The following is a 72089-nucleotide window of genomic DNA, read 5'->3' as shown; positions in this document are numbered from 1 at the left end:
AGCAGTTGCAGATGTTTTAACAGTAGCAGTATTTTGTGCAAAGACTACTATACTGTGCTTAATGGTGAAGAACAGGAATTGTCTCTGTCACAATATATTTATTCATAGAAGGAAAAGGAACAAGAGTGTCATAAAGGACGTTCTATTTCCAAAATCAGTTGTGAGGCACTCTGTGCCCACTGTGGTGCTATGAATTCTCCCACAAACTCAGCATGGGTTTCCAAATGCTGGGGTGTGAAAAGTGCCAAGGAGACAGTCCTCCCTCCCACTGGTAACACTGCCAGCATAGCTGTTTTGTGGTGTGGTGGCTGTCCTCTCCTACAGGTACATGTACTTGTCCCTGTCCACAGGCAGAGGGCCTGTGTCATGCTTCCGATGTAGAACCGTTTCATTTTCCTCTCCCAGAGGTGATGGTGGTGCCTTGGTGTCATTCTCATGGTGATTTTATTTTGGTGATGGGTCTGGGAAGGGAGGGCTATTGGGAAAGATACAGGAGGGTGGCAGCTTCATAAAGAGGATTCTGGAAAGCCACAGATAACCCTTGCAAGGGGATCTGTGAGAAGTGCAGTGGGGGAAAGCAGGAGTCTCTCCTGAGAGAGAGTCATGGCTCATTGCGATAGCTACTAACTCACCTTCCTGACTTATACTTCTACTTAGGATCAGCAACTACACTAGCTATCCTGACAGATGCCAAGTAACAAGGGACCCCAGTCCATTCCGCTCTCCTCAAGTAGTCTGCTGCCTGTTCTGGCTATATCAGAAACCAGCCCTGCTTCTGATACATTCCAGTGCTGGTGCTGGCATTCGGTGCAGCCCCTTCCAGCTAGCCACCCCCAGGAACTTCCCCCGATTGAGCTTCTCACTCATGAAGAGTGATACCCATCAGAGTCCAACAGCTGTGGCAAGATAGGTAGTCCCTCCTGGGAGCATGCGTGGACAGTTATGGGTTGCTGCCTACCCTTAAAGAGCTTCTTCATAACAAAGAATGACATGTGTCCAAAGTACTTGGACTTCTGGGACATTGATTTAAACCAGCAGAAACAGGCTGCCATCCTGTACTCAGCACTCCACTCATGCCATCAGTAGATGACACTTTGTACAAGTCGATGAGACTTTGTTCTCTTGGAGACCAAGTCACATCTTGCCTAAGGCAGGCTTCATGCCTCTGTCATCTTCATGAGTCTCTTTTGCAGCCCTTTCTCCCCTGCTCCTTCTTCAGGCTTGATCTTTACCCTTTGATGTCCGGATCTACAGCCTTAGAAAAACAACAGTTTCACTAGGGTTGGAGCAGAGCCCTCATATCTTCCAGGCTGTAAATCTAACTATTGTGTTTGAGCATTGCCTGTGATGCTTCTTATCAAGATCATGTTCCACCCTTTCCTGTTTGGTTTCTTTCACAATTCCTTTTGAATGGGCTCCCTAGTAAAGAACCCACCATAAACAAACACAACGAGCTTTGCACAATGCAAAATAACATTGATTTCCCAGTTTTACTCCCCCGTGGCATAAAAAAATGCACCCCAAATATAAAATGAAAGAATCCCAAAGGGATGGAAAACATCTGAGAGTCATAGCCTCGAGTGGCAAACCACTGCTGGTGCAGCTGAGAACTCCCCATCCAGTTTCCATCTTTCCCAGGGTTTTCATAAGTGGGAGAAGGCAGTAGTGTGGGCCCACAGAGCACCCCTCTCCCCAGCAACACCCCCAGTCCAGCCCTTCAGCAAGGTCTCATATTGATTCAGTGTCCTCTAGTGGCAAACCTGAGGCACAGGCACAGTAGCAGTGGGAAATGGAGACCCCCTTCTGCCTGGCTTCAGGACAATCAGCAGAATGTGGCCTTGGAGTAAATATCTTGGGGGAAGGAGGGCTATTGCACATGCCATCCAAGCCATGGATATAATGTGTAGCACCTACATGTGTTAGCCAAGTCATAGTGTCACTGCCACCTGCTTTGGCCTTTGGTGTTAGACATGACAAAGAGGCTTCTGGAGAGTGTTGTTATTGCAATACTTCAAGATATTCTTACAGGTGAGCAAACTGTCCAAAATTTTTCAAGGTTGTCCACTGTGAATCACTGGAATACTTTCTTAAGAGTAAAATTTACAGCTTCACTTGAGTGAAAGATAAAAAAGCTAAGCTGCAATAGTGAGATGGAGCCCTTTCCATCCCTGCAGCTGGCTGGGAGCCAGGTACATTGTGCAGCACTAGCAGCGGTGCTCAGGAGGCTAATGGGCCAGCCCTAAAATCTCTCCTCCATGACCACTGGGAATCACACACTCATTTTTGATGTTTTCAGCACATTGACAATTTATTCTTGTCTCACTCAGTAGCCTTTGATTACTTAAAGTATCATAACCAAACTGCATTTAAAGTGCTTCCATTGATCTACTTTTCTAAGTCCCATTCCAATTCCTTTCTCTTTCCCCCCCTCCCCTATTCCCATCCTCCCAGATTCTTCTGAACACTGCCTATGATTTAGTGATATAAAATCCCTTCAGACTCTGGGTATGTTTTCTGTCTGGAGATGAACTCTGGCTAAGCTCATTTCTAGCAGTGACATGAAGGCATGACTTGTTATTTTGGCATGCAGCACAAAGTCGATAGAGAAATCAGAAGATCAAATGAATCTCTGCATTAGGCTAGCTTCCTGGAAAAGATGGTGCACTTTTAGTTGTTATCAACACAAGCTCCCAATTAAAAATGTGTCATAACACTACTACTGAGGAATAATGATTCAGCTTCTCAGATAATGGAGTGTTTATCCATACCAGAACACATGATTTTAGTGGCTGCAGTGCTCCCCCCCAACCCTCCCCCAATATCTTTTTGTGTTGCAAAAACACGTATTGAACCTTTGGCTGTAATCATTCACCCACAAATGTGAAATCAATCACTATCTACTGTTTTCCTTAAACAGATGTAGAAAAACTTTTTTTTTTTTCCCCCCTCTTTTCTCCTACTTTTACTGTCCCTGAAGGGGACAAGGAAATATCTTCAAAATGTCTGAGGCTTTTCAGATGACACTGATTGTCTGGCTTTATTCACTGTATTGGGAGAAATTGAGCCTTCAAAATTACTATATTTCTACTTCTGTTTGAACAATGTTTTGCATCAGACAAACTGGTTTTGAACATCTCCAACAGTTTGTTTTTCTTTAACAATCCACTGTTTGGATAAAATGTGGAGCTGGTTCTTGGAGGTCATACAGGAGCCCAAACCTTCCCCTTGCCTTGCTAAGTGTTGAGAAGCTACAAAGTTCATTGAGGACATCCTCCTGCTCTCAGCGAAGTTTTCTTGCAAAGTGGAACCACTTCGGAAAACAGGTTGAAGGACTTCAAAGTTAATGGCTGCTCTTGGGATCCAGCTAGAAGGGAAGCAGCAGCTGCTGTCTTCTGTGAGAAACCTGGGCCTGGCTCTGCAGCCATGTGAGACAGGTGCTGACTGAGGACAGCAGATCCATAGGATGGTAAAACACCTCTGGTCTTATCACCTGCTTGGACCAAGCCAAAGCCCTGGAAAGCCAGGTTTGCTGCTTTCTGCCACTTAAGGATGTGCTGGGATAGATGCTGAGCTTGTGTCTGGCCGTTGCCAGTGGCAGCAGTCACCCCATCACTGCCTCATCACGGTGGGCTGTAGAAGTGGACAGCCTGGATCTTCTGCCCTACACCACCCTTTCCTCTTCCTCCTATGGCAGGAACATCCACTTCCCAACCCCTCAAACACAGGGTGGCAAAATCCAATTTTGTCTTTGCAGCTAAAATCTGAGTTGGGTCAGATGGTGTCCACCATGTTACTCATGCTCAAGGAATGGATGGAAAAGCCAGGGCTCACACTGGAAGAAGGCACTGGTGTTGGTTTAGGGCTCAGCTGGAGGTTTTGTCTGATCAGAAGTATTTTGCCTCAGATGTTCCTAGTTTCTGCTGGGCTTGGAAGCCCAGGGGAGCTGGGAGCATCTGCATGTGCTAACTGAGCTGGGCTGCTCTCCTATGTCCTTGTAATAATGTTACTTGTAGATCTTGGCAATCTTTCTTTTTTCCCACCATGTTCCTTAAACCTATCTATAGCACCCTGACCTTTCCCCTAACTGCTGACTGGGCAAGAGGCAAAACATTTTGTATCTGGTTGGAGATATGGCCAAATGAACAAACAGGCCAGAGGAAGAAGGCTCAATTTGCAACCTTTTCTCTGGTGAAGGCTCTGATTTGGATCTCTTCTATCTCTATCTCTAGATGCTGATGTTTATGCAACCTTAGAAACATTAATTTCTTGAGGGCTGTGAAGTTCTGTCAGATTGCACCATAGTGGGCCAAAAATTGGTCCAGAAAGCAGCAGGAAGAGCTGGCAGAAAGAGAAATCACATAATCTTCATTTCCATGGGAACCCAGGCTAATGTGAACATCTTTATCCTATCAGTCCACTCTGAGCAGTGAAAATAGATAAAAGATAACATGATCGTTGGAACTGCAGGATGTGACTTCCAGCATGTCTTTATACCCTCACACTTTACCATCTGCTGCTTGTACTGCTCCACCCGACCCTTGTCCCCATGCTAGCAAAGCTGTCCCTGTGGTCTCGCAGGGGACTAGCCTGCAGAGCAGCAGTTCTCTGGCCAGCTCTCACTCCTACTCACTTTGTGTATGGCAGGATAGGTAGAAGCTCAACAGAGCTGTGAAGAAATGTGTTATGTGACTGAAGTGTCTAGATCTTACTTTTGTTGTTGCACTGGAAGACAAAAGCTGCTGAGAAGTTTTTCAATGAGGACTATGTCAGAAATTCTCGCTGAGCTGAGGCACCCTCCCATGAATAGTACTGATGGACCACAGTTTTCATTTGATGTGATATTTTGCTTCAGATTATCTAAAAAGTTTATGTGTTTATGTTCTAAATAGTTATTACATAAGACATCCTAAATAATCCTTTCATGTTTTATCCTTTCAGCCACCTCTTTTTTCTGTACTCCAGAGGAGATGAACAACAACTTGATACCCAGCATGAAACAGGAAGTTTCTACACTATTCTACTAGTGTGTTGTCATTTTCTTCTTAGAGAGACAAGGTGATCTGGTGATTGTGCATATGCCTTCCTCTGAACAGGGATTTTGACAAAACTCTCCACAATTATCTATTCAATAAGCAAGTGGATAAAGGTGAGGCCTGATCATGTATCTGGTTAGAAAACAGGAGCTAACTTGGTAACAGATGGATCTGTCTTGACTGATGTTTTAAAAAAAATTGTCTACCTAAACTGGTGGAAGAGGGAGTGAAGAAGATCAGACATACATTTTGCAGATAAGTGTTTATCTAGGTTAATAAAGATACTGTGTGACTCACTAGTCAGAGGTACCAAACTAAGCCACCCAACACAATGATACAATAGCATATTAAATACTGCATATTCATGTGGGAAGAGTAATTTGAGTTGGAAATTATTTTTAGTCACTCAGGAAATCATATGTTATTGTGGATAGCTTAGTGAAAACATCTGGTACAGAGGATCAAAGGCAAATGCTATTTCGGGTTGGAGTAGAGTGCTATTGAAAGTTATATGATAATATAATATTTCAATCAATAGTGTTTGGTAGGTTGTGTTCAGTTTCAAATGTAGAGGTACAGCCAAAGAACTACATTGGAAAGATTTTCAGAGGTAGAGGTGTGGAAGAGAGAGGTGTACGTTGGGGCAACAAGGCAGCTGGACTCTCCTCCTGATACTGCTGTTGGATTGTGGGACACTTATGTCAAGGCACGGTTTGCTTATCTGGCATAATGCAGGCATCCTTGGAACTGCTTGCTTATGGCAGTGGTAGATACTTCAGCACTAGAAATCTTTACCTCAGGGCTTGATTTTTTTTCCCCACAAGAACTCAGGGAGTCTTCTGGTCTGTGCTTTCATGAGATGAGGGTAGATAGTGGTCCTTAGCCTTAAAAGTTAAAGTGAAATAAGAGGGAAAAGAGAATTTAAGGAGAAAATGAGCACTGTACAGTGAACTGTAACAGTGGACCCAGTGGAATACCTGTGCTCCTAAGTCATCCACACTTATGTAGCTGGATCAGCCAGGTTTAAAATCCCCAAATTTAAAATGTTCTGACCATATCTGAAAACTTTTCCTTGTCCTAGGGAGAAATACTTACTTTGTACCAAAACAACACCTGATTATTTTCCTTTGATCAGTCTGTAAAGGATAAGAAGGGGCTGAAATATTCCATGTGTTGTTTTTTTCCAGACTTCTGGTTCTGACACATATTTACCCATGAGGATCTCAGTGCACGGACTAGAACAGCAAACATTTTGATAAATTAGTTGTCTTAGCAGGAACTGATGAACTTTGTCATGACGTAGTGGAGAATTCAAAATGAAATAAATTTGGGAAATATCATTATTAAATTTAATCTGATTGACTTCATGACAAGTAAAAAGTTCTGTGTCTGGTTAGGCAAAATCAAATGCAGAATTATCAATAAGGTGCAAGTGTTTATGTAGTTGCAAAACACAAAAAAAGGCATCATGGGGGTTATGATGTAGTACAAACCAAATAGCAGTCAGCCATACGCAGAGACAGAGTAGAAAGCACGGAGAGGCATTGCCCTTCCTCTCTGCAGGTTGTAAACTAACTTGAGTGTTGAGATAGACTGCTTATCTCTTCTCCCATTCTTTGGACTTGCTGTATATAGCTTATTCTGCTATTTTAAAGGCTGCACATGTGATGCAGGAGCATACAAGCAAGATCTGGAATAGAAAATGCAGACAAATTAGATGGAGACTAAAGGTGAGCAAAAGAGAAACTCCTGAAGGTTTATAAAACAGCCTCTGTGAAAAAGGCTGAGGAGAACGCGTGATTCTTTGCGTTGAATGTTCTGTTTAGAGACAGCTGAGAGAGAAAAAAAGTGTCATGGAGAATGACCATCTTAATGCACCACACTGAATATTTAGCTTGGGTAGTATATGCCCCAGAATTTCTTGTTGCAAAACCTGCTTCATGTTTGATGTTGTGTGGCTGCCTAGGGCATGTGTTTCAGAAGGGCATACTTCCTTGAAATAAAATCTTGGAAGCTCTGTTGCTGTTAATGAAATGACCCTTGTGTTTGCTCCCAGAGAACTGCTCTGGGATTCTGGTTTCATAGTGTTATGCCATATTGCTGCATCAGGAAATGAACACTGTTTGGAAGGGGTTCCTCCTGAGGCGGTATCGTTAGAGACTTGGCAAACAGAGGCTGTGGGGTATTATCTTCAAAGGCTCTTCTTAGGCTCCTTTGTGCAGTGAAGTCTAATAATTCACAAGGACATGTAAAATCTAAAGGGGTCGTCTTGGCAATTACATGCTGTTTGAAGACTGTTTAGCAATAGCCTGCTCTGGAGTGACCAACCTTTCATGGCCTGGGAGCCAGGAAACAGAAGATATGGGTGGCACTAAAGGGTAATGAGTCTTAAAGTGCTCAATTTATGATTTCATGGGTGTTATAAGTATACCACATGGTAGTCGCTTGATCTTTGCTTTCTTCAACTCTCTTTAAAACATACTTATTTTTGTATGTATCCTCAAAATTCTGTTCTCACAGCAAGCTCATCAGTTGTAGTTATCCAGAGGCAGAACTATTATACAAAATGAAGCCATCTAGGATTAGTCTCTTTGTCACTGTTTTGTGCTACCCTGCAGAACCCGTAAGGCTGAAGCTCAGCACCCCTGACACATACTGCTAACTAACCTCCGGGTGCTGCAGCGGCACCCTACATCTTTGCTTTCAATTGCACAAAAAGTTTTATTTTAGCAGTTCCTGGCTGCTGTAAGCCGTGGTTTCCACTGCTTTCCAACCTGAAAGAATAATCCCCAGCTGCCCAGCCAAATACAAATACAGTGGGGAACAATGCATGCTCAGATGGCTTTCTGTGAGGCTGACCACTGCCAAGATGCAGCACAACTGCAGGGCGCAGCAGAGGTGACAGGAGTCATGGGACAGCAGGAACATGCTTTCCCTTAGGACTCTGCCAGATATTTGCGGTCAGAGGGACCAAGTGGCCAAGCAAAGTCAGCTTCAGGACTGTGTTACCGTAGGTTGTGCCTTTTGGGGGGCGGTAAAACATGGCCAGATCAGGCAGAATACTCATAGGTGGTACTGTGGAGAGGATGCACAACTTTTTTCCAGTCACACTGGGGATATGTCAGTCCTAGCATCTGAAGAACATGACTGAACAAGTTCAATATGGGGGCAACAGTCACCATATAAGAAAAAAGTCCCATATGTTTCAATGGTTGAATTTACAACTTTATTACCCACAGTGAACAAAGCCAATGTGAGACCAATGCCACAGATACAGTGAATTGTTATCAGGATTTTTAAAAGCAGTTGCTGCTGCACTCAGGAGTATCTCATAAAGCCAGTTGAAACTCCCCCCTCATTCTGCAAATGCCTATTTATACACGGGGAATGACGGACCTCTGTTTTCAGCAGCAAGGCGTACAGCTCTGAAGAATCAGATGTGAAAGTCTGCAGAGTCTGAGGCTTTCACTTATTTTTCTCAAATTCAGTCCCAGTTTCAGAATGAAAGGTGATGAGCTAGCAGTGGCCACATTACCTGTAGGGACCTCTCCTTCTCTGCCCCAGTTTCCTGGCTTAAAGGAGCAGTGGGTCACCTTGCAGCTGGATGAAGTATCAGTGATCTTGTGCTTTGGGTGATGGGCTGATTTTGAGCCTTGAGCTGCAGATAATCATCATCAGTGTGGTACTTAGCCTAGTGGAGCCCAAACTAGCCAGAGCCTTTTAACACAGCAGCAGTACAAATGTTAATAATAAATCAGTGAATGGCTGAGACATTTGCCCTAAAAGGAAATCTCTCCAGCTCTGGGCTGTTGGTGTGCTGTTTTCCTACAAAAGAAGGCCATTTTTTCCTGCTTGATGCAAGATGCCAGCTCTTGATGTCCCACTGCTCTAAATAATTAAGAACACAGAGTCCTTTCCTACAATGTGACTTAGGTCTTGTGATCTTCTATGGTCTTCTCATTTCTGATTCTGACTTTAAATGACCAGGTTTTGAATTCTATATGTGGCTGAATAAGTAGTTACTCATACATGCAACCTGATTTAATTGAATGGAGCTAGCTGAGCATGACTGCTTAGCTGCTGGCATGAAGAGCTCATGACCTGCCTGAAGTGATGATATGGTCATTTTTAGCAACAGTACATTTTCCTTCCTTTTCAGACTTTGTGCTTGTATGTTCCTGGACGCAGGAGAGAAACACAGTGTCCGATGTCTCTTGTGAAACAGAGGAACTGACTAACTGAACAAGAAGGGGGGGAAGAGTCCTTAGCTGAGCGTGTCAAACCCATGAATCAAGTTGTGTTATTACCTTTTGTTTTTTATTTAGCCAGCTTGCTCACCCAGTGATTCAAGTGAATCTTAGGAGGCAGTGGAGGGTAGTCTGACCTCTTTCAGCCCTCAAGGGGTGCCACAGCACTTTTTCTAAAGCAGCAGGTGTTCATTCCAGAGCCCTGGCAAAATGTGAGTCCTGGATTACAGTCGCCATTCTTGAGCAACTACTACTGAGTCGGTAAAACCTTTCCTTCAGTAAGAGCTGGGTGCATACCAAAGCTGCTCTTAGGATCTGACCATGGAGATCTTACCTACAATTATTTTTGTTTTCACTTGAAAAATCTGTTTTGTGGATGTTTTCCTGCCTGTAGTTTTGTTGTGTAGGTCTATGTTTCAGCCCAGAAATGGTAACATTTACTGGTGGCTGAAATACCTCATCTGTTACCTCATCTGTTAAAGAGGTTAAAGAGGTGTTAGATAATGATACTTCATCAGTAAAGAGCAATTCAGGACACTTTGGATTTCATATGAAGATATATTTGTAGATGTTGATCAGATTTACTTTTGTAGGCCTAATTTGGTTATAGGAATAAGATAAATGATCAGAAGTATGGAAGGTAATGTAATTGTTCTGCAGAACCCCAGAGAGACTGGGAAACAAACCAGAGACAAAACTGGGAACAGAGGTATCTGGGAATTTCTTGGTAGAAGTTTCCCTTGTTATCAAATTTCCCTGTGGCCTCCACAGCCAGTAGAAATCTAACTATAGAAAAGCTTATGGACAGCTGCCAGTGGATGATGCCTGGAAATCAGGAATGAGACAGCTGGTGCTTGACCTTGCTTTACATGATCCTGATTTATAAAAAAAGCTGGAAATCTCAGGGCTCCCATGACTCCGGTGGGAATCACCTTTTCCAGCCCAGTGGAACAGCCTTCTTAACAAGATCTATAAGCCACAAGTGAAATTTTCCATGTCCCCTGGAGCCTTCCCCTGCCTAGCCATTGATTCACATCCCCAGTGGGAGTTTCAAAGATGTTCATTGGTGATGGCTGATTTTTTTTTTCCCAAAATTCTCATTGGAGTCCTGGAATAAGCCATGTGATTGCAGCTTGAGATAATCTACCTAATAGCCATAAAACAGATTCAGAAAATTACATTAACTTAAAAAATCTCAGCATATAGCCTGAGTGGCATGAGGGTTTTCAATGGTGCATTGATAATTAAACTAATAAACATGACACACTAACTAAAACTTGGAGGAAAAAGAGCAAGTTATATAGGAGGTCCCCAATGGTTTAATCCAGGGCTAAGAACCAAACAAAAATTTCTAACACTCCTCTGTTGTTTTCTTCATCCTCTGCTGTTGTGGTCTGTCTTCTCAACCTAGCAAAAATAGTTCAGAAAAATTTAACAGTTCACATTAATTTCCAGAATTCCTGGGTCTTCCAGTAGAGGGAAGTATTGTTACATTTCCTTTAGCTTTGAAAGCTTTGAGAGGGAAATAAGGCAAAAGTATAAAAAGATGATCAATATTATACAAACAAGGGTATGGAAACGGTCGCATAGAGCTTAGCTCTGCAGGTACACCACACCTTCTTTCAGGAACAGACACTCAAAATAAGTGAACACATAAAAGCTTCAGGATCAGGCCCCTTATCATATAATATGCATGTGAAGGACAAAGAAACTGTGCAAAAAAAAATGTCCTGCAATGGAAGCTGAAGATGCAAATTAAAGTTTTGTTTGGCTATTATAAGTGTTTTCCTGGATGACAGTCTGTAGCCTAATCTTTTTCTTGTTTCCTTACTGCTGATATAGACTGTCAGACTTTTGTTATCCAAGAGAAAGTGGGGCTGGAAGACCTGAGTAATGTAGGTATTATGGCTTCCCATGGTGGCTCCACATAAAGTCAGCTTGAATTTCTGCATCATGCTGCCAGGTGGACTCACTCAGGGAGGGCCTCCTAGCTCACCTGTGCTGTCGTGTGGGTGCTGGAAGCCAGCTCAGGTGGGATCAGAGCCATCAGTCCTGAGCTCCTGGAGCAGGAGGCAGCCAGGTACAGAGGTACAGAGCCAGCTCAGGTTTGACAGCTCAGGTTTACCAGCTCCTGGGGCTGTGGACATAGAGCTTCCATCTGGCTCAGTGGAAGCAGAGCTGTGCCTGACCTCAATGAACCTGATTTGGATGGCTCAGCCATACTAAAAACATTAGGGCCAGAGTGTAGACTTGGACAGTGGCTCTTACTTGTTCACACACTCCTTGGTATGATTTTTCCCTGTGCCAATTAATTCTCTTGCAGACCAAGGTGGAGGAGGACAGTTTGGAGACCATGAGCTGGAGGCAGCATGGTCAGCCATCTTGCTCAGAGATGGAAGCAAATTTGTCCATATGGACATGAGCTATATGGTACTGCTCAGATGCATTTTCTGTGCTAGCTTAGCCATAGTTGCGCTGCCCTGTGTAGAGCCAGGTTTAGTATTTCTGTCCTGGGAGGTGTTATCTGCAGAGGAGATGATCTGCTGGCTGGTAAAGGAGAGCAGACTGAATGGATGGTGCTGCTGAGAGTAAGCCTGGTCACAGAGTCACTCTGCTCCCAGCATGACTGTACCTTACATGGCTTCACTTTTTCAGGTGCTGGTGTCAGAGTGAGCCCCAGCAGCACAGGCTGCAGCACTGGCCTGGTGCCCTGGGTAAGCATTCAGGGGGTGAACTGCTCAGGGATCCCTTTTTCTCCCCATCTACAAGGTTATTAGTATCTCCTTCAAACTTACCCTAGGATGCAGCTCATGGAAGGTCTCAGTGGTACCTGAATGAATCCTCTCTCCTGTGGGACAAATGAGATGATCCTGCTTGGGTTTTGAATAATTTCTTCCACTATTATGCTTGCTGTGATGAGCTTAGTCTTAGTTCCTTAGCAGTTCAGTTCCATTTGCATTTGTTTTTCCCAGCTGCCATTTTCCCACTGAAGGCAAAGATGAGATTTTAGTGCACTTGAATGTGATTGCTTCATGCTCTTTCTTGCTACTCATGACAGCAGTAATTAAAACAACAATGATAGAAATTTTGAATTTATGGACCACCACATTTGGGTTTTTTTCTACCCATAAATTCTACCTAAATTTTTTGTTGTTGTTTGTTTTTTCTTGAAAACAGTCAGATAAAAGCTGTCTTCTCCCTATAGAGTCAACATAGACACATCTGATCCCTCCCAGTTCAATGGTATATTAGCCTAGGGAATGGCCTGGCATTTCCTCAGTTATAACTGGGGAAAATGTCTTTTTTTTTTTCCATGATATTGTGGGAACTTTGTCATTTTTAAGTCAGCTTTGTTTCTGCCACCCCACCTCTGCTGACTGCCTGATGCCTCAGGTATTATGTGAAATTATCCTGGATGCAGCAGCTCATGGCATCTTCCTCAAAACATGAGTCAAAAGGTTTGACAGACAGCATCCACCACTCTCTTCAAGGTGGCATAGGGCAGCAGTGACTGTGTATGATCTGTCACCATTCCCAGACTCTTATTCAATCAGTTTGAAGGTGATGCTTTAAGGGACAGGGGTGGGTACAGCGGAAGTTCCTCCTCAGCTTGTTTGTGGTAGTTATGAGGATTAGTATGTCATATTCTGCAGGAACTAAAGAACTTGATACATTTTTTACACAGGCATGAGCAATTTGTACTTGGTACTGGTGAGGCCGCCCCTCGATTCCTGTGTTCAGTTTTGGGCCCCTCACTACAAAAAGGACATTGAATGACTCGAGCGTGTCCAGAGAAGGGCAACGGAGCTGGTGCAGGGTCTGGAGCACAGGTCGTACGGGGAGCGGCTGAGGGAACTGGGGGTGTTTAGTCTGGAGAAGAGGAGGCTGAGGGGAGACCTCATCGCCCTCTACAGCCCTGAAAGGAGGTTGCAGAGAGCTGGGGATGAGTCTCTTTAACCAAATAGTAAGTGATAGGACAAGAGGTAATGGCCTCAAATTGCACCAGGGAAGGTTTAGACTAGATGTCAGGAAGTATTTCTTTCCAGAAGGGGTTGTTAGGCGTTGGAATGGGCTGCCCAGGGAGGTGGTGGAGTCCCCATCCCTGGAGGTGTTTAAGAGTCTGGTTGATTTAGCACTGAGGAATATGGTGTACTTGGGAACTGTCAGTGTTAGGTCAGTGGTTGGACTGGATGATCTTCAAGGTCTTTTCCAACCTAGATGATTCTGTGATTCTGTAATTAGGAAACAGCAATGTGGAGATTATTCGAAAATGATCATTTATCTTGTGCACATTTTGTGTTACTGAGTGCAGAGCTGTTTGACATTGCCAGAAATGTCAGAGAAATTTTCTTTCCTCATACAGAGAATCAAATGCAAGAATAAACAGTTTTGTTGGTTACAATAGACAGATTAATTCAGAGAACAGGTATCAGTTGATTTGTTTTAGCATCAGCTTTACTCATAACCTGAAAGTTAAAGGGTATCAGGTAGCTGCCTTCAGTGACCCTGCGTATGATGATGGACAGGCACACGTTCACTGGAGGAGCTTCCTCATTTGAAATATCACTTGCCCTTCATGATGTTACTGCCCTTTGTTGGAAATGCAGCCCCCACAGCAGGGCCACTGGAAGGGACATGCTCATCCATAGTTTCAGAGCGCAACCAGCCTGCTGGGTTCAAGCCACTCTCGTGACCTCTGGAAAGCTTGTCTGGGAACTGCTAGGTGCAAGCAAGACCAGGGTGGGTGATCCTAACGGCCGGCAATCAGTCAGCGATTGCTGTGGCTAGGTTCACTTCTCTCCCCTCTTGTGGAAATATTTAATGTCTGACGGTTAGCAGTTTATGTTTTATTGCTAATGCTGAAATCTCTTGTCAGAGATACGTGGCTGGATGCTTTCTTCAGGCAGAAGTGCCAGTGGGATTGTCCACAGGCACTGGTTGGGGCAAGTGTCTGGCTGTTTCTGATTCCTCTGGCTAAAGGCTGTTGCTGGGGCTAACAGTTCATGTGGAGGCATGCCAGCAAGCAGTGCCTATTAGGAAAGGGCATTTAATACAAAAAAAGATCTAATCAGTGCCTAATAAACAGACATCTTGCCTTGTGTCAACAATACACTGTTCACACAGTTACAGCTTCCTCCAACTCTGTGACCTCTGTGATATGTAGCTTTGTCCAGAAATCTTTAAAATAGCCACCCACATAGACTGGTTGTCTTAAAAATTACATTGTTCTAGGCTGAGGTGCATCAGTGTGATGAGACACTGAAAAAGAAAGCACTAAATACATTTCCTTATGTTGCATAAATCTCAGGACTGGATTAATGAGCTTTCTGCTGTCAGGTTGTACCCCTACCTTCCTTCTGCCTATCCTTTGATAAGGTTATAACAATGAACAGATATGCCAGAGGGCAGCTGCCAAACACTCTTTCTAATGATGGGACAAAATTTCAGCTCCTCCTCCTCCTCCTCCTCCTCCTTCTCCTCCTACTTTTATCTTACATTTTTGATTTCTGATTGGGATTTTACCTCACTAAGGTTAAAATCTGAAGGTTAAAATATTTGAACTTTGGATGTAACTGAGTAGAACGCTTTCAAAAGACACCTTAATATTATCAGTGGATCAGTGGAAACTGAATCCAAATGTATGATTTGATATTCAGCTCAATTCTCTGTGTGCAGGATAAATGTAAATATAAGGTGATTTTAATTCAGAAGCTAGAAATGTTGCACATTTTGTTCAGTATGTCAGGTGCTTGACGTGGTGTTTTGTGTTTCTGATTTCAATGAATATCAGAGAACAATGACACCCCAGAAAGAGCCCAGAGGATTATGCTGTAACTGATATTTTATATAGGTATGACAGACATGATGGAATAAAACACATGCTTAGAGTTAACCCGTATTAGTGTTTGTCTGATTTTCTTCAATTAAAAGATAATACATGGGGATCCTTAAAACAGAAGAAGGGAAATTATTTCAGGAACGTTTAATATGTTCCTTCTTGTGATTTGGTTGCCATTTGTCTATAGGTGCATGTGACTGCATGTAACTTCTGCCAGCTGGTACTAGGTATATGGTATATCAAGTCTGCATGCCTTAGCAGAGATGATCTAACTCTCTGGGCAAGCAGTTAACTCCATGTTTACTGATTCCTGTGCATTGTAATAGGAAGGCCTGGATTTTTATGAATACATTTGTTATTTAGTTAGTTGTTGATAGTTTCAGTCAGATGCTGGATTTCTCAGACACTATTTCCTGTCACTTGTTTCAGCCTCAAGTGACCAGTAATTCAGGCAATATATGGTGTGTTGGCCATCTCTATCTCATGGGATTGTGCCTGCTCTTTCATTGGTGAGTTGAAACTTTTCGTGAAGGCTCAAATGAGTCCCTCAAGGATTGGACCTTCGTGCAAACATATATTAGTATGGGTGTTGCTATAGTGACGTGTGTTTGTGTATTATCCATCACAGATTCCATGTCTCCCCAAAGCAGCAGCAATCATTCTGGTGAATTCATTTGCACATTGGCACTCTCCAGGTCATCTCCTTCCATGAGAATTGTCATGAGCAAAGTATTTTTGTGTTCAGGAATGAGGAGAGCAGAACACATGGCTGATCTTTAAGCAGATGTTGGAGAAAAGTTAGTATTTTCTTAGTTCCCCGCCTTCTGCACTCCAAGTGAAAGAGAGAAGTTTTCGTATGTCCCATTCGAAGTGAGGTGGAACCCATGATTCTGGTGAATATTTGTCCCTTGTCTTCTGTTCACCACTTTCAGCATGGCTATACACCAATGTGAATGTACTAGTAAAGTTACCAGAGCAAATAAAAAAATTCTTCATTGTTTCTTAAGGGGACAGATCTAACTAGTGATTTTTTAATACCTTGTGATTTTTACAATAGATGCTAAAATACAATGTTTAGATAGCTGTAGTAACCAGCATAGACCTCTGGTGTGAATACTAGCAAATATTAAAGGATGAAGATAGGCAGGATATAAGAATCAAAGAAGGAGTAGTTTCTTGTGCTCAGATGAAATCTCAGCACATGGAAACTGGGAGCACAAAACCAACAGGTCTTCATGTGCTAAATGTCATATTGCAGAAGGCTAAAAGGGCCTCTCTCCCAACTCCTCCCCAGTTACTCAGCAATAATGTTTAAAAATTCTGAAGTTCTTTCCATTTCACTGTCCTTTGTTGTTTTTTTCCCACCAACAGGTTTGCAGAAAAGCTATTTTTAGCTTTTTGGGAGGGGAATCTGGACTACAACGAGCAGTTTCTAGTTGGAGCTCTCCGAGAGAGAAAGATGTTCTGGGAGCTGCTGATGAGGCTGGAGTGTGTGGCACAGTCTTCTGTGACAGAAGTGGGTATGGACTTTTGGGGTGACCTACTACTAGTTTCAAATGCTTTCTTGTGCAACTTGGGGTTTTTGGTGTCCAACAGGGCAAAAAAGTTGCCTATCTGTTTGCTGATTAAAGAAGAGAAAATGCTGTGTCTGTCTTGATGGTGCCAGAAGGCAATGCTCAGCATGCCATGCCCTGCAGGCCCTCTTCTCCTGGGGTTCACATTTTCTTGCTAGTACCCTTACACTGCTTAGTTTATATTGTTCACTGATCATGGGATGTATGGTTAATAGAAAAAACAAAAGTGAAACTGAAAAAAATTTCCTTTGGCACAGAAAAAATCCAGTTTGACTGCAGGAGACTTTTCTTATTCTCATTCTAGTAGCTTTCTTCCTAGTGTTTACCATGATAACCATCAAAATATTCTATCGGACTGTGCTAAGTATTGTAAAAAACTTTTTCACATGGGCACACAGCTGTGAGGTTTTTCTCTGAGTTGGCATTGAATCTGGAAGTTGCTGGCTAAGGACTTTTGCACTTAGTTGACTCCAGTGTTTTAGCAAAGCTTCCCCTCTACTGAATAAGTAACCTAGCCCTCTTGTAGCTGTTGTGCTTCAAAGCAGCTGGAGCATAGATGGAGCTGGTATTAACTGATGCTCCCAACTTCTGAAGTTAAGGATGTGATCCCTTTGCTGTTGGTGGCATTGTTTATGGGAGGGAAATGGTTTTGGTCCCATCAAGAGAATGCCAGTGATACCCTCTTTTTCTTTTTTTTTTTTTTTTTTTTCCCCCGAAATATTGAGCTTGTCTTTTGTACCTGAAGCCAGGTAAAATATGCCCATTTAACCAAAATGTCTGTTCATGACTCTGGTAGCGTGTGTAAGAAAATGAGTTATCCCTGACTAGGTTGCCTGACTCACCTCACAATGAATGCTGTTAGACTGAATGCAATTTGGTGTATCTCACACAGTACTATGAGGTCTTGGGCATTGGAGACAATTTCAGGGACACTTGCTTTCTGAGTAATCTTGTCTTTGATTTCCCAATAGCTTCTAGGAACATAGTTGCTTTAATTGCCTACTCTTGCTTTAGCTGCATATTGGGCAGATGTTTACACAGCTCGATATGGGTGAGGTTAGTAGCAGTATTCAGTGTCTTGAAGACTCTTCATGAGCAATATAAGGAACCACATTCCCTACAACAGCCTAAGGTATGACATAAGATTTCTTGGAGAAAATAATGAGGAATATAATTTCCTGTTGAGCCTGTATTTGCCCAGTTACTCACAAGTGTAAAAGCAGGGGTAATTCAAATGTTTGTTTTCTTTGAGGCTGGATTTAAAAAAAAAGGTCTGAATGGCATTTTGCAGAATGTTAATACAATGAACTGTAGAGTACAAAAGCACTATTAAGAGCAAAGGGGTGTATTAAGACAGCCCAGGCCTTATCAGAAGATTTATATCAGTTCATTGCAGGTTCCAGATATATGTAACTTTATCACTCTGTAGCTGAAGGAGGGAAACAGGTGGCTCCTAACCCCTGCAACAGGGCTTTGAGTACATAAGTAGGGCAACTATTTCTGTCCATTAGTGATATATTAGGCTGAAGTGCCTCTGAATGGTGAGGAGATGTTGCAAGCCAAGGGGAGACCACCAAGTGACCTGTAGGAAATAGTAATTGAGGTGGGTGTGTGAAAAGGTGTCTGTCTGCCTCAGCAGCTGCTGCTTTGCAGGGACATTCAGAAATGTTTTGTGCTAAGTCCTCCAAGTTTGCTCAGAATGGACCAAGTTAAAGGCGAGGATTCAAAGGAGAAGTGTCAATCTTAGTGTGAGCATATGTATTAGCTCATGCACGTGAAGCTGTTTGTTGGATTAGTTTGACCATGGCAGTCTTGAAACTGGAGTCAATTGCTTGAGCTGCTTGTGTAAAAGCTAAACCCAAACATCTCAGAGAGAAGGGTGGGAAGGGTTGGGTTCTCTGTGGTGGAAAAGGCAAAAGTTTCACCTTGGTCAGAGAGGGAAAAGGAGGTTGATGCTGATGGCATGCAGCCATTGCTTCCTGCATGGACCTTCCTTTTGGGAAAAACAGCTAGGTAATAATTTATGTGTAGACAATCTATTACTGAAGACAGGTAGCTTTACCAGGCATTAAGATAAATGTGCCAGGAGAGGCGCATGCTGCATGTAAAGGTGAATGAATGCTGTGAACACTCTCCATTTGAGCATGTGGAACTTGAAACATCCACTTCAAAGTGTCCTGGAGAGCTGTGGCCAAGTGAGGACCCTTTTATGTTTAGCTTTGCTTCTACTGGGTGATCAACACCTTCTGTTTCATTGTTAGTAACAGAACAAGGTCTCCATCTCATGTAGCAAAATTAGGACAGGGCATAGATTTCCAAAGCTATTTATCATTATATGATGCACTGGGTTTAGAACTCGACTCAGCAGGTGGGCAGGGGGACTTAGGCTCCATACGAAATAACTCCTTTCACTGTTATGCTTTGATAATGAAGGCAGCAGCTCTGCAGCACTGTGAATGCCTCCTGACACCTCAGCGTCCAGAGGGTACCGAGGTATCAGCGGTGTCTCTTGTGTAGCTGGAAACAGCAGCTCTTCACAGGTTTTAGTGGTTGTGAGACCAGTTAGCACAGCTTTTTTTGTTTGTTTGTTTTCTCCTGGACTTTACAAAATATCTGAAATATGCAGCTAGAGGCAATGCTGTTGTCTGCAAACATTAACCTCAGACTGTTAGCTGAGCCAGGTGCGGAATAGGATGTTACCGGAGATCCCTTCCAGCTTCATATCTCCCATGCTCTTAAAACAGTCTTTATCACCCAGGTTCAGCACAAGTTTTTAAGTGTTTGTAGTAAGTGATTTAATTAACCAAAAACATTCTTCAAGTGGTTGGGGTTTTTCTTTTTCTTTTTTTTTTTTTTTTTTTTTTTTTTTTTTTTTTTTTTTTTTTTTTTTTCAGTATGCTACTGAACAAGGCAATATACCATGGAGATATTGACAAGATCGCCACGGCAGCACTGAGGCAAGGCTCCATGGGAAGAGACTCTGCAACCCCGAGATCACCCTGGATCCCCAGCCAAAGCACCTACCTGGGCTGGGTGTCAGTAGGCTGGCCCTGTAGCAGGTCCCCCTCCTGGGGCACCCAGCTGCCAGAGCAGGTGGAGTCCAGGAGCTGTAAGCCCCTAGAGCCCCCAGCACTTTGTCAGGCAGGTTAATGGAAAACCAGGCAGGTTTCCACTTGGGTCTGCCTGGATTCTGCCAGAATTTTGTTGCAATAGCACATTTTCAGTAAAATTTCCATTGAAATTTCAAATAAAATGAATGGAAGTTTTCCACCTACAGCAACAGCAAGACCTCTTAGTGAGTAACTGCTGACTAGCTCTAATTACTATTATGTCAGACATTGAGAACTAGCCAAGCATGCCAGGGTTTACTGAAAATTAACACCAGAGCCAGCTGCTTTGTGGCTTATCTAGGCCTGCTGCCCTTCTTTCAGATAGATGTTGTTTAACATAATCTTATATTATTTATGGACTAGAGAGGACTTTGCCCTCTAATGTATGTCCTTTTTTTTCTGGCTTTTTTAAAATTCAGAGCTGAAATATTTATTCATTGCTTCTATTTTTTTCTATATCACTTCTAGCATTCTTCTCATGTCCATTTAATGACACACCTCTAATGTCTGCTAAAATTTCTAATACATTTTCACTGTTTTCTTTTTTGTCCTTGAAGACACACTTTTTCCTTTTCTTTAACTCCCCTCATTCACTTGCCACAATTTTAATTGTTTATTTAAAATGACCTCCTGCCACAAGAAATTTACAGATCAAGGCCCATCAAGACAGAGCAAAGGAGATGCTTTAGGGAATTAAGGATGCCTAACCACAAGGGCAGGAGAAAATCAGGGAGGATGTTTGTGTTGCAGGTCTGCAGTCCCTCCTTCATTAGTGGGCAGGTTGCAAATGCTGGCTGGGTCTGAGAGCGTGGTTCTCACATGAGCTCATCACTGCTGGAGCAGCTCATAGACCCGTATATTTTGGGCTACAATTATACACCAGACAAATATGTAACAGCAGGAAAACCTACAGTTGCAGTGATAGGAAGTATATTTATACAGAGTGGTACCATCTGGTGCACGCTCCTAATAGTGACTATACTTAGCTGCCATACTGTGTATCCCGGCTAATCCCACGCTCTAAAAAACGAGGCATTCAGTATCTCGCAGATAACCTCACTTTTAATGCCAGCCATTCTCCACTCGGTGATTTCTATGCAACTCCATGAATAGATACAAAACAGGGTACGAAAAAGGGTTATTAAATGAAGGGGCTGCCATGTTGCTCATCTGCAGAGACAGGGATACACAAATTTCTCTCTTAAAAAGGAATGTAGTTTTAATGATGCTCATGTAAAGGTTACCAGTTTGACTCTGCTTGGTTTAAAAAAAAATAAATTTCCTTCTCCCGCTAGCCTAAAACAGAAGAAAAAAGATCTACAGTTTTTGAAAAAATCATTTATTATACGTCCATGGATGGTTTTGTAATAAAAACCCTCACAAGGCCTACTGTCAACATTACAAAATGAGCAAGAAAATCCAACATCCACCACTTCCAGCAGTGCTAATAAGTTAGTATGCAATACTACCCTTACAGTGTGTGCAGCAGCTGCATATCACTGTGACCAACATATTTTAACTTGAAAAATGGACATGTTACAGACTCTCTACTTTGGTTTTGGACACTGACAGGTTTGCACTGTGAAAAGACCGTGAATTATGCCATTGTTCCATAGTTTTTCTGTTATTTTTCTTGAGATCTTTTATATTTTTAGTGGGCTACATGAATTCTCTCTCTAGATAAGTCTCTACGTGCAGCTGCAGTCACAATATGTGCTTTTGCTCTGAAGCAAAGACACAGTTACAGTTCAGTTTTTCCATACGCGTAACTCTCAGTCATGGTCACAGGAAGAAAGGTGTGTGGGTGCATTATTGTTAACTCTAGTCCATGTTAAAGGTACCTGCAACAATAATGCAGCATTATTTGAATTAGTGTTCTTAAAATAAAGAAAAATATTATTGGCACCTTTTTCTTTAAAAAATGTAAAGCCAGACTTAGCGTTCATGAAGAAGCGTGCCCCAGTATATTAAGGATACAGTATTCAAACGAGCATAAAATACTGCTCATACAGACAGCAGTTGGAATGGAATACATATTTGGTGTGCCTTTCTGGTTTACCTGTAAGTATCACACATTTATACACACACATACACACACACAATTTTGTGCGAGGTTGAGGAGTGAGCAGAGACACTTGTGCGCTTTATAGCTTTCTGAATTCACAGGTGTGTGCTCAACAGATTTCTGAGTTGGAAAATGAAAACTACAATTACATGAGCCTGGATTTGTGTAAGCGTGTTAAAAGCAACAGTTGCATCTTTGCACTCATTCCCTCTGCTATGGAGTTAACGTGACTTCTCTGACTATTTTCCTTTGGTGTGAGCAGAGAGCATATGTAGTGGGTAATCCACAGCACAGCCAAAATCGCAGTCTGGAGGGTGCTGAGCATTAATTAAGCATCCATATAACATAGAACTTAACCTTTTTTTTTCTGTCTTGCACAGCTGCATAGCATGATTACACTTGAGATTGTCAATAATGTCTTTTCCTTTGCGTACCTTAATTATGTATATAGTTGAAAGCTAGCATATGCAGAGAGAAGCTAAGGTAGAGAGTTGAAGCAAGTTACCCAGGTTTATGGTGTACAATGATATTACAGAACTGTGAGGCATGTATTAAAAATTCTCAAGAGGAAAACATCTTGCAATTTATTGTAACATAAGTAGTAAACATCCAAATGTGTTTTTACACAGGTAACCGTTAGGGCTTGCTACAGGTATGTTTTAAACACTGCTGAATAAAAATGAACCTTTTACAAACCCACTAATCCAATATGTTTTCTTCAAAACAATATTAAGTGTGTGGCTATGAAAACAGAGTGACACATAAAAAAATTTCAGAAATCATTTACCACAGGGTAGTATTTTTATAACTAGAGGAAAACAAAAATTGTTTACATAAATACATATATTTTTATATATATCAAATTACAGTTTCCTGCACTGAACATTTATCAAATACACAAGTACCGAGCAATACTGGATAGGGTGCTTTGCCACAACTTGTGGTCTCCTTAAATTCTCGTGAGAATGGAAGACAAGTTTCTATGGAGGATACAACTTGTTCAGTGATGAAAGCTCACAAAAGAATTAAAAAAGTAAAGAAAACAAACAAAAAACCCCCACAGCAGAAAAGCCTGATGTTTCCAGCACAGGCATCTTTAACAACAAAATGTGAATGCTCAACTGTTCAAGCACATGACCCAGCACAGAGTTTGTGCCAGAGAACTTTATTCTGTACGACAGCTGACATCTGCCAAGGGTGATGTATTTGGGCAACAAATCTGATGCTCAGTTTTGTCCACAAGCTTGTCAAAGCCATCATCTTTCCAGTAGACCAGTTGGTAGGGACCAGTCACCTTTCAGACCCCTACAGAAACCGCACCCTTCCTCTTGGAGCTGAGCAGCCATGCCCACAAGCTTCAGATAAAAAACAAGGAACTAGATGGTTTTCCGGCCATTACCTTTCCAGGACTCTAGGAACTGTGGTTATTAGCATGATGGAATAGGTTGAAAAGGGTGACACCGAGCTATTTTTGAGGACTAGGTACACAGTTATTTTGGTTTTGAAAATAGAAAGCATCCACATCACACATATCATTTCACCTGGCCAGAAATGGTAAGCTCAGGTTCCTAATGCATAAATAACGATCCTTAGTGAAAAGGATATGTAGACTCCATTGGGTTCTAGTGACCTTACCAGAAACTGTCTTCAAAATACTGCAGTTACTAGCTAGGAATAACAGTCCCATTTCGGTGTCCTTCGGAGCACACAGTAGAAATATTTATGGTATAAAAAGCACTCGGTTGTCTCCACAGGTTAGTGATGTCTGGAACTTGGGGGATTGTAAATCCAGTCCATTACAATAAGAGTCATACTCACAATCATGAAGATTATGCCAAGTATGAGAAAAATTAGAGCCTGCAATTGGAAAATGAAATTTTATTAATAGAGCGACTGACTGAGCAGACTGTAGTTCACAGACTGTCCCACTGGAACCGCATTTATGTAAAACCCAGGTCATGAGTTTGGGTCATTATGACTAAAACCCAAGTAATGTCATACAGGGCTATGTGAATCAAAGTGAGTCCTGTGTGAATTCCAGTCCAAGAGAGACAGGCTTTGCAAGACTAGATCTGGAAAAACACCACTCTGTTACTATGAACAATAACACAAAACATAACAGAGGAACAGCTTTTTTCTTTAAAAACTGACCAATTTTAAATGAATGATCATTGTCACTGATGTCAAGAACAGCTTCAGAATTAATCCTTTTCATCCTTATTAGACAAACAGGTAAGCACATCTCTCTTCTATGAAGTCATTTCTGTATATATTGAAGTGATTCAGGTGCTTATAGTCACCCTTTGCTTTAGTGGGGCATTAGTATACCGTAATCTGTCCACACTTAACAATATTCTACCTCGCAACACAAAGATTAATATTGTATGTGATCTCAGTGCAGGGTGTGAAATTCTATATGTGCCAAACACACAGCAACATGAAGAATGAACAAAGAGACATGAACAAATGTTCACAGTCTCTCTATAATAACAACTCCAAAAGTCGTAATCAGAAATCATTTTATGCTAACAAACCTTTTCTTTTATACTTACAGTATGTATCGGTTGAACTTCCATGTTTTTTGTGAACATATATATAGATGTACATATGCATATCTCTTTACACTATGTACCCCCATATATATTTCACTAATAACTTTTCAGATTAAATTTTCAAAGGACATCTCCTTCTTGATATTGTTAAATGTGCAGATAACTATTGATATTCAGGATGAAAGGTACAGTTGTGACTGTCCAGCACAACATATAAAAATATACTGTGTATAAATTATATACCTTCATATATGTGTCCTGCAGGTGTATGGATCCACCTCAGTGGGGAATTCACTATTACTTAATTATCTCTGCAATACAACTTATTCTTAACCTTGACCTCAAAACTTCCTGTTAATCCACAGATGGACTTCTAGCATGAACCAACAGCTCCATATATGCTCTCTTGGTGTTATTTATGAAAGTGCAGGTGTTAACTAGATCTTCGGCTGGATTAAATAAATGCCTTTTTCTAGTGATTTAAGTCACACTTTAACCTAGACACTTCCTGTTGCGTAGCAGTAGCAGTAGCAGTATGGCACTAAAGGCTTTGGCCTCTCCATGACCTGAACTTTGCATGAGACACTACCCTTTATGAGCCACTGCCGGATGTTGCAAGTCAAAGGTTTGAGACCAGCAGAAAGCACACACCCTCCCATCCTTCTTTTTGCAATTGATGCCAGCTCCCTTACCCCAATCTTCTGGGGAGACCTCAGGGGCTCCTTCTCAACCAGACGCAGGTAGAAGGCAGCGGGGAGGATGAAAATCAGCATTGTAGCAGAAGAGGCACCTGGAAGAGAAAGCAGAGCTGACTACCATGCCATCTGACACTCAAGCAACGTGGTGCACCTGCAAAAGAGCCTGTGGGGAGTCAGCTGCTCTTCCAAGTCCCGCTGAGAAAAGGGCTTTCTCTGTAGACAGCATTTGTGCAGAGCTTTAGATGTCCAAACACAGATGAGTGCTTGGGGCCTGAAGAGGCACTTGGTACTGAGAGGGTTTGTTCAAACCAGCATAGCTGCCTGTGATATGGATGTTCACATGTGAGCTGGTGAAACAAGGATAACAGGTACTTCCAGGGCAGGATGACCCTGGGAAGCAGGTGTAGAAAAGAGGGTGGATGACCTATGGCCTGGAAATGCCAACTCCTCTCCTCTCAGCAGAGTCCAGGTGTAAAAGGCAGGGAGGAGCAAATTGGCTGCCTGCGTGGAGTACAAAAATATGTAAAAGCCAGAAAACCCATGGAGGTGTCTTTCTCAAGGGAATCTGCATCCCCAAGTCCTCAAGCAGCTCAGAGCATGGAGGCTTTTCATGGACCTCTTTGGTCAGAGGCCAAAACTGACCAAAAGAAAGAAGTAGGGAGAGAAATGTGAATGTCAAAAGAAATGTGTCACCTTTCTCCTTCTAACATCGCAGTTTGGAAGTCAATACATTTTGTCCAGGTTACAGATACTTGAAAACCAAAGGTGATTTCCCTCTCCTCCACATGCACTTAATGCCCTTTTTGTCAACGTGAGAATTCCTTACCAGTTTTTATACTAGATTATTGGATTCCTTGTGCCTCATGCAAGGTAGTAACAAAGTTGGGTAACATTTAACTTTGTCTGTCAGCTGTTTGGAAATTTTCATTTCCCTTTTTAACTTTAATCTGCATTTGTATTATTCTACTTCAAGACCTAAACGGAGACTGTCATTCAGCCCATGAATGTAGATATATTGCGGAGAGGATTAACAGAGTGAACAAAAAGTATTTATGAAACCTACCAATAAATCCGAAGATATCTTTAATAGTTGGGACAAAAATTACAAGCAGGTCATTAAAAGCAAGAATTACTGCTGCAATCAGGAAATGTCTTATCCAGCTGAATGGCCTTTTGGGAAACAACAACGCACTGATAGATGAACGGATCTGTAAGATGAAAACGAGCAGGGAAAGTAAAACAGCAATTAATTTATCTTGGCTTTTTTTTTATTTTTTTATTTTATTTTATTTTTTTATTTTAAGTGATCTATGCTAGTTACATTTTCTGTGAGAAATTCTGACTTAAGAAATGTGTTTTCAGTCTTTGATTCCCTTAATGTAATCTCACTGTGATATAGGTTTTTGAGTACTGGGCTCACAGTTTAATGCAGAAACTCAAATATTTGCAGTGTAGAAGAAAATCAAGTAAATAGGGTGTAAAATCAGGGACATGAAATCTGTTCAACTGAAAGATGCTAATATCAGCAAAAAAACCCCAAAGAAACCCCCACTATGAATACTAATCAGCAGGCAAAAAATGCATGGGTGAAATATAAATTGCTGTATTCCTGAACCTGATCCCTCTGAAAATCCCACAAGAGTTCTATGATTTACTTTTCTGAGAGAAGAAAGAAGCTGTTGTTTTACTTTCATTAAATATATACATATACATGTCTCTCAAAAGTATATTTTTCCAAAACACTTGAAAATTATAATTTTAAAAGCTATTGCAGAAGATCCTTTTTACTCTGCTGACTTTCTCATAACACAGAGAGTTTTTCTGCTTTTTCATCAGCAAAGATGGTAAGTAGGAAAAAGGTGAAGAGCAAATCCCTTTGGTGGCTGGAGATAGTGTTACTCTGAAGTACTGTGATTAACTTAAAACATTTGAAATGTAGAAGTTGAAAAAAAAAGTTTTTACATTGAAAAAAGCTAGAAACTTCTGTTTGGTTGTTTTAAAATAACAGACAGCTGTTTCTGGACGAATCTGGCAATTCAATAAATGTATGAGGTTCTGTCAGACTTGGAGCCCATCATTTAAAAGCAGAGAATGAATTTTGCATTTTATCTTTTTCAAGTGGATGTAAGCCAATATTCGGAAGAGGGAGGCAGGTTGAAAAAATTTTCTTCAGCCACTGAATTGGTGTAAACCAGCCTTATTCCACTGAAGAACTGCTGCTTGCATTCCTGTTCACTTATTGCCAACATCTTGTGCATTGTTCCTGCTGTGACATCATCCTTAAGATGAAGCTATCAAACTGAAATTTTACAGTGATTAATGGTACATAATTCGATATTTTTTTTTTTAGCGATGCATTGATTTTTTTTTTTTTTTTTTTTTTTTTTTAAAAAAGATTAAACTCTGACTAATTTAAGAAATACAAATGTGGTAGTTCATAAAAAAGTAGTTGTTACAACTGTACTGCTTATTTGGAGTAATTAGACCTGCTGAGCTGGCTGTCCTGATAGGCCATATAAAATTGCTTGATATGCTGGTTTACAAGCAAAAGGTATTTTCTCAGGAGTTCTTTTAATAAAGCAATTAGTGCTGTGGTATGTAACTGCTAAGCCTTTGCGCACTATTAAGATATAAAATGATTATACAGAAAGCTAAAGACTCAAAATGCCACATTTGACATATAGAGGCTTCTGCAATGACCTTAGTTTGTTTTCCCATTAAGAGGGATCTGTTATTTAAAACTAATTTAAGCACATAGACACTGATTTAAACATGACATTTAAGGCAGAGCATCCCAGCACTCTAAGCTGGATGGACTGATCCCTCTGGATGCTTTATACCAGAAATTTTTCTGCTGTAGATAACCTTGAATGGTGATCAGTGTATTTGTCAGCAAGCCTGGAAACAGTACCTACACAGAGCTTGCATTTGCATCCAGGACAACGGAGCAACAGGACCCCAGGACTCCTGCTCTCATCAGATGGGAACACCACAGTGTGATGTGGATTGCTGGGAATCCAAAAGTAGCACAATGCAGGGCTGTACACACCATACAAACGGCACACCAGCCTCTCAAAACTAAATGACCAGGATCAACTGTTTTCTCCCCTGTTGCATTCCAGCCCAGGAAAGGCATGAGGGACAGTCCTGTACATTCAGGAGCCTGGAGGTCTGCTCTTCAGATGGGGATTGATTCCTGAGGAGGTCAGTCCCTCTGCAGAGCAGTTTGTTTCGCTGTGTCTTTCTGTCCCTGCTCCTGTGGAAATTGTGTTTCTCCCTGTAAACTTCACCTAGAAGCTCCAAACTTTGCTGAGACATTTGACTGTGTCTGAATCGTGACTGCTTCTGTTTTCTGGCACTTAACATCTGCATACTCAAGCATGTAAGGTGTGCACAGGGTCTCTGCCAGCCAGGTCTGGCAGTCCTGCACAGTGCATGGCCTGAGCTGCATGTGTCTGTCTTGAGTTTGGATGCTATAGTAGCTGCCTGTCTGTATTAGGAAATCTTTTAAGTGGCTTCAGTATATCCCCAAGTCTTTGGTACTTACTTACATTGCTGCTTTGGTAAATATAGTACAAAGAGAGACAGAACAGTTGTGTCTGATTTATTTATAAAGACTGATTTATTTCAGTCTTTCAAAGTTTGCAACCCTAACTTGTACGGTCCTTGTTCAGGACAAACTGCATATGAGAAAACAGACCCTCCCAAATAAAAACTTAGTTTTACTTTTCTTCAATGTTAAAGTCTGTCTGTGCTGAGTACATACAGCCAGTGTATATATGGGCTAGCGGTGATCTCAGCTTCAGCAACTGTATTACTTACAGGGAAAAGGACAAGGGGCACAGTCAGGGTTACAGCCACCAGCACTGCCAGGCGAACTGACAGTAAGAGGGTGTCGAAGGTGTACACTTTGGTGTATGTGTGAAGTAGCTCATCTTCAACTTCTCCTACGAAAAGGAAACAGAAAGCAGTTGAATCACTTAAGTAATATCTGCACATGCAAAATGATCTTTATACTCCGGACAGATAAGATTAGCTTTGGCCCAGCTGCTGTCATCAGATACATGTTTTGGGTTAGGCACAAAAGAGGAATTTTCGCAGCATGACTGATACAAGTCCATCATTCAGAGATAATGAGGGTAATACAGCTTTGAGGTGATGCTTTGCATCCCAGTATCTCAAATGACTTTCTCAAAGTGATTAAGTGGATGTGGAATCTGAGGTAAAAATAATTTCTCTGATATGAAATAGGAAACAACTCACTGAACTGGGAACAGGTCCCTCCGACCTGCACTCAGGTGTCCCAGCTCTCAAACAGAGCCTTCCTGCCCCAGTGGTAGAGAGCAGATTGTGCTGTGTCATTCACTTCTCTGCTGTAATGGAGGAACTAACAAGGTAAAAAGAGGTGGCGTTTGCATAAAATGGTGTGCTAATAGAGGGGCTGCTCTGTTTACCTACCGGTTAGTCTAGCTCATCCATATTTTTTTTACACTAGAATGATTTGCACCTGTTTTTCAGCATAGGTGAAGGTGAATTAGTGGCGTCAGAGACAGGGTGGGTAGCACTTAATAGTGTCATGTAAAACTGTTGAGTACTAGAGTATTTTTAGTATGGTCACTCTTGGCCTTTGCCAAGAGCCAGGTTTACAGCAGCTTCTTGTTCACAAAACCAAGATATACAAAACTGTTCCACCTAGCAGGTGTCTCTGCATCTCTTGTGGGTGAAGAACTGGTGGCCCGATAGCTGAATAAGTCCCACCACTTATTCATGGGGTTACACACTAAGTACTTACTGTGTTTGAATAATGCTTACACCTGGATTCAGACCCATAGAAAATACATGAACACTTGAGCTTCAGTGTGACAGAACCATCTCACCTGCTTTAAAATGAGAGGGAAAATTCTGCAGAGAACAGGGCTTCAACCTACCATAGAAGGTAAGATATCCAAAGAGTGCAGCCAGAAGATACATGATAAGCATGCCAGTGATGGAGATATTTGAGACATTCTGCATCCGCTTTCTGGAGCGACTAAAGTAGGAGAGAAAGACAGTAACAGTGCTATTCTTATAAAGCCTCTATTTGTACAAGAAGTGCTCTGAAGAGTCATAGCTCTACTGACATCCCCTCACTGGCTAGTAGTTCATAGCAACTGTATTGGTTATACAGAGCTCTTTACTTGAAGCCTCACAGCTCTGTGCAGGACAGCACAGATTTATAAAAGTGTGTTGAAACTCTATTTCTACTGCTTACTTAGTGACAGCATATAAATGTGCTGTGTTATTTTGTATATCATTATTTATATACTATCAAATGTTGTATTTTAAATAAAAAAATGAAGTGGCTAAAATTGCAGGGCTGGTAATAACAATAGACAAGAGCTTTCAGTCAGCTCTGTATGAACATACCCTTATATCTACATAGGGCTGTTCTGCAGGTTCAAGAACCTCCTGCAGGTCAAATGCTTTCTTTAGAAATCCTTTGGTTAGAGATTTAGTGCAAGAAAATCTTCAGCTTATAGGACCTGGAAGCTGACCCAAGTCAGATGAGAATTTTTATTTCTTCTGAGGTTAAACCTGTTGAAATAGGAGGTAATGGGTCTTGGCCTCCTGGGGTTTTGCAGCACAACCTCCTGTAGTGTAATTCTTGCTGTTGAACAAATTTATTTTTCTTAGCCCTTCCCAACTGTCAACTCTGTGTTGATTTAAGCAAGTGTATTTGATTTTTATATTTGATAAGTGAAATAGACTGGGTGAAGGGTCTATGTAAGACACCCAAAACAATGGCATCCCAAGAAAGCTTAGGTATAAGCAGCAGCTGACCCAGATGCAGAACTCAATAAGATATTATTAGAAACCAGAATGATCTGTTTTAGGGCAATGAACTTCCCCAGTATATTCTACATCATTTGAAGGACTGTCCAGATTCCCCCTTTCCTAAGTAAATATCGATTAATGCAGCTATCTGAACAGTGGTTCTCTATCACCAGTATCTGACTGCTAGGTCAAAGCAAAGCCAATATCTGCTTACTATGGAAAGCAATAAATCATAGCTGTCTACACACCAGTAATCAAGGCAGAACATGTAGAAAGTGATCTCTAGCTATGTTTAACTGGAAGTATGGGACAAAATTTAAGAACCTTACTCTTTCAGTTCACTGTATATTGGTAGCACCTCAGGGTGGCATACGAATGCAAATGCCAGGATGGGTATTGCATAGGCAGTCTGTAAAATAAAGCTCCCATTAGTAAGAATGGTCACTGATGTACCTCTGACTTTTGGCAGGCAGCAGTTTAGCTGTGGCACAAATGGCTAAAGACAAATTTTACTGAAACTCCCTTACCCGTGAGTTGAACACAAAGTATTTTGGCTGACACATGTCACTACTGTCGCTGTGTGCTTCATATTCTACACCACTTTTGGGGGAGGTATCTTTTGGCTCCTCAAGGCCTGGCAAGTGCCCAGCTGTGTTGTCCATCATGAAATTCACACCAGAACTGAGAGACTCATTTGGTAACATGACCAGGTGCATTGGCACTGTGTTGTTGGTAGTGGTCCAGTTTTCAACCCCATGGTCCATGATGGGGAGAGGACATGGTATTTGGGATTTCTCGAAGATTACCTACAAAAGAGTAGACAATGTAATCAGAAGGGTACCACCATAGGAGATTACACTTACATCCAGGGTATGCCAACAGAAATATAGACAGGAACAGAGAAGAGAGAGGGGAAGGAGAGGGAGGAAGAAAACAATTGCTACACTTCTGCTTCTCCTGCAAGTATTTGTTGTTACTCTGTGTCTGCAGTTTTCCTGCTTTATTTTGTATTCTCAGGTCTTGTTTTTTTAGGCTGATCTTTTTTTATTCTGGTTTCATTTGGCAATAAGCTTGCTGGTTTGATTCACTTGCAGGTGTTATTCTAACATCCACATTAAATTGTCATGGTAAAAAATATAGCAGCATTGCACAGTTTGCAGGCTCTGTATTTGCAGAGAGACAATACCTAGTCACTTACCACACTGACAAAGAAAACCATACAGGTCAGCGAAAAACCACTCGTATAACCAAGATAACCTGGGTAGGAAGAAAAAAACCAAACACAATTGTTCAGTTACATATAAATTCATAATCCTAACAGAAATAAGAAATGAGGTTAAGTGGGGCATTAAGCTTACCTAAGCTCTTTAGAAGGGAGAGAGGAAGAATAATCCCAATTGTTACGAGTATGACGAGGTAATTCCCATTTAGGTACCATTCCCTAAAGTGGAGGAATTAAAAATAACAATTATTATCATGGACATCAAAGTGAAAAATTTTCATCTGAGGTTCAAGTTGGGCAAAGGTACCTACCCAGAACTCTCCTCAAGTTTCATGAATGCTCTGATCACTTCAGGAAGTTCATATTTAATAATAAAGAGGTAGCTTGACATTGCTGAAAAAAATAAACACCTTCAGAGAAAACAGTGTACTTCCAACAAAAATAATTTGCTTTAAAAACCATTAATACTTCATGGAAAACATTTAGTTAGGGAAACCAGTTTTTGCTAAAATAGAGAAATTAGTTTTGTTCAAATAACACTGTGACTAAATAGATAATATGTTCCCTTGATATTGTTATGAGCATGTCCTGAATGGCATCTAGCATTCAGTATTAGAATACAATACAGTTATTACTGGATTAACAACATACTGAAATCACTGTTCTGATGAAATTTCTGTTCTTAACTTTTCCTTTTGCTTTTCTGTTGTCAATGTTGTTTTTCCTATGGACAGTGTCCATCCACATCCTGTAGTAACTTTAGTTGCTACTGCCTCTAAATCTCTTCATCTGCCTTATCCCTTCTATTTTTAGCTTCTTGCTTCTAATACACTACTCCACATATTAAAAAAACCCTGACCCAATTTTCCTGATGGAAGGGTGGACTTCTATACATCTCGTTTAAATGTACTTCCAGAAGGCATGCTTTTTTTCAGTTATTTTACACTGGCCACAGAGAGGTTTCTGGAGGCCTATGGATCAGTCTAGACAACAGGACTAGAGGAACAGTTCTCTAGGAGGGAAGCATACTTCCTTTCTGAATTCAACCACATTTGATACCTGGGCTTGAGGAAGGAAAGGAAGACCATGAAATAGGATCTTTTATGAACAAAATAAAAAAGCCTCTTGCAGTAGACCACATCTGTCTGGGTAGCAAAGTTGCTCTAAAAGGACAGTAATGATCTGTCGATGGAGATTTGCAAAACATGCCAAATTCCAGGAGAGAGAACACAAAAAACTCTATGTATATTTAATTGAACGCTGATGCATATAATTTATATTTCAACTACCTCTCCTTAAAAAATCTTGAAAAAACTACAAAATGCCCTGAGCTTTCAGAGATGGTGTTCTCCAGTCTTCTAAAAGGCTTCTTCCAGTGTAGCAAAAGGAATTAAGTTTTGTTGCATGAATGCATTGTCAGTAAGTAAACAGTATCCTGAGAGGATGAATATTTCTTCATAGATATTTCACAGGAAGTATCTTTGTGGATGAATATTTCCAACAATCACTCTTAAACATTCAACAAATTAGAGCCATCACAACCCAGCTGTCATTTCAATGAGACAATTCAGCTGTAAAATGAACTACTGAAGAGCCTTTCTTTTATGGAGAAGTCAGAAGCATGTGCTGTTCCTTTTTGGTCAGATTAATCTTTTCTGAGTTGAAGCAGATGATGTCTAGTCTGAGTTGTACTCAATGAAGAGAAACAAACAGGTCTTTAAGGACATTCAGCCAAGCTATTTTAGCCATCATTGAAGGCTCTTCACTGGTCATGGAGGGATCCCAAGTGACTAGCTTTCACCAGACACTGAAGTGTCAGATAACTGAAACAAGCCAAGGTGAATTCCTCCTGTCCTTCCTTATTATAGTATGGTATAGATATATGTACCTGGCTTCTCTCTGATGCCATTTAGCCAGAAGAGGAGAGAAAACACTTGTGTTCTGTAGAAAAGTTTGAAAACTCTTGCCCCTTACCTCCAATGTTCTGCATTGTAACTGAAATAAAAACACCACACTTCCCAGGCCAGCCAAATGCCTTTTCTCCCAGTTTTTCATATATTAATGATCCTGAAAAACAAACAAACAAACAAATGAAGAAACATGGGCCACTGCATTGGACACACTTGATGAATTGGATTCCAAGGTAAAATACATGCATGCAGTAGGGACTCAGTCAGTCACAGCCTGATCCTCATACCTCCTTCTTTTGATATCTTCAGTAAGAGGTGGACCGAGTAGAGTGACAGTATTGCTACGCTGAGCAGCAAAACTCTGCAAGGCAAAGCAAAAATCAGAATCCCAAGCAGGACATCAGAGACACTCAGTTGATTTGAACGTAAGCTTGCTCATTCTCATGAAGTCAATGCATAATAGTTTTCAGCAAGTTTGTACTTTGGACTCCCAGTGCTAAATGAAGAGACAATTGTCAGCTGTAGCTTACTTGTGAGTCTTGTACTCCATGAGCCCCTCAAGGCTTGTTTAAGTTCAGGTAAGTGCCAGTTCTGTGTTGTTCCACAAGGACTGAATCTTACATCTTATCAAGACCCTGCTGAAGTAAACAGATTTCTATACAAGAGTCAGGTCTTCGGTCTCTTGCCTGCTCACTGACCACTTATTTTAATCTCTCTCCTTACTCAGAGCTATTAGAAAAGAAACTAAAGCCATGATTGTGACAACTTTGCTGCCTGCTCCTACTTAGTTGCCACTTTTGGCTTTCGCTATGTCATCATGAAGGTGTGGAGTTTAGCTTGAGATGCCTGCTTTCGCTTTTAGAAATCTTGCATAATGCTAAAGTGTGGCATGACACTGGCAAGTCTACTGTTGGAGCACTTGCACCATACTCTTTTAGCTTAGTCTGTTTGCAGGTACTGGTGCCCGAATTAATTCTTATTACTGCCATGTTTCTTCCACACAACATTCACATCCTATGTGATTTCAGCTATCTGCCTGTTGTGAACTGCTGGTGAAAAATGTAGCTTTTATGACATTTTCAGAGCACAACACCATGGATAACATATCTTATTACCACTGTCTTGTTAGCAACCTGCACAAGTGTTGGTGCAGAAGGGGATGCAAGATAACATGACACAGTTAAGAATACGGATGTGCCTTACTCCGTGACTGAACAGGAGGTTGTGCCCACAGCTTCCACTCCACTGAACACATGGTTTGGTATAGCTATGGGAAACACTTGACAGCCAAGTTCATAAATGAGTTACAGTCTAAGAGGAGACATAGGCCCTGGGGCCATGCGATGGCCACGAGACCACATTTTTCTCTGAATTTTCTTTCTCCAAGAGAGACAGACAGTGCTGCAGACTTCATGTGAGCAAGGTTGTCTCTCACGCTGTTGGCTCATGCAATCTGTTAAGGAGGGTCATGTCTGAGGTTGCAGTGTATTCTACCAAGATGGCACCCTTCTTAATCATGCAGCTGCTTTTCGGAGACATGGTCTCCATGTCCTGATGCATGAGGTGTGGTAAACTAAAGCCATCCTGGTTGCACTTGCTAAATCATGCCAGGCAGCAGAAGTGATGCTCTGGTGCATGCTGTGTGCCATTGCAAATGTCCTCTACAGGAGAGGAGGATGTAATAACTTCTGGAGAGCTTCTGAAATTTAGGAGCCCTCCGTTAACCTTCACCCTGTGAAACATCTTCCAGCATAAGAGCACTTGGGCAACATGAGAACAGTAAATTACAAAAATTTAGACAACTCTGCCAGCATCATATAAATTAAAATAAATGTCCAGCAGTTTCCATTTAGTAGATGGGATTTTTCTGTCCTGCTAACACTAACGTCATGATCTGTGAAAACAGAGGAACCTCCAGTAAGTGGATACATGCTATGGGGATAACAATATCCTAACACAGTTTTATACTTTTAAATAAAACTCTTTCCTCTACCAGAAGGGAGAATGTTCTCATGCAGAAAGTATGAAAGTAGGACAGAAAAGAAAATGAGCTGTGGGTGGAGACGTCCTTTGTTTTTGCTGTTTAAGACTTCATAGGGTTGCTTTAGCATTACTCCCTGTTTTAGCACCACCAACAGAGCTAATGTCATTAGGCTCATATCAGATTTTTTTTAGCCACCCGTGTGAGTGAACAGAACCTTAAAAACAAAGATATTGCAAAGGTAATGTTTTTTTTCCCCTAGCGAGGCTTGATGTATCACAGTTTTCTTTCCAGTGATATTTTATGGCCATACTAGTTAGTAAAAGTGCTCAGAGAAAGTTGGAGAAAAAAAAAAATCCTACATTTTTCAGACTCTAATACAGTCAATTTTCGAACCAGCTTCCATTTTTGTATCTGTAAATACTAGATCTAAACAATTTGAGTGCAGGTGCATCTACAATTAATTTTGAGTCAAAAATTCTACTGGAAACACAGGAGGTGCTTCTTAGCAACTGGCTACATGTAGTATTTCAAATGCTGTTGTTGTCATAGTTACACAATCTCCAGAAGAAAGAAGCTGTATGAAGACAGACATGCAACCTGATTTAAAGGCTTGTTAGATTTCAGTAATGGCCTATTGTCATATAGTACTGTCATGCTTTATTCCAGCCTCATGGAGGATTAATATCAAGTCTTCAGTTAAAATTAAAACCAGTTATTGAAAAAAGAAAACCAAGTTTTGTTCTTGGGTGTTTTTTTGTTTTTTTTTTTTTTTTTCTTCTGTATAGTCCGTCTCATTTTACAAGGTTAGCCATAGATTAAAAAACTTCATGTGGCTATCTGTTACTGTCTATCAAAACCCATTTTGTATAGATACTGTATGTCAGCCACATACCATTGCTGTCATCTGTGCATGTTGAGTACAAATAGACTTGAGGGAGAACATTAAATCTGAATAAATCTGTGAATGCCTTTGCATTCAAAGCAGACTGCTATTTCAGACTTACATTGAATATTCTTCTTCCATTTCTACATAGTGATTAGATAGTTGGGATGATGTAAATATATACTTTATGGGTGATTTATTTCCCTTGTTGAAATCCCAACTGAACCAGTAAGATTGTTGTTATTTTAGGACCAGTATACTGTTGTACCCCTCTGGCTTTTGCTCTGGCTTTTGACTGAATAGTATCAATTTACAGTTGTGTTCCTGATACAAAACAGGGCTTAAAAAAAAAAAAGGTTTGTCAGCAGTGGATGGTTCCTTGTGGTGCAGCTAAAATGTTTTAATTACAGATGATCTTACAAAACATTTCAGCTAACAAAACAAGCTTAATGTACCTCTCAGTCAAAAAAAACTTTAGCTCCAGCTCACTGCTTATATTCTATTTGTTTTTCTTTATATGTACTTACATGAAAAGGATAATTCCTGTGTTGGCCATGGCATAGGAGAGCCCTAAGATGCCACTGCCCATAATGGCATTGCTGAGGTTGAACGAGGACATTCCAAAGGAAGCTCTGCCCCGGTGCTGTTGAGAACAAGAACAGAAAATTACAATTAATTTGCATTTTACTGAGAACAACTGACTAATTATCATGTCTGCTGTTTTCCATTGTATTGCTTCCTTGATCTTTAGAGGCAGAGCTTTGTCAAGGTTCCTGAGGTCACAGGTGCTTGCCACCATAAGGAGTCTCTTCTATCCCCAAAGTCAGCTGTGCTGGTAGGTGTTTGCCTCTTTCCACTCTCCTCTTGTCTCAGTGGGGGGAAGAGCTACATCCCTGACAGGCAGCTGAGGTGACATTGCCACAACTGGCTGTGTTGGCCAGCCTCTCTAGAAATACATGCTGTTATCTAACAGATTTTCAAATTACTGATTTAAAAAAAATCAGATGTTCATGAAAACTTCGAATAAAGTTAAACCCCGAACAGAGAGATATTCCCACGAACCCCCCAGGAACCAGTGCTGTACTTCCATTTGCACATGGAAAAAGCTGGAGGTGTACTGAGTGTGTAATGTTCAGCATTGTAAAGCCAAATGTGAATGTCCTTCCTTTAAAACAATGTAGCTGGATGTGGATTCATTTGCACTGACTCTGGAAACAAACAATACAAATACACATGCACTAAGGCCCAGCTCTAACTTGTTATAGGAACAACAAAGTTCCCCTGAACCAAATCTCCTATCAGAAAAATGGGTGCAGACCCACCCTGGCTGAACATCTCAGGTGAGATGACATGGGGGCTACTGAAGTCCAAGTATGATCTGAGGAATTTTTCTGAATACTTGGGAAAGAAAGACCCAGTTTTGCTTGCAAGACAACAGAAAGTGTTTGCTGCACTAACTGTTAGAAAATATGTTTACTCTTCCAAAGCCAAGATTATACCGATCAAGCTCCAGAGTAACTTTGTTTACTGAAACTTTTGGAAAAATATTCAGGTCAATAAGATTTACTTTGCAATTACCCTTAAAATTGAGTTAAACTTACATATTCTTCATTATATTCTTCCAATTTCTTTTTACCCAGATATCCATTTGTAAGGAATTTCTGACTTTCTGCATCATCACTAGCAAATGCACTGAACATGAAGAAAAATAAGAAAATATTAGATAAGGCTTATGACAAACACATTAAGTTCAAGTAGTGCCTTTTGTCATCAGTGGAAACTTTCCTTTGACATCACAATGAATATTTAAAAATCCTTCAGAAAAAACCCTCTTTACTCCCGTGAGATTCTCATGTCCAATGACATGTTTAATAGATTTTTTTTTTTTTCTTCCCTTGGAATTTAGTCTTAAACCCAGTAATCTTCAAATTATATCTGACTGCAGATGTTGGAAAATAACAATGCCTTACTGCCAGCAATGTGCTGAAGCAGAGCACGTACTTCACATCTGAGGAACAAAGCGCCTTGCAGCTGCCCTGTCAGAGGTATGTGTTGGGGGGTTCAGCAAGCTGAGAGCTGGAGGAGGATGGCTGGCTTTGAGATGTCTTTCTCAGGTCACCCAGGTTCTGGTGCTATAGGGGTTCCTGGTGGAGATGCCTGAGGGTGGGCTGCCCCATGGGAGATGAGCACTGCCCTGGGAGCATATTAATTTAAACATGTCCTATCTGGCTGGAGTGGTTGAAAATTGCCAAGCGGGTCCCTGAAGAGGTCACTTCAGGCAGTGGGCAACAAGGGGGAACCTGGGCTGCCCCTGTTGTGCTGGGCACACCATGCTTGAGAGAGGAGAACAGTGATGGTTGGTGCTGTGGGAAAACACTAGCTAAACAACCACACTAAATCCATCGCATTACCTAGGAAATGTTTTGAGTCTCAGATGCCGTTAGTGAAGTTTGCTTTTTTGGTTACTGCTTTCTAGCCTTAACAGAACAGCCTTCCCATTTAAATGCTTACCTTCTAATTGCAGCCTTTTCTGAATCAACCAGCTCCGTGTAGTTATCTTCTAGGCTTTCCCCACTGTTGCTCTGATCATCAAGTTCGATGTTGACTTTTTGCAGCTCCATGCGATCCATTAGAGCGGTCAGCGCTTTCCAGCACACACACTCACTTCTTCAGGGTAAACAGCACCACGTCGTCTGCTTGTGGGTCCTCTCTACCATGCAGGGACTGCCAGAACACTCTGTTCTGCAAACACAACACAACAGAACTCATTAGAGTTTTCCTCAAATTAGATAAACCAGTGTGAATTGTTGGGTTTGTGTTTGTTCTTTGTAATAGCATTAAGAGGGGCAACTGTTGCAGACTGGGAAAATTCTGGGCAAGCATAATGTCCCTTTATGTGCCAGCACTTGGCCCTTCTGTCTCGCCTCAAATGGGAAAGAGTGCAGGGGCCAATGGATGCACAGTGGATGTCCAGCATCTGGCAAAATTACAAATCCAGCAGAAAATAATTACTTGAACTGCTGTTTTTGAATTTCTAGGGGATGGTGAGGTGGAAGTGCTTGCTGTTAGAAATGGAGTATATCAGGGTTTTCCTACCGCTACTTCAAAACATACTTACTCTTAAGGGAAATTATTTTGGAATAATTTTTTGTAAGATTAATGTTGTCATAGATTTAAATGTTTTGAAGGTTTGGCTGCTTCACTGGAATCTGACAGAGGTAAGCATCTCTGCATGATCACTTCTTTGATATTTAGGTGGTGCAATTCTGATACAGCAGTTTCTGGTTTTCAGTATATCTGTGTTTAATTCTTACTTGTCCCAAGACTAGAAGCTCTATCTCATGCAGGAATATTACATCAATATTGCATGGACTGCCTTTACTTTTGTTAGAAAAATCTCTGCCTTTTAAAAATCATATGGATAAATGCTCAACTCTCTATTTCTATATGGACCAAAGGAAACTGTACAAACCAGAATTACAAAGAGGACTTCACCTCCAGGATTGTCAGCAGCTTTATGTTACAGTCTCATCTGCAGATACATATTTACATTCATTTGCTCATTCCCAGATTCAAGTGGAAAACACAGTGCAAGGAATGTTGCAGGTTTATTATACTATTCCCTTCCCAAAGATATTCCTTGATGCATTTTATATTTCCATGTCATAGCTGAGGAGACAAAGTGGCACACTGGTGAAGAGAGCAAGTACAGACCAGATCGCATGTTGCTGGCACTCTACCTGCTACGTTGCAATCAGGCACACTGGCTGAATCCATTAAAATTTTCATAAATATCACATGCTAAATGCAGCACAGCACTGTATACTAACAATATCAGACACTGCAACAAGTAATTTTTATGTCTGGCTCTTTGTAACACTAAACCTGCAATTATTTAATAGTCTTTTCCCTGGTTTTGCATTTATAATGGATATGTCCTTGCTCAATGACCAGACCTTCACTAGCCTCTGCTAATGACCATATACTGTTCTTAAGAATGTCTACAAACATGCTTGTAGTGGCAAAATGTTAGAATGAATGTATTTAAAATGTAAACATAAACTTTAAATACTGGTCCTAGAGGCTAAAACTGACCCCAGGCCAGAAATTAAAGTCAGTTTCCTTGCTTACTAAAAACATTCACCCAGACCACACAGCTGAAAAGGATAAGCAATATCACAGTGCATTAAGAGGTTTCCTACCAGAGAGATCATCTGTGTTTACTCCTTTTGGCTGCCACGCAAGGAGTGTGCATGAGGGGACGAGTGACTTGGGCATCAGGGCAGAGCTGCTGGCACTCGCATTCCAGCAGCCGGGGGGTTCTGCCAGTTTGGGATATGAATAACTCCAGGACATAGAAAGACAATAAGAAACCCCCCCAACAGAGCCCCCCTAACTGTGATTTCATTCACAGAACTGTCTTCAAAAGCAGACACTGCCCTGTCTGAGAAACAAAGTCTTTCCAATTCCTGATGCTTATTTTTAATCATCTGTGGTGTAAAAGTCAGGCAGAAAAATCTGACTGCGCTTAGCCCTGTTCTGGTAAAGGGCAAAATCTCCCCTGTGCACACTGCCAAACGCTTGTCAGAGAAACACTTGTCTTTTCCAGAAGTGGTAGTCCAAAAAAAATACAGATCTTCAAAGAGTTGGGAAACAGAGGAAAAGTAAGCAAAAAAGTTGCCAGTGGTTAAATTACACAGAGATTAGGCTGAGGAGGAAAGTTTGTGCAGCACAGCAAACACAATTTGGAAAGGGGAGCAAAAATGGACTGGAAATACATGTTAGAGCATAAGAATCATCTGGACATTGTCCTGTCAAACATTTACCCAAGTAATCTGATTTATGGGCGTCACCTCAAAAGGCTGTGGAACTACCACATAAAGCAGTGATTTAAAAATCATTTAATTTTATTTTTTAATCTGCGAATTCCTAAGAGTCTTCTGGTGAAGGTGGAAAGCCTCAGGTGGCAAAATTAAATCTGTTGAGAAGCTGGTTTCTTGCAGTTGTCACCTTTTAGGGAACAGCTGGTAGAGCTCAAAGGGTCTGCAAGCCATGAGCTGAAAGACATTGGCATAAATGTGGGCAGGATGAGACCCATGAAACTGTCTTGGTATTAGATTTGAATCCTGCAAATACTAATATCTGTAATTACAACCAACGGTGTCTTTGAACTTCAGCAGAACTTGTCAGAACTGGTCCTTAGTTGGTGGAAATCCATGTCTTCAGGTTCCTATATGGAAGGTATGGAAGGGTTTGAGAAGATGTTGAGGTACTGGCAGCGTTTGCTCCCCATGGGTAACATGGAATGGGCAGAGCTGCCAGCCCTTCACCTGAAGAGGAAATGGGGTAGCCATGTGCCTCTTGGGTTGCTGCTTGACCTGTGAGATATTATTTAGAAAAAGGGGGATGCACTAGCTGTCTCTGTTTAAAATAAGTTCTGGCTACAGCTGCATGCTGCACCATGAGCAACCCCACTGCCAGGGCTGGTAGATGGGTGCTCAGCTGCACCCCTGCAGGGGTTTGTGCTGGTTGAAAGACTGCTCCTGGGTCATGGCCAGGCACCAGGGCAGTGATGGCGTGACAGAGCACGGCCACCAAGGGCGGGCAGGCCTGGGCCCTGGCAAGAAGATTAGCACATGATAGCAGAGGAGAAACATCAAAGTTCATCTGCTTTAGCTTCCCTGGGATTGAGTGCTTTCTGCTTCAGAGTTGTGAATTTGGTCCCTAAACTCTGTTTTAGGCATCCAAACCCATCATGACTTGTGTGACTTCCTTTCCCTACAGAGGATTTTTCTAAGTTTGGAAGCAATCAAAAATCTCTCCACTTCGTTTTCCTCCTCTTTAGTTAAAACCAATACATTTTCCCCTATATTTATATATATGGATAATCTTAGCTCTACAGTGTTTCTTAAACTTGGCTTCAATATGGTGATAGTTTTGCTGTCTCCTGTGGCATTTGGCTGAACAGAAAATATTTTTCTTAAAGTATGGTATTAAAATGGAAATACTGGTTGCAAGAGATTCACCTATTATTAGCGGGAAGCTATTTATCCCTATAGAACTATTTTTCTCTTCAAGTATAGGGTACTGTTCTGCATCATTTATTAAGTAACGGTTTTCAGCAGTGATTCAGAAAATGATGACATTTTTGGCATGAGATTTCACAATGTTATTGATTTCTGTCCAGTCTGCAGTTAAGATATTGAGCGAATGGACAATGATCGGGCAGACAATGCCAGGTCACAGATATGACTAACATTTTCATGGGTTTTGCAGTATCAAGATTTGTAAGCTCCATCATGGTATCTGATTTAGCAGATTTTGCCAGATTCTTCATCTTCATGACAGTGACTTAATAAAATTATTGTCTGCACAGCTGTTTAAAAATGAAATGTTCTGTCACTGTGAAATAAACAGTTGAAATGCAAAGCCTTCTTTCACAAATTCATTTATTTACAGAAATGTTAGCCAAGTAAATCAAGAGCCTTGAAAAAAATTATCAGAAATTAGCCAAGGGCTGCAAAGTAAAGCAAGCATACATTTCTTAATTGCCTCATCAGTTTTAAACACTCTTTGTTGCTTCTCTTTTGCTTAGGTTTTGATTTGATCTACAAAAACAAACAAAAAAAACCCAAACCAAAAAAAAGGACTAAATTTCATACGTGAAGAAATGCCAAATATATTTGCCAATGTAAATTACCATGTCAGTAATTCTTAAGGAACGCATTCTTCACATTGCACTTATATTTACAGATTAATTAAATTTCTAACTATCGGATTTTAAAATTGTCACCAGTGTCTAAAATACATTGATCAAACATTGTAAAGAAAAAATATTTCAGGCTTACCTCTGAGTCAAGCAGGTTCTCTCCCTCACTTGCTAAGCAGGTTATATCTTCTAGGAATTGCACCTGTAATGAAAAGTTTGCTCATGTGCAACCTAGAGCAGCTGGACAGTGATTTAAAGACAAATGGGAGTGTATCAGATGAACCAATCAACAGCTGCTACACCCCAACAACTCCCTTTGACAAACTTGCGTCAGCTCTTTTTTAAAAAAGGGTAAAAAAAAAGAAGAAAAGTAAATCAGTTTATTGGAGCACACTGAGGGCAAACATCTCAGTTACAAGAGCTATTTGCTCTCTGAGCTTAGCTCTATTACAAAATGCCTATCTGCAGAATGCTTCACCCAGGCTTGATCATGCTTTCATTTGACAGTCTTGATTTTTGAATGATGCGTGTGTATTAAGCTTGCAGTAACACAATAGTAATAAGCCTGGAAAATGGGATCTGGGAAAAAAACTAAGGGCTCCCACACTGCTCTTATCTCTGTAACTACAGAGCAACATCTTGCAATTGCAGTGAGGTGTGCGCGGCAGAACTTGTTTGTAAGTGTGTGCGTTTAAAATAGGCTGGTTGACCTGTACCTTAGTTTCCCAGTTGAAATATTTACTGTCATTACAATTGTAGAGGTATATGTTAAATGACAAATGTTACTCATTTAATGGCAATATACACCCGTGGAGAAGTATTTCATTACCTGTGATGTGCTTGTGTAGAATTTACAACCTTTTATCCAATTATATAATGACTGTAATTAAAAAATCCAAACAACCCTCCAGCCCTCTCTCCCATGTAGGCTTTGTGATTAAAGCCCTCAGACTGGCCTGACTGCGAAGGCAGGAAGGCAAGTGAGGGGATGTAATTTTTAATGCTTAAGAGTTCCCTGCGGAGCACTTCAGTCTGCTTTAGCTCGGGCTGGGTGACAACCTGTGGGAACCCAACCCTGCTTCTCCATAAGCAGGGTTTCTGCCTGCTTGCTGCTGGCACTGGCTGTGCTGTGCCATTTTATGGTTCCCCCCTCCAAAAAAATCCTAGTTCCAATATAGACTCAGACAAATAGTTTAACAAAAATAAGCTGTCTCCCTCAGTTCTGCATTCCCATGACAATGTGACTGATCATAGAGCCTGTCATGTCATACGATGTCAAAAGCAGTACAGTTCAAAGATTAAGAGGTGCAAGGTTCGGAACTGGAGGTCCTGTCTTGCTTTAAACCTATCTCATAGTTGGAAAAATGAACACATTTTTGGGCTTAGACTAGATAACAGACTAGGAAGTCTGAAAGCTGGCCATATTTTCCATTGTATCAGCTGGCCTAATGAGGGAAACAAGCTCTCCTGCTAAAGAATATGTCAAAGAATAGGTGTCTTAATGAATTAAAGCAGTTCTCAGCTGTGGTTTGGCACCAAGCTGTTTTATACCATTTCTAGGATGAGAGGAGCAGAGCTGCAGGAGGGACTGGGGAAGGCAGTCCTGCTCCATTTGTGCCTGTTTGCTTTGCACACTTGACAGGACTGTGGGTATAGGCAGATTTTTTGTTGCACTCTTGTTCATGTGGGTGTCTCATGTAATGACAGGGGAGAAAAAAACGTTTCTTTAAACAAATGAAAATAAGATTCTAAACCATATAGCAAACAGCAGGGAGATTTGGAGACAGATGTACTAACAAATCAACAACAGCTGTGAAAATTACTTCTGATACATATTTTGAACCTGATTAAAAAAATAGTAATTAAGATTAGAGTTTGTTTCCTTTTCAAATACCACAGATATCAGTGTCTATGTCTGATACTCACTGAGCCTTAGCAGCATGGCACAACTCTGCAGCCACATCAGGGTACTTGGGTGGGTCTTTCCTCGGTGCACAGAGGAATGGAATCATGAGGACTGACAGTGCTCAGCAGTACCCCTGACCCAGCACTTGATGCCCCAAAGATGCCAGGCAGCATAAGGTGTACGGGCAGGTGGGGCTGACATAAACTGTCCACATGCTTGTAGGCAATTTTGTCTGCAATGGAGGAACCAGATGTATTAACATGAGGTTTCTTGACACTGCCAGTTCCTTCTGCCTATCCCCAACTAGAAAGCACTGCTTAATTTTCACCAGGAAGGACTTCTCTCAGCTGAGCAAATGTTGGTGTCTGATCTTCAGACTGAAGGGAGACACATTCTAACCCTAGGACTGCAGAGGCCTTTCTGTTCGGTATTCCTCATGTCTGTATTCGATTTCACTATTTCTAAAGAAAACTTTGTATTTGCTAGAATTATTGACATCCTGTGAGAGTTTAAAGACGAAAATATAATTTCTTGTTTTCCGGCAAAGAATAGGATTAAATTCTTGATTATAATGTTGGAAACAGTGAACAAAAGAAAGCACAACCTTGTGATATTCATCACACTCATGCCTGTTTGTAGCTGACACTAGCTTTCTGTGAGACATGTCTATGATACTCTGCAGCCAGAGTAACTTCTCTTATATTCAAAGAAGGACCAAGTATACTGCTTTTGACCAACCACCCATCCTCCAAAAGCTGCTGAATAAATCTCTTTCTCAATTTGTGGGATCATATTACAAACTCCAATAGTCACCTCAGTGCCTATGGAGCACCCTGTAGCTCATGAGAGAGTGTTTCCCCCACAGTGCTAGATTCCTGTTTACTCTTTCTCTGAGGAAGCTGGGTCAACTGCAGCTAGAACTATGCCATTTCATAGATGTAATATTATATTCTCCTCTTCTGGTGCCTTTTGGCTAGCTACCACCTCATAGACACAGCATGCAATGCAGTAATTACTTAGTAAGTAATTGCCATTACTTAGAGGAGAGATTTGCAGACAAAGCAGGTCAGGGCTGTGCTGCTGTCACTGTAACTTCTTACTTTGCTATGTCTGGAGCCTGGGTTGGCAAAAAGGCTTTATAGGGTGAAACAAGGTTGGTATTGAATGTGCAGAAGATGCTTTTATCAAAATACTAAGCACGTGGGTTTTTTTTGTTTTTTTGTTTTTTTTTTTTTTTCTCTGCATTTTAGCCTTGTTTTTTAGAATGTGAGATTGTGTTAAATGTTTCATTAACATTTTCCTGTTTTCTACAAACAGGAAATCCCACTCTCGCCTGCAAACAAACAAACAAACAAAAATAGTAATATACCTATTTTGAAGTAACTGCTGCTCTCTGACTCATACTACCTTCCTCTTGGTACAAGAGCCTTAAGTCTGTCTGTGTTTGCTTCTTGCTCAAATACTGTCTTCTGAAGTTGCAGGAGATTTTGATGGAGCTCACTCCACACTGTTTCACTCTGTACTCATCGTCATTGCCACTGAAGCGACCAGTCTGTAGAGGAAAGCAAAGTGTATTTTGCTATTTTGTTGTGGCTATCTGCTCTTCACCAGTACACTAGAAATCAAAGTAATCCTGGTGATGATAAGCCAGCTGCATTCAAAGCATATGACACTACAGACACATCTACACACAGGTCCAAATCCACACTTTAAAAGGTTTAGGATGCTTTTTGCAGGAGTAATTTCAGTGTTAGCTGACTCCTGCTATGCTTTATTCTTAGAAACACACATTTTAAAAAAATAGTTTTTATTTCACAATTTTTAAAAGTTTAAGACCAAGACAGGTAATGTCATTTCCTGCCTCTCAAACACCCTGAATTCTCACCCAGATCCTGCATATCCAAGGAGCCACATAATTTCAGCTGGACTAAAACATTTGGATTTTTTGGAATAGAAAAAGTTGGGATAACAAGGCTTGTTTAAACTGACAGAGGGGGAGCTAAGGGGGAGGATGAGAGCAAGCTATAGCTACTTGGAGGGTGATTAGAAAGGTGACTCTCCTTAGTAGTGCCAGACAGCCAGATATGGGATGGGGCAGGAGCCATGTACCAGAGTGTGAGAGGTTTAGGCTGGACATCAGCAGAATAGTAGTGCAACTCGGGAACATGTTGCTGAGGGAGCAGAGGCTGCAGAGTCATGTCTGTGAAGGTTTTTGAGACTCTGCAGGGCAAAGCCATGTCTGAGCTGACCTGGTGTTTGTGGCAGCCCTGCTTTGTGGCAGGTCACTGGACCAGCTGTCCTCCAACCGACCATTCCAATCAGTGTTCTGATGAGTGTATGAAACTGCTTAGTGCCACAAGCAGAAACACAAAGATATTAAAGATGCCTTCAAAACTACTGATGACAGGAACATAATTAGCTGAGACATGGCCAGATGCTAGGCAAACAACACTCCATGCATCAGAAGCAAGTTAAAAAAAAATACTCAGTGAGGAATTCAACAGTCCGTTTATCTATTGAGGAGATTTTCTGGAGAAAGAGCAACAGGTTTTGGCTTAAGAAATCTTTTTGTCTTCACACATACATTGTAAATACATAACTACCCACAAAAGCGCTCAAAATACTCTTTTAAAATATTAATACTCACAAATTTTCCAAATCAAAACTGAAGATAGTTGGTAAATGTATTAAATTCCCTGTAGCAGAATAACTGGTATGTTCTGAAAAGAGGCTGCAACATCCTGTTTTTCCTTTCCAAAACCATAATTTCTTTTGTCCCCAAGATTATTCCAGTCTCTCTGGCAGTAATGAGCTTCAGAGGGCAAGTATGAAAAGCAGCATTTGCAATTGGCTACAGTGAACTGAGGAAGAGCTAAAATAGAATATTAAATAAAACTCAAGTGATTCACTTTAAGGAACAGAATTCCATATAATAAATACAATCTTCAGAATCAGGACTATAATTTACAGCATATTAATTGTTTTACTACTGTGCTTTTTGACTTAGTGTGCCTATAACATTAAGTATGACTATAGGTGGCATATGATATTTTCTTTGTGACATTACCACATCTCCCTATTGTAATGATTCCTGCCAGCTCGGAGTGTAAGTATTTATTGTTGTCCAATAGTTTTAAGAAGAAGGGAAAGACAGAGAGGTTCAGCTTCATAACACCTAACGAAAGGCACTTCACTGCAATGACTAAGAAAGGAGAAAAATTGCCTTAGGGTCTGTATAATCTCAATGGAGGGAGATAGGAACATCTCAGAAAATGACTCAGCCCATCTGGAAGGGGATTATGGTCACAAGCCAGCTTCTTTAATACATTTCAGTCAGGTGCTTAAATGCTAATCATATGAGTCTGAGCCTTGGGAAGGATACATGTGTTATTTATACTATTTAGAAGAAGGATTCACCATGCAAAATTTGTTTTGCTTACTTTCTGTTTGAATGATATCAGGAACGGACTAAAACAGACTCCCTAGACTTTTACCCTAGGCCTTCTGTTGTTCCACACCCTCACATACAAAAGATTACTTTAGTGGTGTCAATCCCTCCATTATTTTCAGAACACACTTGGGAACACATTGCACTGTCAGGATAATTATTCCTGGCTTCAAGCCTTGCTTGAGTGAAGGCAGGGGCTACCTGGAGATTTTCACTGCAAGCCTGTGTCTATTGTTTGCTCTGAAAGTGCCCACGTGTGCTAGAAAGAACATATTGTCCATGCTCTACATGGAACCAGACTGAGCAAACAAACTTGCAGGTCAGAGGAATGATGAATACACAAGGTAGTGAATAGCCACTGCTAGATAATATGCAATACAATATCATGGTTGTATAGTTTTTAAATATAATAGCTCACTGAGGAACACTGAGGTGTTAGATCACTTTAGCTTAACACTTTTCTATACTGATATATATAAGAAGTCTTATCCCTGCTTGTTTGGGACTATGCATTGCAGTTTATCCGATCTTTTTACACTGTGCCATTTGCTAAGTGTAGAGAATTGCCCTTTCAGGTAACTAACTGTGATTTCTCATAGATGCTGCCATGTGCTGCCCAAATGTGAGCAAGTGACTTCAGGCATTAGAGTGGTTTGACACCTGTGATTGGGGCAGTGAATAATGCTGAGACTCAGGGGCCCTGGGAGCATCCAGAGCTGCACATTAGGCAGGACTTTGGGACCTCTGCTTCTTTCAAGATCTGGAATACTTGCAGGTCCAGAACTTCAGGGTGAAAAGGAGTTAAACCTAGTTCGCTATTTTGGTCTCCATCTTCATTTGAGGAGGCTAATTTTTGCAGCAGCTGCAATGACCCCTGCATCCTGAGCAATTCATCAGAAGCAGCCCAGCTCAGATGCAATTTACCAGAACATCTAATCCAAATGGTCCCCATCTCTGCTGCCACCTCTTGTAGAGGTCCTTCAGATGTGAGTAAGGACATGTTTCCAGCAGGATTACTTGCTAAGCTAGTCTGCTTGCAGCTCCATCTTCCTTGGGCCCCAATGTCCATTGTGTGACCAGAAATGTGTTCACCATGGCATGTGTCCATGGTGATGTATCATGAGATAAATATACTTCCAGTCACACAGGCTGGGGAGAGCTCACTGTTCATCATTTAATAGGGAACACATACATACATTTTTGTTCATGTCTAGTCAACCAGATAAATCTGTATTTGTTTAGCAATGTCCAGCTCTCAAATGTCTCTACATATGCCAGCATGATGTGCTGGGACTTAAGAGCTAGCCACCACTACTCCTTACCTCAGGATCACAGAGCGAAGGCCTGGAAGAGCTCTCATGAAACCGTCTGGATTGTTTTAGCTAGAATGCAGCCAGAAGGTCAAAGGCAGGGAAGAGATTATTCCCCTTCATCAGGCACTTCTGAATTGCTTGTCCCCACTTCTCCAAGAAGGAGTACATCAAGATGGTTGTGGAATGCGAGGCATACGAAGAGAGGCTGAGGAAGTTGGGTTTGGTCAGCCTGCAGAAAAGAAGGCTAAGGAGACATATTATTGCTGTCTACAACAACTTAATGGGGATATGGATAAGAGAGAGACAGGGTCTCCTTGGAAGCAGAGGGGCACTGAACACAGTTGACCCACAGTAGGGTTAGCAACTCCTGGATCTTTCTGACGGAGACCACAGGCATAGTCATAGCTCCCATGGTGAGCTAAGGAAAAGAGGTGGGTAAGGGGATAGGGCACCACTTTTATCAGGCCACTGTCCTAGCTGGAAAAAGTGGACAAGTTCTTCCTAATAGGCATTTAGTCTGTCCTTGACCGTGTTTGTGTTAACTATGATTTGGCCATTTGTATTTCAGTTTTTGTTACATTAGGAATCAACAAGTTTTTATAAAACATGTCAAAAAAGCCACTGATAACTTAGTTTCATGGTAATATTAAGGGTCATGTGACTATATTCCTGTTTATAAAAATAACATTCATATAAACTAAAGGTGATTAAAATCAGCCTATGAAAACAATCAGTTTTTCCTTTCATTAGCAGACTCTGCAGTAGAGCAATACTGTTACTTGTGGTGCCTGAGCAGTGTATAATGCTCTGCGACACTTAACAACGTTACTTAGATCCTGAGATCAGTCAGCTCTTTAGAAGGAATCAGGATGAGGTACCACTCTTAAAAAGGTTTATATTTACACAAGGGGAAAAACATGCCTTTGGAGACCTATGGGTGTTGACAACCTACAAGGATTTCTCATTTATTAAAATGAATGAAAAATAGATTAAACCAATACAGTTCTGATCCAGTAGAGTGTGAGGCCTTTACCTTCTTCTGGCAGTGAAAGGGCGATGCTGTACACCTAGTCCTGATCTCCCCAAGTGCCTTGCAGTTAGTCCAGAACATAAAACTGAATTCCTGGTTCTACTGTAGACTTTTCCTGCCATATTGAACTCACCTCTAAGGCAATGTTCATGGAGAGTTTAGGCACCAGAGTGGCAGTCAGAGCTGACACCAATGTGTTAGGCCCTGACACTTTTCATAGGGTGATCCCTCAGGTAAACAGAGCCCTGTCTGGCATGGCCACCACCTGGGCAGGGCTCGGCAGCTCAGGACCTGGGCAGCTCAGGCTCTACAAAGTCAAAGTTTCTTTACTGTTCAGTCTGCCTGACCTGTTCAAAATACACCAAGCATATGCCTACTGGTATGAGACGTGGCAGCCTAACAAAGCTCCAGTTCTCTGCTGTGCTCCTAAGGGTTCCATGGGTTGGACTGACTTTGAGCATGGGCAGTGTCAGTGCATGTCTTTCCAAAACACACCTTGTAGATGAACTCACAGCAGCTCAGAATAAGATATATCAATGTCCCTAGTGGATCTAACCCACTCTGCTTTCCAGTCCTTCATCTGCAAAACTGGGAATGTAGTACATGCCTATTTCACATGGGCATCACAGGGATAAGTACATTCAAGACTAAGTGGAAAAGAAGCATGCATGTCCTCAAGGAAAACTGGCTGCCATTTATCAGCTATTTAATGAATGAACAATACAGAAAAGCCACATAATAAAATACAAGATGCAAAAAGGATTAAAAAGCTCAAAAACATACTCTATGTGAAACATTCTTGTTATTATTTTCTTTCTGTTGAAACTTCATATCTAGAAAACCTTTGTCTGTCTGTTCCACATACTTTACTAGATAATGTTCCTTACCCCGTGATACTGACTTTTGTAATGTTTTATTAGTTTCTAAAAAAAAAATTTAAAAAATCACAGATGACTTCTAACAATGATTCATGTTATTGTTATTGCTCATTATTATCATTTGTCATATGAGACAATGCCTGGTTGTGCATTTTTCCTCATTTAGAAGAGAAATCTGGCTTAGCTCTGAAGGCTCCAAATTCTGTTTATTATACTAGCTAAACCATGTTTATTACACTCTCATGTTTTTATATCCCTCCTGCTACCTTGTGCAAAACATACTTTTGCTCTGACTAAACTGTGAAAATTCTGCAAGGTTTTGCCCTCTCTGATCAAGCCATTGATCCAGCAAGTTCAACAGCCCCATGTGATGGGAGCCAGTTTCTGACCCAGCGGATTGTCCTCCACCTCTCACTCCCACACCTAATCCTGAGAGGCACTCCACGGGGAAGATGCCTTCATGAATTCCAGTCCTAATTTGTGATATTTCCTGAGTTTTAAGCTCTATTATTTCCTTAAAAAATGTGAGTTAGAAATGGTCATGTACCGCCTGTCTGTATGTTTGTTAGCATAATGGCATTTGATCAAGAGAAGCTGAAGGAGACATGTAATAGCTAAAAATAACAGTGATAAAGCAACAGTAATGACAACTCTATTTTAATGTTGCAAATGCAATGAATTTGTTCAGAACCTTGGCCAAGAGACTTTCCAGGCACTTAACTGAGCCTTTTGGATGCCTGAGCCACACTGACTCCACAGCTTGATGGCAAGAAATCTTCTAAGCAACTTTCTGAACACAAATAGCTATCAAATAAAGTCCCCTTATGGGAACTCAGTAACCGTTCATATCTCCTTGATTGTTGACCATATCTGAAAGACTAACAAGCTCCACCTTTTGGATTGGGTGTCTGGAAATGTGACTGTTCTCTCCTGAATTCTGCCATTGTATCTAATGAATTACCTGACTTTCCTCTACAAATCTTGCGCCGTCAGGATTGTCTGTGATTCAACAACCAATGGGATGTTGCTAGAAACACACTAATGGTTCATTGTGGCATGAAAACCTCCCAAACATTTTGCTTGGCTTTGCAGTGATGTCAATATTTATTGTCACTGTCACAGACCCTGAAAGATTACACAGACATGGCCAGGACGCTGCACTTGAGGTTCATATAGGGTTACATACAGCACTCTCCCTCTGCTTTTGAATTTAAGAGATATTGCATCAGAACTGGTGTCAGTGATATGGGTTTTTCAATCAGCCCAAACACTGTTGGGAAAGGAAGGGAATCAGTGACTGATGAATCTGGGCTCCTGCTTCTTGCTTCACAGACCCCGACTGGGTTTGAATCCCAGAAGACCGATGCTAACACTATAGTCCCACAACTCTCTTAAGTCAACATAAGCAAATGCTGATGCTAAAAGAGGCAGTGCCAACTTCCCACTGACACAATCACTGTTTTCACTCTCCTTGCTTCCCCAGTGACTGCAAATAGTCATAAATACTTACGGGAGGGGAAAGAAAAAAAAAAAAAAGAGGCTAGTTTTAACCAAGAGCGTTGCTTTGTTCCCACTCGCCATGTGGCTGCAGGAACATCTGGCAGAAGGGAGAGAGAGACGCAAATGGCAGTAATCAGGCAGAGAACTGGAAGGTAAGCCAGGACTGCTTATTCCAGTTTAAACTGATTGTGGAGCTAGTGAGTAACCTACAGCACTTGTACAATGTTCTCTCAGGGCTAAAAAGGAGTGGAGAATGGGTGTGCAAAAGCGGGAGGCAGACTTCCCTGGTTCAAGGAATCCTATCCGGATTAGGCAGATAAGATAAACCAATTTTCTGACTCCAAGAAAATGCTATCAGAAATGTTTAAGCTAGTCTAAACATAGCTAAAGTACTCTTAACTTACAAAGTGCTTCACATTATCCATGATGACATCCAAAATCAAGTATTTACAATTTCTAATGAAAGATAACCTACTCAAGTTGCTCTTTTAATTCAAAACTGTTGTCTCATCTTTTTCTGAAATGAAAATCACTTGCCTCATAAAAAGTTTTTATGTTTCAGAACAGTATATTGAGAATAATTTTTCTTAATAATGGCTCTTATAACAGCATTACTTAAAACAATTAAATCAATTAGTTCAATAAAATTCTTCAACTGAACTGCAATATTTTGGCACTGTGACTGATTGAGTTTACTGCCTTTCCAATTAATGAAAGATTGGTTCCTTTAGCAATTACACTCTGATTAGTCCTCAGCAAGAACATTTTCCATTACTCATCCCCCACTGCTATCAAAGGGCCTTTATTGCTGGATTTTCATTCTCTCTTTAATCCTAAATTAACAGAGTTTATCACAATCCTTGCTCAGTAGAGCTCTTGGAGAAAAATTGAATTTGAATTTTATCCATGCTAAAACTTCATTGACATAGGCAAGTACAAGAAGTAACATTACACCAGGCATAATCACCTAGTATTTTTGGCTTAATTTAAAAAATTGTAGCTAGCTGCTCAGGAACAAGTAAGTGTTGATATCCAAAAGGGGGATAGAAAAGTAACTGTTTATCACAAAATAATTTTTTCATAGCCCAAGAAATCAAGGTGAGAAAATTGTCAATAAAGCTCTAAATTCAAACACAGCTTTTAAAAATCAGGGACAAATGAAGCCAGACACTTCACTGCAGTTTGAGCACCTCAGAAGTGAGTACAGAGTCTTGATAGAAGCTGAGACCCTGTTGTAACTCTGTACAGTTGTAAAAGCACTCAGAAAAGAAGTCCAAATGGGATTTTCTTTCTGAAGCTGAAAATAAATATATTTGCCATGTGGTTAAAAAGGTACTTAATGAGAAAAATGTATTAGTATATTAACTTATTTAAAAAAATATATAAGTATTAAAGGAAAAATGGTTCTTGACTTCCATATGCAATTAGTATTTTTTTAAAAATCAAATCCTATTAGTAGAAGCTTTTTCCTGGTTCAGCAGACTGAATGAACATGCCAGAGAAGACTGTGAGCCCACTGTAATGAGCAGTCACCATTCCTGCAGACTTGTGGTTCTTTACTTTGCTATTGCTTGTTGAAAGTAATCAGAAATTACAAGTATTGCTAAAACAGAGCTGTATTTATAATTTGTCACCATTAGTTTCCATGTATTTTTTTAATTGAAATGTTAAAGTTAACATAAGTTTTGTCACTTACTCTACTTGACACTGTTAAGTACAGTTTGAAGTAAAATCTGGAAATCAGCAATTCTCACAGAAAATTAACGTTTTGTGATGTGCTGCACATGCATACACCACTATTGTTTATTATACTATTGTGTAATTTTGCACAAATATCGATTAGCAATTTCGTAAATCTGAAAACCACAATTCCCAGGTGATGACCATGACCCTCGAAAAAGTCTAGAGAAAACAACCTCATTACGAGACATACCTTGCAATAGATGTTTGTTTAACTGGAAATCCACAAGAGCAGCTGCCCAGTGCAACGGTACATATTTGCTTCTGAATCCTTTCTCAAAGGCACTATTTAAACATGTTGATGAACTGAACTGGATTTCTCCTCACCTCCATTCCAGCAAAACAAGGAGACTCAGAAGACAAAATTTGTTTAGTTATTGCAAGTAGTGCTATGTTATAAGTGAGAAATTTACTTCCTACAGTCCTATTTAAATATGAAGGTGGGAAATTTCCATATTCCTGCACAGATGCAATGTCTGTGTGTGCTGCTCAGTGACATTTCTATTTGTAAATCAAAATAATATTAATCTGTTTCTAGAAGCGATTATGTGTATAGCTCCTCATTGTCCATATTTGGCTTGATATAAAATATTTGGCTACTCTACCTTTACGACTTTGTCAAGAGGGAAAAAAAAGTTATTGTATAGTGAATATAATTTCAATTCAAGGTATACAACTTGTTTCAGATCTGGTTCTGATTTACATTAAACTATAAAGAACTGAGAATGATAACAAGGGTTTTATGATGTGTGCAGTTGGACTACCTATCACTAAATTTCACACAGTATCCTGAAGAGCAACAGTGGTAACAGAGATTTTTCAATTGCCCCCGTTCTGGGCTAAGTTCAAGGCTTTGACCTAGAGGGGAAAGTTTGTGTCTGCTCAGCCAGTCACACTTTACACTTCCTTTCTGGGCTCTGTTTTAGCCTTTCTTCTGCCAATGTCTGGATTGGAAACCCTTCAGCCTGTCAACACTTTAATTAGCTGAAGAAAATTCTCAAAGTGTTCCTTCTTTCTTGGAGAAAAAAAAAAAAAAAAAAAAATCAGGAGTGTCAAAAGGCAGGTTATCAATGGGCCGTGGCAGAGGTAGTGTCACTCGTCTTCTCCTCTACCATTGCCAATGATGTAAATAGTCAAAAAGGTCTTGGTCCAATGTCCCTTCTACTCCTGTGTGCAGGATTTATGCGTGTGACTAGCTTTACTCTCCCATGGAGGAAGATCTGAGCTAATTTAATGGTATGCTAAGTGCCACAAAACCAAACTTTCTCAGAGCAGGAATGATGTTTTCCATAGTAAAACAGAAAAAATGCAAGATGAGTCATGCTTTTAAGATGTGTGAGTTCTGAAGCCTATTTCAAACAAAACTAAAAATGTTCATCAGCTACTCATCTTTCATTTGCTTTGTGTCTTCACATGCATTGATGTCTGTTGGTAATAAATCATAAAGTAGAAGCATGGACTGAATGCTGAGATACTAATTCAGGCTAAACTTATTGCCAGCAAAGGAAGATCTGAGTAACCTTATCACCCCCTTATTTTTTCCCTGTAAAAAGGAAAAAATACTAAAAATTAATATTCCTGCAGCATCCAACAATTTCTCTCCTCTCTGTTTCAATAATCAGAATGTTAGCCACTAGAAGTAGAAGGCTAAAACCATGCTTCCTAACAAGACTTGTAGTGGGCTTGAGGAGCAAAGGTATGTTCCTTAAATTTCAATATTTAGTTTCATAGTATAATTTTCTGATTCTTGTAAACTTTTCTTTTCTTCTCCTCTGCAATGTCTTTAACATTAACTTCTGAAATATGACTTTTAAATTTTCAGACCTAATTGCTGGATAAAGAAAAAGAGGAAACAATGAGCTATATTAGGAATCAAGTGCTCTATAAACTAAGGTCATAAATTGCTAGAAAACCAGGAAGATGTTATACTTTTTATTTCAATGTTATGAAATTTTCTTTTTACTATGAATTAAACTTTACCTTGAAGCAAAATGGGCTAACTACCATTTTTAATGATGTATAGACAAACTATTCACGGTGGTTATGAAATCCAAATCAACTCAGTCATCAAGACTAGATGGTAATCTTTACTACTACTACTTGCAAAACTCACCAGTGGTAGTGACACACGACACATTTTTCAAGTCCTGATATTCAATTCTGATGATAGGAAAAGTGTGATAATAATTTCCTCCCTTTTTCACAATGATTTTATAAAAATCGATAAGTGCTTGTTAAATGTTTTGATTGGCTAAAATACTGCACGAGTGCTCATCATTTAGTTGGACATCTGACCTTAATGTAATATTCTTAAATATTCTTACGTATTGCATAGAATCATAGAATGGTTTGGGTTGGAAGGGACCTTAAAGATCATCTAGTTCCAACCCCCCTGCTATGGGCAGGGATACCTGCCACTAGACCAGGTTGCTCAAAGCCCCGTCCAATCTGGCCTTGAACAGTGCCAGGGAGGGGGCAGCCACAGCTTCTCTGAGCAACCTGTGCCAGTGTCTCACCACCCTCACAGTAAAGAATTTCCTCCTTATATCTAATCTAAATCTACCCTCCTCCAGTTTAAAACTTTGCGCTCATCCTATCACTACACTCCCTGATAAAGAGTCCCTCTCCATCTCTCCTGTAGCCCCCTTTAAAGTACTGGAAGACTGCTATAATGTCTCCCTGGAGCCTTCTCTTTAGGCCGAACAACCCTAACTCTCTCAGCCTGTCCTCACAAGGAAGGTGCTCTAGCCCCCTGATCATCTTCATGGCCCTCCTCCAGACCCACTCAAGCATGTCCTTATGTTGAGGGCCCTAGAGCTGAACCCAGTATTCCAGGTGGTGTGTCACGAGAGAACAGTAGAGGGGAAGAATCACCTCCCTTGACCTGCTGGCCACACATCTCTTGATGCAGCCCAGGATATAGCTGGCTTTCTGGGTTGTGAGTGCACATGGCTGGTCATAGTCAGTTTTCCATCTACCAATACCCCCAAGTCCTTCTTCCCAGGGCTGCTCTGAATCTACTCATTGCCCAGCCTGTATATGTGCTTTTGATTACTTCAACCCATGTGCAAGATCTTGCACTTGGCTTTGTTGAACTTCACGAGGTTTGCACAGGCCCACCTCTCAAGCCTGGCAAGGTCCCTCTAGATGGCATCCCTTCCCTCCAGCATGTTGACCGCACCACAAAGCTTTGTGTCATTGGCAAACTTGCTGGGGGTGCACTCAATACCATTCTCTGTGTCACCAGCAGAGATATTAAACAGAGTTGGTTCCAATACCAGCCCCTGAGGAACACCACTCATCACTGCTCTCCACTCAGATATTGAACCATTGACAACAACTCTTTGAGTGCAACCATCCAGCCAGTTCCTTATCCGAGTGGTCTATCCATCAAATCCATACCTCTCCAATTTAGAGACAAGGATGTTGTGTGGGACAGTGTTAAATGCTTTGCACAAGTCCAAGGTAGATGTCAGTTGCTCCACCAACTCTGTAACACCGTTGTAGAAGGCCACCAAGTTTATCAGGAATGATTTGCCTTTAGGAAAGCCATGTTCGCTGTCACCAGTCATTTCCTTATTTTCCATGTGCCCTAGCATATTTTCCAGGAGCATCTGCTCCATGTTGGGCACAGAGGTGAAACTGGCTGGCATGTAGTTCCCCAGGTCTTCTTTCTTCCTCTTTAAAGGGTTATGATTCCCCTTTTTCAGTAACTGGGAATGTCACTGGACTGCCATGATTTCTTACATATGGTGCATAGTGGCTCAGCCACTTCATGTGCTTGTTCTCTCAGGACCCATGGATTCATCTCATCAGGTCCCATGGACTTGTGCACCTGAATGTTCCTTAGTCTCAAACCCAGTCTTCTCTTACAGTGGGCATTTCTTCATTCTCCCAGCTTTTGCCTTCTGTGACTTGGGTGTTGTGGCTGGAGCACTTGGTACTTGCTGGTGAAGACCAAGTCAAAAAGTTGTTGAGTACCTCAGCCTTCTCCATATCCTGGGTAACCAGGTCTCCTGTTTGCTTCTAGAGAGGGCCCACATTTTCCATGCTCTTCCTTTTATCACTGATGTTCCCTGTTGCCCTTGATGTCCCTGGCAAGATTTAATTCTATCAGGGCTTTGGCCTTCCTGACATGATCCCTGTCTCTTTGGACAATTTCTCTGTATTCCTTCCAGGCTATCTGTCCTTGCTTCCACCCTCTGTAGGCTTCCTTTTTGTGTTTGAGTATGTCCAGGAGCCGCTTGTTCATCCATGCAGGCCTCCTGGCAGTTTTTCCTGACTTCCTCTTTGTCAGGGTATATCATTCCTGAGCTTGGAGGAGGCAATCCTTGATATTAACCAGCTTTCTTGGGCCCCTCTTCCTTCCACGGCTTTGTCCCATGCTCCTTTGCCAAACAGATCCCTGAAGAGGCCAAAGTCTGCTCTCCTGAAGTCCAGGGTAGTGAGCTTGTTGTGTGCTTTCTTCACTGCCATAAGGATCTTGAACTCCACCATTTCATGGTCACCGCAGCCAAGGCTGCCCTTGAGCTTCACATTCCCCACCAGCCCCTCATTGCTGGTGAAAAATAACTTCTTAATAATATAATTATTAAGTTTTTTATTACTTGCTTCAAACATTGAACCCTTTAGCTATGATATAGTCTAGCATCTTATATTTTACCCAAGGCTGTGACTTCCATGATTTGAAAGTGAAATTCAAAATATTGACAAGATGATGAACCTTTTATTACCTTTGGACATTTGGGGTTTTTTTTGAAGATTTGAAGAACATTATCATACGATGATTCTGATTTTTTTCTTTCTGGTGCTAGTAGTTTACAGCACAGACTAAAACCATGTCACATTATATATCAAGGGTGTCTGTTTCATGACTTTCAAGATCTGGAATCTGTGTCTCACTGGGGGTCTATAAGACTTTTGCTAAAGATGTAACACATAAGATCATATTTCCAGATTTACCTGATAAATTTTCTCATAAGAATAAAGAAGATAACAACAAGAAGTCTTCACTAAGAAGTGCTAGATTTATCACAAAACAAAAGCAATAAAAATTTATAGTTAACTTCAAAACTATCCATTGTGCCTCAGAAAATTGGTATATATGATAAATTGTGTCACACTGTTACAACTTCTAAAGCATGGGCCAGGATTTTTTCCATCTCTTGTAGGTCTTTTAATCCATCCATTTCTCATCTCAAGGTTCTACTTTGAATGGATTCTGGTTGGTACTGCCCATAAGGAAACCAGAGAAGTGTCAACTGTTTCAACATGTAGACATTGACCTCCTAAAGGATGGTGGGTAATTTCTCTTAGCATGTTGCCCTGATGCATCACACTGTCTTCTGCTGTCTTTTTCAAGGTAGTTCAGATGCTACTTTCCGGTATCCACTTATTTGAAAAACTCATTTGTGTCTTATCAAGAATGAGATTGACGGAGCTGTCATGTTTTAGCCTGCTGATATTGCACGGGTATTCACCCTTGGGGTCTGACAACTATTTTCCAATGAAGATCCTTAATTATAGAACTTAGCCATCTCCTTCCAGTCCTCCTTGCTCCAGTTTTTTATACACAAGTGAAGGAAAGAGATAGAAAAAGAGACAACATGCTGACTTGCTGTCTTAGAGGGATTTCTTTGCACAATGATATTATGACTGAAGAAAACTGTTGTGGAAAATATGAATATAGGATCTTAGTGGGGAAAAAAAAAGAGATGAATTACTAGTGCTTCATGGTGATAATTGTTTTGAAAAGTGGCTAGGCTGGTGTTTTAGTCATATTCTACTCATAGGTTGGTGCCACAAGACATGTAGAATTCACTATGTTCTATTGCTTTGTTTATATTATTGGAGAGTGTTTTCTGAAAGTTTTAGTGTTGTAGCTTTGACCCCAATACTGTAACATCAGATGCTGGCTTGTATTTGGAAAGAAGGCCTTAAAGCAGAAGGTTGAAAGTGCACGGTCTATTTCTTATCTTCTAGTGCTGTCATACTTGATTTTGTGGAGCTCGAGATCTATCCTATCATATGGTGCCGCAGAAACTGAGCAGCAAGTTAGGCAATAACATCCAAATACTGCAACACTTAAAAATTGGAGTCACCCTCCAAAACACCATCAAAATTATTTCAAGGATCTCTATGATTCCATTTAACATGATTTATGCTGCATAAAACCACAACTTACACAGTTTATGTCAGGGCAACAGCTGAAACACATTGCATCTCTCTCTTTCCGACTCTCGGAGTAAATTCTCAAAAAAATAATCTTTCCTTTTCATTACCAGGTAATGATGTACATTTGTGACCTGTTTGAGTTTCTCCATCCAACCGTGTTCTTCCTGACTTACAGGAAAGATGTGCTTGTTCAGCCACACTCTTTCAGCCAATTCAGTAATGAGTATCCACTCTTACTGGCTGACATGTCTCACAGAAGAGACTGTTCCACTTCTAAGTACAGTCTTCACAAGGTCAACATGAAAGCACATATACAAGTCCTACTATAATAATCAGACCTATTGGCAAGTTGGAAAAGGTTTGGGTTTTTTTAACTGCAAAATTTGACTTTTCCACTCAGGTCCTTAAAACACACGATTCTGAGTAAAAATATATGTATTTACAAATATTCTCGTAGCAGTTTGGTTTCAAAAATATTATTATCTGGTATAAGCGATTTTGTCAAATATAGACATTTCCTACAGAAGTTATTTTAATTAAAAAAAAAAACCTCACAAAAGGAAAACATTTAATCAGGTCAATTTACAGATTTATGCAAATGCATAATACAAGAGTTATCTTGACATACACAGGGGAGCTCATACCGAAAACTATTCTCTTTCAGAAAGTTACTTACTCTTTTTCAAAGTAAATGATTAGAAAAATAAATAGGTGCAAAAAGATAAATGTATTCATTACTCGCAGCAATGTCTTCCTTTTTTGTGTGTTATCCTGGAGGGTGTCTCAAATAATTGCTCAGAAAGAAGGCACTGGGGTATAGAAGTTAAATTTCTGATGCCATTTAGTTAAACTGAGTCATTAAACACAAGAACTAAGGACTTGGTTGTCTTTATGACACTCTGGCAGTACAGAAGGGCTGTAAAACAAGTAATATAATTAATGCTTGACTGAATGCCCACTGGCACCAACTGGAACAGTGAAATGAAAGCTAAAGTGAAAATTTCACTAAATATTTTTCTAAAAGTCCCATAACTGTCACAAATATCACTAGCTCCTAAAGAATAGAAACAAATGCACTGATTTTTTAACTTGATCTTCACGACAGAGGACTTCAGAAAGTGATTGAAGCTGTGCAAAAAATACTCTAGAAGTACACAAAGACTTCTGTGGATTTGGTCTAGGAATAGTTTTCTTTGTATTTTTGTCAAGTTGCAACAGGAAAACAAGTATTTTTGATAGAAATGCTGACATAACTTTGCTAATAGCACCTCTAACAGAGATTGTTACAATGTGTATTTACTCAGGTACAGCATTAAATAAGAGATGTGAACTCACCATAGCAACCCCTGCATCACATTGCAGATATGCTGCTTCTAAGATACGGCAAACGTTTCTGAAGAAATACACTTGAATATTAGGTAAACATCTATCAATTCCGAACTGTGTTTCAAAAATACTTTATCATACAGTATAAAAATAAACAACATAACTTGATGTTGTGTAAAGTATTAATTTATTAATGGACTTTATTTTCATAGTCTTATGATTATTGCCTCAAAATATAAGTTTAGATAACTCTCCAACTCACTATGGCAAAAATAGTGACAAACACGTTGTTGAGCTCCTCCAAAATGCCACCGAATCTTTAGACTCCCTACTAATCCTGAAGACTTGCCTGTTCTTTTTGGGCATCCTCCTGCTGATGGCCTAAGGTCTTACAAAAATGTTCACCATAAGATATTCAATAGAATTGTGTGAATACAGTTAAGGTTGGAAGTAGATTTTCTTCTGAAGAGTCTTGTAGCCCACTTTTAGGCACATGACTGTTTCCCCTTCATTATCTCTCTGCTCTTAGCTTTTGTCGTTAGTTTTACCGCTTAACCTGTGTCCCTTCAATTTATCTTTATTCATGTTGTCTTTCCTTCTTTTGCATAAACAAAATGTCATTGTATTTACAAAGTTACTGCTTGTACACTTTAGTGTTTTTATCCTTTCAGTCATTCTGCTATGATTTATTTAAGCATTTTCTGTGTTTAATTTAATATTAGAATTTTTCCTTTAGGACTGATCCTTAATATATCCAGTATGACTTATGCCTTAATAAAAAGCTTTTGGGTTGATGTAAAATTGACTCCAACTTGACCAAAATCCTTGGCAGATTGCCTGTTCATATACATCAACTTTAAATAACTTATGCAGTGCCTAAAGCAAGTTCCTGATGATATCCAATGGGTTGCTCTGCCTCCTGCAATCAAGTTTTTGCTGCTGGATCATTCTTATACTTGTTTCTATATTTAACCCAACAATTCATGGCGGAACTTGCTCCTGGGAGGAGAAGTAAGTGATCACATCCTCTTTGGTCTTTTCTTGATATTAAGCAACTATATTGACTCTTCCCAGATCTTATTGTAGAGAGGGAACACCCATGTTCTCACATTACCCGAGAAGACTGATAAAGAAGACAACCAGTATTCTTTTTTTGCCACATAAAGTTGTCTCTGTAGGTTCTTTCATCACTGCTGACCAACAAATGCCAAGGCCTTTAATTCTGCTGTAACTTGAGCACAGGAACATCACATGATCAACTTGGGAACTGTGCACAAGCTTCCCTCCTCTCCATACCTAGTCCATTTGGATCACCTGAGGAGGAAGTGATGGAGACAAGGCTGCTAGTTCTACTAAATTACTAGTATGCAATATGGTTGTCCTTTCTTGCTCCTTCTCCCAAGTCTACTTTAGCCTACTTGGACTAAACAACTACCCCATTTGTCAGTGAACTGGGTATTTTAAGATCTTCAGCATTTTCTGAAGAAAGAAAGAGATTACAGTGGGTGTTGTTCAAAATAGCATCTCATCTGGATGCAAACTGACATATATATTTGTGATTGTCTAGAGCTGGTATACTGAGATGAACTGTAATGCACTTGTATGCCCACTGTCTATGGAAACAGTGGGGCTAACCACCTACAGATTTCTTATATAGAATATCACAAATATATCAAAAATATCTTTATGTGATCACCACAGAATTGGCTGCCTGCTAAACCTCTGAAGTGCTATCCAGTTTAACCACCAATAGTAATTACTTTCTACAGTTCACAGCAGAAAGCTCATCACTTTGCAGAAAACATGAGCAACACTTGGCAGTTCTTTTATACCTCAGCAGTGACTCTCCTGCAACATCAATGTCAGGCGAACAGAGAGGTTCTTCCCTTAAGAAGACTTTGCACCCTCTAACACCTATCTGCTTTTATGTGAGAACAGACACTGAATCTTGGGCCAGCCCAATAGATCTATGTCCACAACTGAGTTAAAATTATATAATTGAATATTACCATTTTTCTAAAATAATGACAAACATTGTTTTTAATCTTAGGTTAAATGTATGGGTTCACCTTCTACTCTAATTTACATTTTAATCATATTTCAAGCCTTCCAAGTTTCAGCAGAATAAATGGTATGAAGAATGCAACCACCCGAACAAAACAATAAATGAATGAAATTCATGTTCTTGGGACTAATAAGAAGGGAAAAGGAGATGTTACTGCAAAATATTCAGTTATCTTCAATATATTAAACTTCTCTGAAGTACTGAAATCCAGAAAAGCAGGAAAAATTATAAGATCCAGCAGTTACTGTTCAGATGTATACTAGATTGATATCCTTCTATTTAATATTCTGAATTATGTATGAGAAATATTAAGTATGTCTCAGGTATGAGGAGTGAAAAATCCTGACCTAGACGAAAACAACTTAATATGCTAAAATGTCACCTGAGAATTATACAAATGCCTGTGTTTTACCCTCCCCAAAAGAATATGAAATCAAGCAACTATTCTAGTGCTCAGAAACAGGTCCAATGTCACACATCTAAATAAAGAAATATCAGAACAATTAATACATTTATTAAAATGAAAATTTTCTATGTTCTATAATAATTTCTATAATAAATCCTAGAAGCAGTATAACCTATTTTTCATTATGTCTTCAAAATGTATGGATGTGCTTTAAAGTAATCAGGATCTTCCTAAATTGAGAAGTGTTATGGATGCTCTCAAATAAACAACCAAACACCGAAAATAAATAAAAAAAATATTATTAATACAGGTAACAGGCTCTCTGTAAATTACACGTTTGAATGTCTGTGAGAGGAGAACAGAACAACTTTCTAGGGTTTAACGGCAACCCAGAATGCATAACAAGGCCCCACTACCTGAGGTTTAACGACAACCCCAAACGCTTTACAAAGCCTCGTTCCCTAGGGTTTAATGGCAACGCAAAATGCTTCATCGCTCACCTGACAAGTGAGGGCTCTCAAGCTCGCGGACCTGCTCAGGGCAGCGTCCCGACCCAAGGCCCCTCGAGGGGTTTCCTTGGGCAGCGTCCTGACCCAAGGGGAGAGTCCTCAGTGCAGCTGCTGCTCCAGGGGACAAGCTCCCAATGGCTCCCAGGGGACTGATCCCCAGGCCCAGTCTGACCTGTGGTCAGTAGCGGCTCCCGTTGGCCAAAGGCCCCAGTTACCGCAAAGCCCTGAGAGCAAAGGCAGCCCCAACTGCCCCACTTCAGCAGCCAAGAAGCTCTGCTCTCCTTGGGCGGGTGCACCTGCCACGGAAGACATGAAAAGATTTGTTTGGAACAGGCTCAGACAAATTATTTTCTAGGGTTTCTGGTTTGTCAGAGGTGAGGTGGAGTGAATTAGCAGGATAAGACTAGCAGTACGGCCCTGGTTACACTGTTCTCATTTTTGCTGAGAAATACATGCCAACAGACACAGATCAGGATTAAAATGGTACTGTCATCAAATTGCTGAAATTTCTGTCTTCATATGTACACTGTCTTTCATTCTCAAATAAAGCAATTTCTTCTTTGATAAAGAAAAAGTTCTTTCAGCCCTGAAAACTCACAGATGTGTGAATTTTCAGACCTAGATGTCTCAACTTGGATAACAGAAAAGCATAATGTCAAGAAATATGGCTTCAATAACTTCTACATGACAAACTTATTTTCACCTTGCTGATGAGGGATGCCAACACACTAAAGCCATGAGCAGATTCAAACATTCCCTTTCCCTTTTCCCTCTCTTCCCACAATTGTTGCACCTGCTGTTGCAGTAGCAATCCCATTCACTTTGTGACTTTAACAGGACCCAAACTGTTATCACTCATCTTTTGATAAATATATGTTATGTAGCCTGCAGTTAATACCAAAAGACAGAGGGAAATAAGCCAAAGCAATATAAAATATGTGCGGTTTAATGAAATGCTATTCTTTAAGTGCACAAACTCTCCTGTTGTAGTAAGTTTGTCCTTTGCTCTTTTTTGACATGCAAAGAGTGATGTCCATTCTGCCACACTGTATCAGACCACAGGTGACTCCTCTCCTGCCTTCCCTGTCTTTAAATGTTAAAGCAGCTCCAGTCAACCTACAGGATTTGGGTATGAATCTTTCAAAGGGTATTCTTACACTATAAACACAATATACCTCCCCAAACATATGATCACATGAATGTATCCAGCACATTCATTCATTAAAGATCTAAAGTCGCTTGATTAATGATATACCTTACAGGTTGTCTACAGCCTTAAACTGGTCAATCTGGGGGTGTGTTGTATTGTTCTTAGAGGTTTTCATAGCAATATTGCTGAATCATCTGATTTAAAAATGTACATATAGACCCTAAAGACTTGTCAAAAACACAGAAGTTTATCTTTAGAATGACTGTGGAAATCTAAGATGCTGAATACAAAAGAAAAATTAGCACAGACCAAAGCAATATCATGCCCACCATTTTTTCATTCATCATTCAGGACAAGTGAGATTTTGCATATTTTATAGCAGAAATAATCAGCAGCTTTTAGAATAAAAATAAATATGTGTTGACCATCCCTACTACTGTTGCAATCTTTATGTTAGGCTTTGATTTTTCTTGTTTTAAACTGCACTATTTCTTCTAGAATTTAAGTTAATGAGTTTTATTTCTTCTGCTTTTCCTGATTTTGTCACATTTATTACTCTTACTATACCAAGAGCTTTCAACTATTTTAAATTTACAGACTTCTAATAAATTTTGAATAAGGATTCTTTGTAGTGAATTTGGTCCTACTGACAAAAGTCTTGGTTTTCTTAGGTAACTCTCACAGGCTCTCAGACATTGCCAACTCCAGTCAAGGTAAAAGGTTAAAACTCCTGCTGTATTCTAAAAAATCTCTGCTTCCATGCTGGAGTCCCCATATTCTTCCCCTTTGCTAAGCAGTGAACAATTTATTATCTTGGCATTGGTCCTGAGAATTTATGCTATTCCAAAATTAGATGGTTCTAAGAGGTCCTCTCACTGGCACAGAAATGTAAAAATCTCAAATACAGTGTGAATATTTTTGGTAGCAGAGGCAGAGTTTCACTTAAAGCCTCAAGGTATATTAGTAAGCCAAAAAACTTCATCAGCGATCAGCATGTCTCCATTTCATCAGAAGGAAGTGGGATTTTTCTTATGAACTAACATGTTTGTTCACTGAAGATATTTAAAAATCTGATGTGGAAATCTACTGATGAAGTGCATCAGCCTCATATTTATTTTATTTTTATTAGAGCACTGCTTCCCCACTGGTTTTCTTTTTCATTGCTTTCAGGAAAGGGTTAAGGGATGATGTGCAGTGACAGAAGGGATGGTCCCTGGTGTTGCTGTGCACTGATGACATGCCCTGGTACCAGGTAACCCTGGCAGTGGCAGGGTTCAGGGTCACCTTTCCTGCCTTTGGGCATGATGGCTGTGGGTGAAGTTCCCACCATGGTTCTGTGCCCCCAGGATGGGTGCCCTCTCCCTGAGAGGGGCCGAGGCCGAGGACCCAGGGCACCAGGACAGGTGCCCGCCTCCCAGATATGCTGTGCCAGGAGCTGTATTTAATCTCTGATTTTTATTCTTTTGCTATGACTGCCCATCGGTGTAAAATGTGCTGCTGCTCTGGTGAGAAGGGATAGTTCAGCTGGCACTGGTGAAACCCTGCTGAAGAGTGTCTGCCTCAGAAGTTGTGTTACAATTTACACCTTTGTTATAATTCAAAAGTTTCTTTAAGCTGCTCACTGTGGTCTGTTTCGACTCCCCCTTTGCTTAGCATAGGGATAATGTAAATTGTGACACTGTGGCAGCACACTTTGTCATAGGGTACATGAGCTGTGTCATGGCTTCCTGACATCTTTAGCACTCCTTCCCAAGCAATGACATCTCTGTAGTTCTGGTTGGTGTGTGGGGTTTTTGTTTGGTTAGGGTTTTTTTTTGTTTGTTTGTTTGTTTTTTTGAGTGCCCTTTGTTTTCTTTTCAGTTTCAGTACCAGTTTGACTTGGTTTTCGCCTGTCTGATTTACCCAATGTACATCCACCACAAGTTTGCCAGCCCCCAAGCCAAGGATTGCCAATTGTGGTCCTCAGATGACCAAAAGAATAATATGGTCAAAACTTATTATAAAACAATAACTATCTGGGTAGCCTAGCCACTTTAGCATTGTTTTTCTTATATTAGCTTGAGAACCTTGTGATTAACTATCACAGGGATATACCTGTAACATCACTTGCCCCTGCTAATGAAAAGCCAGGTCACTAAACTCTCCACAGCCTCTATCAAAATGAATCAAAAGGTTGCCTATGTGGCTCTCCAAACAAGCATGACTGAAGTATATAATTTTCTGTAACTAGTGACAGCCAGGGGTGTGGTGTGGCTAGCATCACATTCAGCTGCCTATGAGTCCCTTGCTTCAAAAGAGGAGTTTCTATTTATAACTGGATTTATTGAAAATGGCCTTTGGCACCAGTACAGACCAGAGCTTGCACTTTGGTCTCTGGTTCTAAGGGGGAGAGCCCTGTCAGTTTCCCACCCCCTGCCTCTTCCCCGCACAAAACGGCAGCCACAAGCCACATTAGGGAGCCACGGAAATAGTTCATGACATCCTGCTATACATGTAGCTGTAGATATTCACACCCAGTGAATATCTACAATACATTCATTAGATATCCATTAATTAAATCCATTCATTAAAAATCAAATCACCTCCCCTTGCCTCACAAGAATGTATTTCTTTTTTACTTTTCCTCCACCTGGCTTACTCTGGATGGAAACAATCTGTTCCATGTATTGCAACTTAATGTTACAAATTATTGTTTTATAGTACTTAATGCTTTATTTTTCTTGAAACTCAATTTCTTATTTCCTTTCTGGGAAAAAAAATCACACTGGCTTTGCAAAAATTAAATGGCAACATTTATGTGGCTCAGAGAAGTACCATGCATCTTCCACTGTTGTGATCTCAGATTTCTGGACAGTGTGACTTTTTTTTTTTTTTTTCTTTTCTTTTCTATATCTGTGTTTTTGCATGGTGTTTTAATTTACAACATTTGAAAAAGAATGTTTCTCTTTTGCAGTGAACATTTCTGTTTGACATCACATAGTAATTCCTCATCAATGGTGCTTGAAATAAGTAAGCATTAAAGATTGATATAATATTGTATGGCTTACTGCTGAGTCTGCACTGCACACCAGCCAAGGGAATGGGACACCCTGAGTGTTGAACAGATTTAGAAAATAACTAAGCCTCTCTCCCAGACTTATTGGTACAAATGGTCCCTTTTTAACACCGCACTCCAAAGTCAAATCTGTCAATTCACATTTTTTCCCTTATTACTTTATCTTAGCAATTTGTTTTTTCAGCTATTTGGTTTAAAGGAACTGAGAAATATGATAATCCTCAGTTTTTTTTCTTACTGGAAAGACTTTAAGTTATTTTACTACCCTTTTCCATGCCGCTGCAGTAACTTTTCCATAGGTTATCATTACAGATGTATTTTACAATAAAGTAAACAAACACATCGATTCTCTTAATTAAATGAGTTACAGCTTTCTGGCTGAAACAAACAATAATATTATTTATAACTCAAATTACATTACACAAACTGTGCTCTCATCTATAAAGGGACTATAAATGGCATGGTAGGGTTCCATATTTGCTTTTTTCCTTTTTTTCCCCAATGACTTTCCTGTTGACCTCTTTTAAAATTTACAAATAAAACCATGACTCTCTTGACTGCCAGCACTGAAAATTCACCCTGGGATCTGAGATCAAGCTGTGCTCTTTCTGCTTTATGCCAAAATAGACTCTGGTTCACCTCCCCAGCTCTGAGGTGGCTCTGCAGAGCTGGCAGGAGGAAAAGCAATAACAGTACTTTTGCCAGTAAAAAGATGAAATGAACAAATTCTCTTAGAAGTAGGAAGATACCAATTTTCAAGTCAGCTTTATAGAAAACATTTGTTGTTTGAAACAAATGCTCGTAGCAGAGCTGGAGTGACATGTCTCAGTGCTTGATGTTCCTCCACAGCCTTCCTTCACTTCTCCCCTTTGGTCTCTCCAGCTCGGCTTATAGATCAGTCGAGCTGAGGTGCTTGCAGATGTGGTTGCACAGCCTTTTTCCCTGGAGGCAGTGCTGGACTTGTGTGTTTCTACCCTCTTCTAATTGTTTGCACTCCTACACTTTTGCTGGTACTGGGGCTGCTCTGTGCATTGTGTGGAGTGGATTTCTGTGGAGGTCACCAGTCTCATCTCTTTGCAACTAGGTCCCAACACAGCTCTGCAAACAGTTGTGCTGTTATGCATGTATGCTCACCCTTCTGCTTCTGTATTTGTGGGGCATCAGATGAAATCTAGGGAAGGCAGTTTCTTAATTATTTTTTCCCAATCCTGGTCAAAACTGAACATTCATCCAGTTCTTTGCCCTTAGCTATAAGACCTTCTAAAATCTGTGGTTTTGGAAGTCAGTCTTCCATATCATAATTGGCAAATAAATCTTTCCAGTGAGAGTCTAGTGGATATACAATATTTTGGGAGAAACTATGAAGACTTAATTCTGGGGTGCCCAGTTTCCTTTGGGAAATGGTCATCTCTGTGGGGCTCAGGCACCCACATACACTCAAACATGGGGATCTAGTTCTCTCCTGTCATGGAGCACATCATGGGAGAAGGGCTCCCTCTGTGCAATGACAGGAGTTTATACTGTTATTACAGGAGGACAGAGAAATGTAGGCAGGGTAGAGAGGGTGCAGTGCCTGACAACAGTTAAAAAAGATGCAAAGAGGGACTGCTTTAGTGGTTTTCAGAAGCTGCAATTATTCCTGCTGCCAACCAGGAAAACTGGAGCACTTGACAGGTGAGAGATACTCTCTCAGAAAAATGGTAACAGGCTAGGCCAGGAAGCCAGGATTGGATCCAAAGGCACATGTAAAACACCCTTCCCAGGCTGCAGTGGGTCTCAGACCTCTTGGCAGAACCCACATTCAGCTGCTTAATCCTGTAATTCACTATGCTTTATTTCTCATTTATTAAAGAGGTTAGAGAAAGGTAATGATGCATAACAAAGACTGCTTCCCCTGGAACTCTTTCAGGCTGTGGACCACAAAATCCCAAATACAGGCTCTGGGAAAT

At 40.6% G+C, this 72089-nt stretch overlaps 1 protein-coding gene across 1 annotated transcript; it reads right to left on the bottom strand.

Moving 5' to 3' along the window:
* Positions 1 to 21137: 21137 nt before the first annotated feature.
* On the bottom strand, positions 21138 to 43880 carry SLC38A4 (solute carrier family 38 member 4). The gene is made up of 16 exons (XM_026868420.1): positions 43780 to 43880; positions 39443 to 39673; positions 38533 to 38623; positions 37459 to 37574; positions 34352 to 34425; positions 34129 to 34221; positions 32466 to 32547; positions 32291 to 32373; positions 32131 to 32189; positions 31460 to 31738; positions 31262 to 31341; positions 30047 to 30147; positions 28941 to 29065; positions 26182 to 26326; positions 25113 to 25210; positions 21138 to 23725 (listed from the first exon to the last, which is right to left on the bottom strand). Exons 2-16 carry the CDS (start codon positions 39559 to 39561, stop codon positions 23624 to 23626), a joined length of 1647 nt encoding a protein of 548 aa, XP_026724221.1. The 5' UTR covers positions 39562 to 39673; positions 43780 to 43880; the 3' UTR covers positions 21138 to 23623.
* Between the last annotated feature and the right edge of the window lie 28209 nt (positions 43881 to 72089).

Source organism: Athene cunicularia (assembly GCF_003259725.1).
Source record: "Athene cunicularia isolate RWA chromosome 1 unlocalized genomic scaffold, athCun1 chr1_part2, whole genome shotgun sequence".
NCBI classification, from domain to species: Eukaryota; Metazoa; Chordata; class Aves; order Strigiformes; family Strigidae; genus Athene; species Athene cunicularia.
This window is presented reverse-complemented; position numbering and strand designations above follow the sequence as displayed.

Bases quoted from the DNA above. Each gene is read 5' to 3' on its own strand.
- SLC38A4 (XM_026868420.1), bottom strand. From the start codon at position 39,561: ATGGATCGCATGGAGCTGCAAAAAGTCAACATCGAACTTGATGATCAG. The intron at 32,190-32,290 runs GTAAGCTTAATG...CTTCCTACCCAG, and splicing joins CTCCCTTCTAAAGAGCTTAG to GTTATCTTGGTTATACGAGT. The intron at 25,211-26,181 runs GTAGGTTTCATA...TTTCTCTTCCAG, and splicing joins AGATATCTTCGGATTTATTG to GTGCCTCTTCTGCTACAATG.